At 45.5% G+C, this 60,948-nt stretch overlaps 1 protein-coding gene across 1 annotated transcript; it reads right to left on the bottom strand.

Annotated features, from left to right (window-relative positions):
* Nucleotides 1-3,058: 3,058 nt before the first annotated feature.
* Nucleotides 3,059-60,700, bottom strand: Fam102b (family with sequence similarity 102 member B). The gene is made up of 11 exons (XM_048363477.1): nt 60,567-60,700; nt 34,708-34,828; nt 32,858-32,887; nt 25,349-25,465; nt 22,786-22,832; nt 19,362-19,465; nt 9,770-9,865; nt 9,459-9,648; nt 9,233-9,360; nt 8,060-8,129; nt 3,059-4,460 (listed from the first exon to the last, which is right to left on the bottom strand). The coding sequence occupies exons 1-11, from the start codon at nt 60,698-60,700 to the stop codon at nt 4,418-4,420; spliced, it is 1,080 nt and encodes a 359-aa protein (XP_048219434.1). The 3' UTR covers nt 3,059-4,417.
* Nucleotides 60,701-60,948: the final 248 nt, after the last annotated feature.

The raw sequence follows: 60,948 nt of genomic DNA on the forward strand, positions 1-60,948 counted from the left end.
AAGGTGATTCACTAAAGAAGGTATTTCAAAATAAAAAAGAGAAAACAATAAAAAATTGTATATATTCTAAATACTTTTCTTTGCATGAAATTTGTTCAATGAATATCAGCAAGGTGTTCATGATCTCCTTTACAAACATAAATATTTGAAAAATGCAGAGTACACTGTAAATTAAATTTTATTAGCTTTGTTGTATGGGGACTAGCTACCTAAACCCACATGACCATTTAAAACATATTGTGCATACATTATCTTAGGAAAATCTCATACATAGGGAAATAAGGCCTTTATTTTCAGGATAGTCTTTTTTTTTTTTTGCCAGTCCTGGGGCTTGAACTCAGGGCCTGAGCACTGTCCCTGGCTTCTTTTTGCTCAAGGCTAGCACTCTGCCACTTGAGCCACAGCACCACTTCTGGCCATTTTCTATATACGTGGTGCTGGGGAATCGAACCTCGGGCTTCATGTATATGAGGCAAGCACTCTACCACTAGGCCATATTCCCAGCCCCCCCGGGATAGTCTTAAATAGGATTAATACAGGAATATTTCCTTATATCTCAGTTATTCACATTATTACCTAAGCCAACATAAGGGTAGTAGCCTAAGGACCAAGCTGATTCACATGATGTACGTACCTAATAACAGAATTGACTAAGCATAATTTCTGAACTGCTCAAGTTAAAGACTTGCTAAGAAATGCAATCCCATTAGATGAGTCCAGTCTGTCACTCAGAGATTTGTCATAAATATTGGAAGCCAAGCACTTCAATGAGATAGATAACAATAATGTCAGTATGAGCCTACACAGTAGTTTAGTTTGCCTGGAAACCTGGAAGTCTAAACTTAATTCTAGATTCTTTAACTTATCACAACCCATTGTTGCTTGAATATAAATGTGGTTTGAATGGAAGCTCCAAGGAGCTTTTTCCCTTGTAGTAACAAAGGAGCGAGTGGTCATCTTCTGTGGCTCAGTAGTGTTCCAAAAGAAAAAAAACCAACCACATATAGACGCTTGGGTTATTATTCAAATAGTTTCGTGTTGGAGTGGGATGGTGGAGTGCAAGATTCTTTAACTGTTTTGTTTTATTTTTGGCTTTTCTCTTTTGGTCCTGGGGATGGAACCCAGGACATAGTGCTTGCCTAGCAAGTGAGCTACCTCCACTGGGCTACGTGCCAGCCCTGAGCACAAGATTGTCAGACCCACCCTAGTAGGTTTTTTGTGTTTTTGTTTTTGGGTCTGTCATGGGGCATGAGCTCTGGGCCTGGGCGCTGTCCCTGAGCTCTTCAGCTCAAGGCTAGGCTAGCACTCTACTTGAGCCACAGCGCCACTTCTAAGTTTTCTCTTATCTGGAGATAAGAGTCTGATGACTTTCCTGCCGGGGTTGACTTTGAACTGCGATCCTCAGACCTCAGCCTCCTGAGTAGGATTCCAGGCCGGAGCCACCAGTGCCCGGCTCCACCCTAGCTGTTTATTTACAAAAACCTGGAAAACACCACAAAGGGAAGCCAGATGGCTAAGGCGTGAACTGCTGGACCGGGGCCTCTGTGTCCTTTCTACCAAGTGCATCTTGCCAGGTCTCGGGCCAGCTGCAGTCACAGAAGGGCCTCCAGGTTGGCTGTACATTCTTCTCGGTAAGGCTTTCAAGACTTTCTTATTTCACACAAACATTAGCTTTAAACTGCACCAGTCTTTTTTGCTAGGATTGAATTAGAAAGTGTTACATGTCTGCGAACGCTCCAAGACTGGGTCGTTTGAATTCAATATATATATTTTTTTTAAAGTAAATTTGTGCTCAAGAACCTACTTTTTCAAGTCTATTTTTCTAAACCCCAAACAGAATCAAAAGTGGATATGGTCTTTAATAAGCAGATGTTTTTGAAGCAGTATTGTTAAGAGATTGTCAATACATACTCTAAGGACAGACTGAAGAGAAGTAAAGCGGACACCCAGGCAACCCTTAGCAAATGTAAAAATAGGCAGTTCCTGAAATTTGTATCGGAACACTGAGAAGAATCCAGACTGATACCTACTACGCATGACACAGCTACTTATTCTCTTCCTTCCTAACCAGGTTCTCCTTATGAAATGATTTATAATACCACTTTGTAAGTCAGGATAAGTACTGTGGCTGCTAAAATCATAAAGATATAATTTTTATGCTTTTCAAAAATCTCTTCACATTTTTGTTATAAAAAAGACTCTGTACCATTTTAAACAACAAGAACTAATCTCATATAAAGACACAGAACAAGGCAGTAGAGATATGACAAGGACCTGCCCTGATTTAGCGCCTTTTATGTGTCTTATGAGTGTTCTTACGAACCAGGTTAACAGTCTCATTTTATAATTCTGAAAACTGAAAAATCATTTGCACCACTGGAAAGAAAAATATAGCCTAGAAACAATGTTTCTAAAATAGAAAAATAGGTTTAAAAACGCCATAATAAACATCTTTTTAACCATATCTCTAAGACTTTTCCCTAAGTGCCTCACTTGAAGAGAGATAGCTTGTCTGTATCTTTTAAGATAACATTTTCCTTGGTTAGAATAAAAATGATCAGGTTAATTTTCCCCCAAAAATATCTTAAAAAATAAACAATATAAGTAATATCACAGAAAACTTTCTCTTCACATTCAATATATTCTAAAACAGGGTATTATCTTTTAAAACATTTCAGGATCTATTTGTAAAAATAGCATTGGATTAATATGGGATATCCAATTCTTTTTCTTTTTATTTTTGGCCAGTTCTGAGCCTTGAACTCAGGGCTTATGTGCTGTTCTTGAGCTTTTTTGCTCAAGGATGCTCCATTGCTTGAGCCACAGCTCCCCTTCTGGGGTGTGTGTGTGTGTGTGTGTGTGTGTGTATGTGCGCGCACACATGCGTGTATAACTGGAAATAAGAGTCTTCAGGGCCTTTCCTGCCCAGGCTGGTTTGAGCAGCGGGTCTCAGGTCTCAGCTTTCCTAGCTAGGATGACAGGTATGAACCACTGACACCTGAAGGATACCCAATTCCTGAACTATTAAAATGAAGTCTTACCACAAACTATTCCAATCTTTCCAAACCTCGAAACTTGGATATTACAATAATCTATTTTCCTTCTTGTTTTGTGAACATAAAAGTACATAGGCCAAAGTCACTTTCTTCTGACCTGGCTTCTCTCCTGAGCGTGACTGTGAACGGAAGGACTGGGGTGTAACTCGCCCCACAGAATCGATGTTTTTCTTCAGTGGCGGAGTGATTCCTAGAGAACTGCGATGGTTCTCTATGGGACACTCACAGACCAGCAACTCCGAGGGCTCATCTGCTGTCCTGCTAACCTGGATCCAGACCAACCATATCACCGTCCACAGTCCACAGTCCTGCCTCAAAACAACTCCTGACACAGAAAAGAAGAAAGCACAGCAAGTGACGGCAGGGAGCTAGAGAGGAAACCCAGCATACGGGTATGCACCAGCCATGCCGGCGGGCTGCTCTCCTGTCGTCTAGCCACTGCGGGGCCTGGAGAAGATGCAGTTTCAGACCAGTCTGAACTTGTATAGACAAGGATGCTACTTCTCACCAGATCATTACTTTCCTCTCATTCTAAATTTAGATTGTTGAACAAGCAGGTCTTAATACTCAGCAAGTTAAACAGCTCCGAGTGAGGCTGCTTGATGATAGCCTAGCATATTGCATATTGAGCTTAATTCAGGCCTCTCAGGTAGTGCTGGTCTGGGTTCCACAGCGCATCTAATGGGGACAAGTAACACAGACACTGCATAGAAACAGCACTGGGTACACTGACTACCTCAGCCCCAACACACTTGTCATGGCTGATAGCGTGGAGAATTCTTATTAAGCATCTTACGTGTTTACATTCTAGATCATTTTCCCAATGTGAGAACAGTCACATTGGAAATCAATTGCCACATCAAAAAGGAGTCAACAAACTCAATACAACACTGTAGGTATTATAACATGAAAGATTTGCATCACAGGAATTATGTCTATCTTGATAGAAGTTATAGGTCTTAAATTCCATTCACATACTGTTACATGTAAAATTAAGAATAAGCGAAATAGGAACTACAGCCCCAATCTATTGAGTACCTGGAGTACTTAGATCTCAGTTAAGTATCCAATACTGGCTTCCTCATGGGGGCAAGGCAGAGCCTCGAAAGCAAAGCACGGGGTTTCATCACCCCAGGAGCAGTGTCTAAGGCACAGGGGACGCTGCCTTGGATCAACATTCCCGTGCTCCCCTCGCTGGTGGGAAGGATGGTGACAGGCTCACAGGAGACAGGATCAGCACTGGCTTTCCTCTTGATAGATGAACTTCATTTTCTAAATAGGCTCATTTTCTTGTAAGTGCTTTGCTCCCAGATCGCTCACCCCTGAGTCCACAGAGAAGTGTTGGCTGACTGGCTTGACTTCTAGCGTTTGATCACAACCTGTTCATAAGCTCCAGATCCAACCCTGCAACAGCAATGGGAAGAAAGCCTTCAAAACGCTCATCTATATAGCACGTGCGATTGTTCTAAGTCATCTTGGTGCTTCAGGTTGTTTTCTCCTGAATTCGATTTTTTCAAACAAGGCAAGATTTGCACAGATAGAAAGGACTTGGAATATCAAGTATTTATAATTAACACATCGGATTAGTTTGTTCTTGATCTACCACTTCATTAGCCCCCTAATAATCCAGTAATATTTTCCAATCTTGACCTATCAGCTCCAACAAGGATTATTCTCATCAAACGTGTGTAAATTTGAAAAGTGGTCTCATCTAGAAGCATGTAAATGACTCTGTTTGTGCATCAGACGTTGCACTGAGTGAATAACAGCCTTTAGTTGTATAGTAGTGTAGTGTCTAAATATAGCTTCCTAGAAAGCTCACACTTTAGGGGCTCCCTATGGCTTAGCAATCCTCTTGCTTCAGTGTCCAAAGTTAGGCAGGAATATAGGCATATACCATAGCCCAAGTACCCACTATTATGTCCAATGCCTTTTTAGTAGTCAGTGCTATACTTTGTAATGTCGAGTTAAAGGGAAATGATTTTGGAGAAGAGTTTTATTGTTATTATTATTAGTGCCTATATTGGCCTTTTGAACTCAGGGTTTCAAGCTCTTGATCAACTTTTTCCTTTGAAGCTGGTGGTTCTATCACTTGAGATATGCCTCTACTTCTGGCTTTTTTTTGCCAGTCCTGGGCATGGACTCAGGGCCTGAGCACTGTCCCTGGCTTCATTTTGCTCAAGGCTAGCACTCTGCCACTTGAGCCACAGCACCACTTCTGGCCGTTTTCTATATATGTGGTGCTGGGGAATTGAACCCAGCGCTTCATATATACAAGGCAAGCACTCTTGCCACTAGGCCATATTCCCAGCCCCTACTTCTGGCTTTTTGTTGGTTAACTAGAGATAGAGTCTTCTGGATTTGTCAGGGCTGCCAGGGCTGGCTTCGAATCATGATCCTCAGATCTCAGCCTCCTGAGTAGCTAGGATTATAGGCTTAAGCCACTGAAGCCCAGTTAGAATTTATTTCCTCACTAGCTTTGCATGGAAGACTGTTGGCTGTCCCCCCAAATTTACTTCAGATAGTTAAGATGGCTACCTGGCTAGAAATTACAGATCCTAAATTTCCCTTTGGGCAGTTATGGCCACATAACGAAGCTTTCTCCTATGGATCGTGAATTGAAGATGTATCAACTTGTGCTGCACTTGCTTAAAAGGAAATCGTTTTCCCTGAACTAGTTAGTAGGTATCTCACTTTGACAATCAAGTTAGGAGGAGGAGGTTGGGAAAAAATGGGTCAGTAAGTCACCTTTCAATTGATCTCTATTAATGCAATGTGGGAATACTGAAAGACTTAAAACTTGCAAGCTCTGTGTGTCAAGTAACCCCGAGGCAGCTATTTAAGTGATGGCTTCAGCAACAGATGGTTTTTGTTACTTTTATGGACTTCACACCTCTGTTCTATAATGGAATGAACATGCATCTTCCCTCCATCGGTTTCTGGCTTTCTAAAGCCCACCTCTCTTTTTTTTTTTTTTTTCTCAAATTTTTATTATCAAACTGATGTACAGAGAGGTTACAGTATCATACGTTGGGAATTGGATACATTTCTTGTACTGTTTGTTGCCTTGTCCCTCATGCCCCCCTCCCTCCCCCCTTTCCCTCCCCCCCCCAGGTGTTCAGTTCACTTACACCAAACAGTTTTGCAAGTATTGCTTTTGTAGTTATTTCTCTTTTTTTACCCTGTGTCTCTCAAATTTGGTATTCCCTTTGAATTTCCTACTTCCAATACCAGTAAACATGGTTTCCAATATACTCAGATAAGATTACAGAGATAGTGTAGGTACAACCATAGGAAGGTGATACAAGAACATCATCAATAATAGAAACTACACATACACATAGGACGTTGAAAGTAGTTACAACTGTGATAAATCACTTTTTTCCATAACGTGGAGTTCATTTCACTTAGCATCATCTTATGTGTTCCTAAGGGTATAGCTATTGGGCCTTGTGATGCTCTGCTATGGCTTGCCTAAACCTGTACTAATTATTCCCAATAAGGGAGGCCATAGAGTCCATGTTTCTTTGGGTCTGGCTCACTTCACTTAGTATAACTTTTTCCAAGTCCTTCCATTTCCTTACAAATGGAACAATGTCATTCTTTCTGATAGAGGCATAAAATTCCATTGTGTAAATGTACCACATTTTCCTGATCCATTCATCTATGGAGGGGCATCTGGGTTGGTTCCAGCTTCTTGCTAAGACAAATTGTGCTGCGATGAACATTGTTGTGCTGGTGGCATTACTGTGATTTTGTTTGTGGGTAAAGCCCACCTCTCTTTATACAGTATCTCTCAGATGGCAGCTGGCTTTGTACTTCTGATGAGGACAATTCTGTCCTTTCACTGAAGCACCTTAGTTATACAGAGGAGAGCTACCTTCGATTCACAACAATGGAAAGAACCTTAGAGAGAGCAGCACTTGTACAGACTTCCAAATACGTTCTGCTTTGGTCATGACAAAATAACAGAAGCCATTCTCCCCTCCTGCTTTAAATAATGAGAACCTTGACACACGCTGGACAAGCCTGAAGAAGCAGAAGTCAAAGAGGAAAGTCCCATTTACAGTTCCAGGTTGTCATCTGAAGCCATCTTCCCAGCCAGCAGTGCTGACAGACTGAGGGGAGGGGTCAGAGGGGAGAGGTCAGAGGACATAGAATCTGAGGGCACTGGAGGGAAGAGCAGGGGAAAGTAACAGCTAGAGAACTTCTATATTTCGTTGAAGTTATAAGGGAAGTCTTAAAAGCAGCTAGCCATAAAAGACCAATCACATATAGAGAAATAAAAACAGTAACAGAAGCAGATGTTTTTTCCCTCTCAGTCCTGGGGCTTGAATGCAGGGCTTCAAGCTCACGTGATGGGTGCTCTACCACTTGAGCCATGCCTCCAGCACTGCTTTTCCTTGGCTAATGAGATGGAGTCTCATAGAAATTTCTGGCCCTGATCTTCTTGACCTCTATCTCCTGAGGAGCTAGGATTACAGGTGTGAGGTATGAGGCAGTCAGTCTGGTACTGGGGCTTGAACTCAGGGCCTTGGGCTCTAATTGGTTTGGCTTTTTCTGCTCAAGGTTGGCACTTGATTACCACACCTCCACTTCTAGCTTTTTTTTCCCCCCCCCGCTGGTTAACTGGAGATAAAGAGTGTCACACACTTTTCTGGTGGAGGAATCCTGAGATCTCAGCCTCCTGAGTAGCTAGTATTAGAGGCCTGAGCCACCAGCACCTGGCTGGAAATAATCATTTGTATGTCACAGCTTGTGCAGGGCTCTACTAGTCTTTTCCCAATAATAAATTCTAAAAGCGCATCTTAGGAAGTTAACAAGCTAACTTACAAAACAGAGAATCAGGGCTGGGGATATGGCCTAGTGGCAAGAGTGCTTGCCTCATATACATGAACAGTGGTTCTCCTAGAACTACTTAGGTGTGCTTTCTGCCTCAGTATAATAAAAAATTATTCATGAATTTAAGTTGATCCACCCTAAGGTGCTCTTTGTACACATACCTATTGGGAAGATGATGGCTGCCAAAAGTTGTACTTCCACCAGGCCCCACAAATAACCTCAGTCCTTCTTCTGCAATACACATTTAAAGTGCTTGTTAGATGAACAATTATTACAACATTGACAAATAACATGCCTATTGCAGTAATTCATATGTTACATTTTGGTTTTAAAAGTGATAAAAAAAATTGAAAATTTCAAGTGTTTTAAAACAGTCAGAGGGTTATCCTAAGCCATTTCTCATTAGCTTTGCTAACAATCTTTTTCTTTTCACTGAGTCATGACAACAGCCCTTTCTACACATTTTCACAAGGTATAATTTTTTCTCTTTACAGTTGGTTATTCCTTGAAATGGGGTCCATTGTTAAGTGTCCTCTAACCACCCCATAATTGCACCTTCAAGATGGTGGCCTATAAATATTCAGCTGCAGGAAAAGTGCTGAGGAGGGCTGAGGGATTCTGTTAGTTCGACCCTCTAAATGCGACAGTGACCAGAAGTGTCCCTAGGGATGTGTTGTAAAGTATATGGGCATGCGAGGTACCAATGCATCATTTAAAAAGAGAATGAAAGCTTCAACATTTTTTCTGTCTCTCCTGGTGCTGGGATTAATACACCCGGGTCTCACACAGGCCGAGCCCCTGCCTCAAGCACGCCCTGAGACTCATCTTTCTCTCTCTCTCTTTTTGGGTGCAGGTACTAGCGTTTGAACTCAGGGTCTAGGTGCTGTCCTTTGGTTTTATCACTCAAAGTTACCACTTTCAGCTTTCCCCTGATTAAATGGAGGGACGAGTCTCACAGTCTTTCCTGCCCACACTGGCTTTGAACTGCGATCCTCAGATCTCAGTCTCCCGAGTAGCCAGGATTACAGGTGTGAGCCCTGGCCCCCAGCTTGATCTCTGTAACTGAAGTTTATTTCCTGTTCCAGCTTCAATATTCACTCTCAGAAAAAAAAGTGAGCTGCAAAGGAGAGATTTTTGTGGGCGTAACATCGATTTCACCGACGTGCGGCCGTAGCCACGGCAACGTCCTGCCCCCCCTCCCCCCCGGGCCGCACAGGCGGTCCACACAGGCGGTCCACACACCTTCTGCACTCGAGTCCAGTCCTGCCCCCCCCCCACGCCCCGGGGCCGCACAGGCGGTCCACACACGCGGTCCACACAGGCGGTCCACACACCTTCTGCACTCGAGTCCAGGCTGAAGTCCTGGCTCTGCAGGATTTTCTCTACAATGTCATCTGCATCCACCCTGGTGTCGTCCACGCGCTTCAGCTGAGATTCTACCGAGTCCTGTTTCACGGGACACCTTGGGAAACAAGCAGTTTTCCCTCCTTCTTTATTAACGGTCATGAAAACAAAGTCTCCCCACCCCCAATTTAAATGTACCCTCTAAGCCAAAGAGACCTGTTCAGCTTTTCAGCGGCTGCGTCTTCTTTATCAGCCATATCAGGATTTGGCTCCGTTGGCTTTTGCTCAGCTTCATCACCCGGCTCGAGAATGCTTTCGATTCCCGTTGAGGTGCTTCCCACCGAGGTGTTCCTCCGGTGACAGAGCTCGGAGAAGCTCGACGAGCGTGAATGACATGAGCTGTACCCTGTCAGAAAGAAATCATCTTGGATGCCATGCTAATAGCAGACACGCTGTGGTCTAATGTCTGCCCACAGCAGACATTACAATAAGGAATTCAGTTGCCCTGTGAGCCTCTAAGTCCCTACCTGATGCTTTGGACTGCTGGCTGGCATAGCTGGGCGTTCTGGAATGTCCACAGGCACCAAGTTCATCAGAAGCAGAGGCACTGTTCGCTGAAAGATCTGCAAGAAGCCATTACACGATGTTGCTATCACTGCTGCTGATGAGCTAACCGCCAATTTGCCTCCTTTAACTTCCGCCACATTCATTACCATGGAGTTACACGGTGATAGGGCGATAATGATTCCGTTAAATTAGTAAAACAAATCAACAGTATCGCAAGAAACAAAAGATACCTAAATATTTTAATTTTTTGAAGCGTTTTAATGCTTTTTGTAGCACTTAACAACACTGTTTTCCAACCATTACAGTTTTGTGTTCAGCCCTTCCTTGGCGACAGCAAGGTTTATTTTTATTTTTTGTGCTGGTCCTGGAGCTTGAACTCAGGGTGTCGTCCCTGAGCTCTTCTGATCAAAGCTCGTGCTCTGCCACTTGAGCTGCAGCTCTACTTCTGGCTTTCTTGTGGTTTATTGGCGATAAGAGTGTCGTGGGCTTTCTTGCCAGAATGGTTTCTAAATGCAAACTTCAGATCTTAGCTTCCTGAGTAGCTATGATTACAGGCCATTAGCCACCAGCACTAAGTTTAGGTTTCTTCTTCTTCTCTTTTTCGTTCGTAGGGACCTGGGCACTGTCCTTGAGCTCTTTTGCTCAAGGTTAGTGCTCCATCACTTTGGGCCACAGTTCCACTTTCAGTTCTCCGGTGGCTAACTGGAGATATGAGTCTTAGACTTTCCTGCCCCCACTGGCTTTGAACTCTACCACTTGAGCCACAGCGCCACTTCCAGCCTTTTCTGTTTATGTGGTGCTAAGGAATCGAACCCAGGGCTTCATGCATGCTAGGCAAGCATCTACCGCTAAGCCACATTCCCAGCCCCGTCCCACCAGCTTATTCTTTTTAAGTTATTAATTGTAAAAAAAGGTTTCAAGTGATATTTCCTTCATGCATATAATATACTTTGATCATATCTACTCCATTTATTACCTTTATCTTTCTCCTCTCCCCCCCCTTTTCTTTTTACAATTTTAAATGAGTTTCCTCTTTCTTTTTTTTTTTCTTCTTTTTTTGGTTTGGTCGGTCATGGCCTGGAACTCAGGGCTTGGACACTTTCCCTGGGCTTTTTCACTCAAGGCTAGCATTCTACCACTTTGAGCCACAGTGCCACTTCCAGTCTCTGGTGGTTAGTTGGAGACTTAACTGGACTTTCTCAGGCTGGCTTCGAGCTGCAATCTTCAGATCTTAGCCTCTCAAGTAGCTAGGATTAAAGGTGTGAGCCACCAGCACTTGTCGTGAGTTTCATTTATTCTTACACCCTCGTATCGCTACACTTGATCCTATTCGCCCCTCTCTCGTCCTCCTCTTTCTCCCTCATTTCCACTGGCTTCCTCTCCCGTTTGCATTCATAGCATTTTAAGGTCTTGATTCCACACGTGAGGGAAAACATGCAACACTGACTTTCTGAGTCTGGCCTATTGATGGCGTGACAAGATGAGCTCCAGTCCCACTGATTTCCTGTCATCAACAAGACCTTGTTCTTCATGGCTAAGAGTCCATTAGCTGTGTGTGTTTATATCTATACCCATGTGCACATCTCAGCTGCATTTCCTTCATCCGTTCGCTGGCTGATGAGCACCGAGTCTGCGCTCTCACGTGGCTACTGTGAGTAATGCCCACACAGGGCTGTGCAAGTATGCATGCCTTAGGTGAACGCTGGCTATGGGCCCGGGCGTGCGCTAGCAGTGCCATATGGTAGTTGATTTTTAATGTCCTGAGGACCTTCCTGTTGATTTCCACCGTGGTTACCCTAATTTACATCCTATCCACCAGTGAGATACGCAAGTGCCCTGCTGGCCCTTCTTTCTCTGTCAGTGTTCAAAGCCTGTGTGCTTGATGAAGTGGATCTCAGTGGGGTGTTCCTGGCGCTGGTATCACCGCTTCACCTCAGGCTTCCTCGCGTGTGCTTGGCTTTTCTTCTTCAAGGCGGGTGCTCTACCACCTGAGCCACATGCCCGTGAGAAGTCTCAGGGATTTGCCTGCCACAGCTAGCTCTGAAACATAATCCTTTAGGACTCAGGCTACTGCGCAGTGTGAGCCACTGCTGCCTAACTCCTTGGTGTCGTTTTGACTCACAGTTCCTTTCTGGCTAAGGATGTCACACTTCATTTCCTCACTTCATTATTATAGTAGCTTTAACCTTACAAATTCTCAAAAAAAAAAAAAAAAAACAAACCAAACCAAAACCACTGGTCAGATTTTAATGTGGTTTCCTCCCCCTACCCCCTTCTTTTGAGACAGAGTCTCACTAGTTAACTGAGGCTGGCTTCAACCTCACAAGCTCCTGTGCCTCAATATCCTGAGTACCGGGATTACAGGTGTATACAACTACTATGCTCAGCCTTCTAGTGCTGGGGTTTTGCTTTTTTTCTTCTTCTTAAAGTTCTTATTTATCACCCCTTCCCTTGTTCTCTCCCAGTTCCCTGCCCCCCCATTTACTACCTGTTTTGTTTAAGTGAAATAACTGTTTATTGAATCAACTGAGATTAAAAAATATCTGGGTGGAAATTAATTAGTTTGTTAGTGATCAAGGCTCTGAGATTTACTCTGGGGCTGGCGGGGGGGTGGGTGGTAGTTATCGAAAAAGAATAACTGTTCCTGTTCACATCTTTCCAATCCACCCTATCCAAAAGCAGTTAGATTCTGATGTATATTATGTTGTCTAGTAGATATGGCTTACAAAAATAGACATTAGACTCTTGGCAAAGGACTATGTGTGGAAGTTGGAGAAGTGTTAGCCTAGCAAGAGCTGAAGTGAAAGTTCCAGGCTTACAGTGCGAATCCATCACTCACTTCCCCTCCTCCCGTGTCCGCACAAGGACAGGCTAAGTGACAAGACAAGTCATTTAGAAAGTGGCAGAGCCAGGCACTGGTGGCGCACACCTGAAATCCTGGCTACTCAGGAGGCTGAGATCTGAGGATCATGGTTTGAAGCCAGCCCAGGCAACAAAATCCATGAGACTATTTCCAATTAACCACCCCTCTCCACAAGGAACAGTAGCAGGTCCTGAATTCAAGCCTAGGACTGGCAGAAAAAAGAAAGAGACAGGAGGAAGGAAGGAAAAGAAAAGAAAGAAGGAACAGGCGGCAGTGGCAGACATGAAAAGGACCCAAGATTCTTGGCTCCAAGTCCCAAATGACAAGACTTAACCTGGAAATGAAGTCACACAGGGGCAGGCGATGTTTAAGAGTCCCCAGATCCCACAAGCCTGTGTAAGAACTGCTCTGCAGGGTACCAGGCTTCTATCTGCCTCTGAATGAATGAATGGAGGAGACAGTGTTGCTTTCATAATTACAAAGTATTAATTTTACAGGGTTAGTGATTGGGATTGATAATAAACGTGCAAAAGACTTTAGGCTTCTCACGTTTAGGAGGTTTGAGGTTTTTTCTTTGCCAGTCCTGGGGCTTGGACTCAGGGCCTGAACACTGTCCCTGGCTTCTTTTTGCTCAAGGCTAGCACTCTACCTCTTGAGCCACAGTGCCACTTCCAGCTTTTTCTGTATATGTGGTGCGGAGGAATTGAACCCAGGGCTTCATGTATACAAGGCGAGCACTCTACCACTAGGCCACATTCCCAGCCCCACGTTTAGGAGCTTTTGTTCTCAAGCTTTTTAATTTTGGGGGGCTGGGAAGGAAGCCAGGCCCTTATACACACCAGGCAAGTACTTCACCCCTGAATCACCACTTCCCCCAAGTCTCTTTGCTGCTTTTTTTTTTTTTTAAGGAAATCTTGCTTCCTCAAAAATCTGTCAAGAGCAGTAAACAAAAGAACACTTGATTACTGTGATGTTCATGTTGCTGTGCTAAGTTATAATTTGGGCAATGTCTGACTTAACATAGCATGGGCGGCAGTCCTGAGGATACAAGTTCTCTGGAAATTGATTATAGTACTCTGTATCCAAGGACGCACAGAACAGCAGTGCCAAAACTGCTTGCTTCTAGCAGTTTCCCATCAGGTGTACATTCCAGATGCTAACTGTGTATTTCCAGGTCTGGGCTTCTTCCCTAGACTACAGAACGGTGAGCTTTTCATTAGGGTGAAACAGTCAGAAACTAGAACTGTTTTTAGCTTAGAAGCAGAGGAAAGCCACTGAGCATTACAGCTGTTACCGCAGCAGTTCTGTAAATGTTACTGAACACGAACCAATGCCCGCTGCCAGCCAAGCCAGCTCCTGCTGCCACTGGGCCCTCTGCAAATGTGTCCTGTTTCTGGACAGACTGCAAGTATCTCCGACATCTCCTTCTCTAGGAGGCCCAAGCCTCAAGGTTAGCTGCAACCAAACCCACTCCAGGAAGTAGAGGTGTGTGGTTCAAGGGGGTAGTGTGCCAACTTTGAGCAGGAAAACCAGGTGAGAATTTGAGGTTGAGTTCAAGCTCCAGTACTGGCATGCACCAAAACTAAAGCTAAAACAAACAAAACATACTCAAAGAGCTAGTTTATGATATGATGTACATAGAGCCAAACCTTTGCTCCTGCATTTGGCTCAGACCTAATCACCCATTCATTTTCAAAATTTATTCACTTACTAAGTATTTATTAGGCTCTTACTAAGTCAGACCCCTGTAGTATAGAGGAAATGAAGGTATATGGGGCATATAATAAATAAGACAAAACATGCTGAAAATTTACAGGTGGAAGCAAACAGGATATAACATGGCAAGTACCAAACTAAAAGGAAGAAAAACCATCTACTAAGAGCTCCAAAAAGCAGTGAAGGAGCAGGCAAGTGGAACAGCTAGCAAGCCCGGAGCTTGGAGGCAGAGGCAGGAGAAAGTGAAGTTGGAGGCTAGCCCGTATTGAGGCTCTGAAAAGGTAAAAAGCAGGGGAGTGTATGTAACACAAAGTGGTTATGGCTAACCCAGGACTGTAGCAATGAGCTAAAGCTAGCTGAGGAGGGAAAGGCAGAGAGCAGAGCACGCTTTGCTTGCAGGGGAGAAAAGGGTTTGGGAAAGTTGTGTAGATGACTGAAGGAACTGAAGTTGGAGAGATGAACAGTGCCTGCTGATGATAATATTTGTATTTCCTTCCTTCCTTCCTTCCTTCCCCCCCCCTTTCTTTCTCTCTTAAAATTTAAAAACAGTATTAGGGTTGAGCTCAAGGTCTTAAACTTGCTAGGCCAGTGTTCTATACTTGAGAACTCTCTCCCAACCCCTGATGGAGTTTAAGGAAATAATTCGACGGCTTCAAGTAAGGTTGTGATATGAAGGTGCACATCTTGACATCTCTGTGGTGAAAGCATGAGCAGGGAGTGAAGGGGTGCGGGCTGAGCATGACAGACGTGGAGCTGGCACCAATGTCAGGGCTCAATGACGAAGCAGAGTTGGTGCACAGTATCTGGGAACAGGTGTGTGAGAAAGAGTTAGGAAGACTTGTGCTGGATATTATGGAATTTGAGCCGCCTGGGGATGCCCAGTCCACAGTCCTGATTTTTTCCCCCCAGTATTGGGGATTTAACTCAGGACCTGGGTGCTGTTCCTTAGCTTTTTTTTTTTTTTTTTTTTTTGGCCAGTCCTGGGCCTTGAACTCAGGGCTTGAGCACTGTCCCTGGCTTCTTTTTGCTCAAGGCTAACACTCTGCCACTTGACCCACAGCGCCCCTTCTGGCCTTTTCTATGTATATGGTGCTAAGGAATCAAACCCAGGGCTTCATGCATGCTAGCTAAGCATCTACCACTAAGCCACATTCCCAGGCCGTTCCTTAGCTTTTTCACTGAAGGCTGGCATTCTACCATCTGAGCCACAGTTCCATTTACAGCTTTTTGCTAGTTAACTGGACAGAAGCGACTCATGGATTTTCCTACCTGAGCTGGCTTTGAACCACAATCCTGAGATCTCAGCCTCTCAATGTAGCCTCTCGACGAGCCATGGGCACCCAGACATTCCTTTCATTTTGACCACCCTCCTGGGTGGGACACATGTGGGACATGTTGGGACACATGTGGTAGTCAAATCTAAGGGCACTGGAAACATTACCAAGGAAACTAAATCCTGAGCTCCTTTAACAAGAAGATGAAAGAAGCCTCTACAAAGCCAGTATAAAAAAGGTCAGGGGCTGGGAATGTGGCTTAGTGGTAGAGTACTTGCCCAGCATGCATGAAGCCCTGGGTTCGATTCCTCGGCACCACATATATAGAAAAAGCCAGAAGTGGTGCTGTGGCTTAAGAGGTAGAGTGCTAGCCTTGAGCAAAAAGAAGCCAGGGACAGTGCTCAGGCCCTAAGTTCAAGGCCCAGGACTTCCAAGAAAGGAAGGAGGGAAGGAAGGGAGGGAGGGAGAGAGGGAGGAAGGGAGGGAGGGAAGGGAAGGGAAGGGAAGGGAAGGGAAGGGAAGGGAAGGGAAGGGAAGAGAAGGGAAGGTCAGGTCAGGTCAGGTCAGAGAGGTAGGAGGCCAAGGAAAAGAAAGCTCCAAGAAAGATTAATTAAATCTAGATGTGGCAGCATACACCTCCAGTCTCAGGTCCTCGGGAGGAAGAGGGTGGAAGAGTAAAGTCTGCCACCACCCCAAGCAGTTAGTGGGAGATCATTCCCAGAAAACAGAACTCAAACCAATAGGACTAGGGGGCACGGCTCAAGCAGCAGAACATTTGCCTAGAAAATGCCAAGTCCTAGGTTCATTTCCCAATACTAAGAAAAATAAGTAGCCAAGTTAGATGAGAGGGGGAAATAATGCTTCCAGGATTTGACAATCATGTAACTGAAGCCATCAAGAAAAGGCAGACCGGGCTGGGGATATAGCCTAGTGGCAAGAGTGCCTGCCTCGGATACACGAGGCCCTAGGTTCGATTCCCCAGCACCACATATACGGAAAACGGCCAGAAGCCGCGCTGTGGCTCAAGTGGCAGAGTGCTAGCCTTGAGCGGGAAGAAGCCAGGGACAGTGCTCAGGCCCTGAGTCCAAGGCCCAGGACTGGCCAAAAAAAAAAAAAAAAAAGAAAAAGAAAAGGCAGACTGTAAATGTAGTTCACAATAAATAGATAGCGTATTTTTTCTGTAAATAAATACTTACTATAAACTACACACACACACTCATGCACGCACATACAATGTATATTCCATATATACTTCCACTGAGGATCTATGTTCACAAATGCACATTGAGCTATCTATCTATCTATACATGTCTGTCTGTCTGCCTGTCTGCCTGTCTGTCTGTCTATCCCGTCAGGACAGTGAGCAGCCTGTTGTTATCTACAGGAGGGCAGTAAGTAGACAGAGAAGGCTGTAGGGCTAACAGAGCTTATTTTCTCAGTATAAGAAAAAACTTGAAGGTATTTAAATGCTGAAGGAAAGAAGCGAATGAGATGGTTAAATAAGGAGGCCCATGGTCCCCATTACCTAGAAGAAAGCATGTCACTGTGTACTGAGCATCCGTCCCATTGTGTCACTGTGGAAAGCAACAGCACATCCTGCTGGAAGGAAGCTTCCAGGTCCTTCTCCACTCAGCTCAGCATCTTGCTCACACTGCTTTTAACAACCAGAGCAGACTCTGATCTGACTGGCTGGCCCTGTGGCACCTTCAGGGGTGCTGGGGCAACCAGGGGGGGGGGAGGGGACAGGGGAGGGGTGCTGGGGCAACCAGGGGAGGGGGAGGGGGCAGGGGAGGGGTGCTGGGGCAACCAGGGGAGGGGGGGAGGGGTGCTGGGGCAACCAGGGGAGGGGGAGGGGACAGGGGAGGGGTGCTGGGGAAACCAGGGGAGGGGGAGGGGGCAGGGGAGGGGGAGGGGGCAGGGGTGGGGTGCTGGAGCAACCAGGGGAGGGGGAGGGGACAGGGGAGGGGTGCTGGGGCAACCAGGGGAGGGGGAGGGGGCAGGGGAGGGGTGCTGGGGCAACCAGGGGAGGGGGAGGGGACAGGGGAGGGGTGCTGGAGCAACCAGGGGAGGGGGAGCGGACAGGGGAGGGGTGCTGGGGCAACCAGGGGAGGGGTGCTGGGGCAACCAGGGGAGGGGGGGAGGGGTGCTGGAGCAACCAGGGGAGGGGGAGGGGACAGGGGAGGGGGAGGGGGCAGGGGTGGGGTGCTGGGGCAACCAGGGGAGGGGAGGGGATGGGTGGGAGAGGGGTGCTGGGGCAACCAGGGGAGGGGGAGGGGGCAGGGGTGGGGTGCTGGGGCAACCAGGGGAGAGGAGGGGGGGGTGGGAGAGGGGTGCTGGGGCAACCAGGGGAGGGGGAGGGGGAACTTGTTTGTAACACAATATTTTAGACACCAGGCTGGATGGAGTGAGTCAAGAATTGGCTGCAGGCCCCAGCAACCTGGTTTAGGAAGCCCAAGCCCTCCAGGTGATTTTTGCCATGATCTGGGCATTGTTCCTCAGCTTTATTTTATTTATTTTTTGGGTGCTGATCCTGGGGCTTACTCAGGGCCTGGGCGCTGTTACTGGGCTTCCCCCCCCCCCTCAAGGAATAAAAAATAAAAATCACTCTCATCACTCTACCACTTGCGCTACGGCTCCACTTGCAGTTTTTTGTGGTTACTGGAGATAGGCATCTCAGAGTTGCCAGGCCGGTGGCTCGCACCTGTCATTCTAGCTGCTCTGGAGGCTGAGAGCTGAGGATTGCGGTTCAAAGGCAGCCCGTGAAGGAAAGTCCGTGAGACTCCTATCTCCAATTAACCACCAGCAGACCAGAAGGCGCCGTGGCTCAGGTGGTAGAGCGCCAGCCTTGAGCTGAAGAGCTCAGGGACAGCACCCAGGCCCAGAGTTCAAGCCCCATGACCAACAAAAAATGTCTCAGAGTTTCCTGCTGCAGGCTGGCTCTGAACTGTGATCCTCAGATCTCTGCCCCCTGAGTATCCCAGATTACAGACATGGGCCACCAATGCCTCGCTCCCTTAGTCTTTTGCTCAAGTCTACCACTTGAGCCACAGCATCATTTCTGGCTCGTTGGTAGTTCACTGGAGATGAGGGTCTCATGGACTTGCCTGCCCGGAACGGCTTTGACCCATGATCCTCCAATTTCAGTCTCGTGAGCAGCTAGGATGTCAGGGGGAATCACTCTGGCTCAGCTGCACTCCAGGGATTCTAACACACAGTGAGGCTAGAGAACTTCTGACGGAGGGGAAGTGATTGCTGAAGGGGAAGTCACGCGCGAGGGGGGACTGGCAGGAATCTTGGGGTGGATGTGGGAGGGTGGGAAACTCCTGGGTATCTGTGAGGAGCAGATGCGCTCAGTGGAAGCTGCAGCTTCAGTGGGTCTGTGGGAGCGCAAACATCACTTCAGACAAAATCAAGCATTGGTGTGCTCACTGCTCCCTTTCAAGTCAGGCATGCATAAAACTTATAAGTCTCAAAGGATAGTAAAAACCATCAAGTGCTGTCATCCTAGCTACTCAGGAGGCTGAGATCTGAGGATGGAAGTTCAAAGCCAGCAACAGAAAACTGGGCTCGGGCTCAAAGTGGTAGAATACTAGCCTTGAGTGAGAAAGCTCAAGGACTGCGCCCAGGCCGAGCCCCACGACCAGCTCCCCGCCTCCCCCCAACAAAGGTCAGTAACTGACATGTTTGACACATTCATACCTGCTATTCCAAGGTGGACTTTGAGAGTCTCTCCGCCTTTTCTGTCTTCTTCCAGAGACTCAGATTCACCAGCAATTGGTATAGACATTGATGTAGAAGGAGGCCTGCAGATTTTAAGAAGCAGAACTTGAATTGTAGCTGAGCATAAAAGTTTGAAATACTGGTAGAGATTGGTGCACAGTCAGAGCCTGGCCTTACTGAGCTGCCTGGTAAGGTTAGCCTTTTGAAGGCTCCAATTAGCCCCCCAAAAGCTGGAAGTGGAGCTGTGGCTCAAGTGATAGAGAGCACTAGTCTTGAGCACAAAAGTCTAAAGATTGGGGAGTGTGCATGCGCCCAACCCCCCCCCCCCCAATTCATGGGGGAAGGAAGGTTTCCTTTCTACACCGTAATAATGAAAATGGAAAGAACACTGCCTCTGCGGAGCCCTGAGAAGGCTCACAGAGGGAATGACGGTGCACCCCTGTAGGCTCTAGAGCTTGGGAGGGTGAGGCAGAAGACTGAATTCAAAGCTAGCCTGAGCTGCAAAGGAGACCAACAGTTATATTTTTTATAATTTTAAAAAGCATAGTTTTTGTAAAAAACAACAACAAAAAAAATTTGTATTCAGTATTTCATGGGAAAAACTAATAAGTAAAAGAAGCACCTGGAGAATGGTGTCCCCATCCTAGTCATTAATCCCGATGGCGTGTCATGCCTATGTTACCAAATCCTTCTCTCTGCTCTTTTTATTTATTTATTTATTTATTTATTTATTTTGGGGCCAGTCCTGGGCCTTGAACTCAGGGCCTGTCCCTGGCTTCTTTTTGCTCAAGGCTAGCTCTCTGCCACTTGAGCCACAGCGCCAGTTCCGGCCGTTTTCTGTATATGTGGTGCTGGGGAATCGAACCCAGGGCCTCACGTATAAGAGGCAAGCACTCTTGCCACTAGGCCATATCCCCAGCCCCTGCTCTTTTTATTTTTAAAGTGTGTTTTCTTTTGAGCCTCACCCTTAGCACTGTAAACTTTATTTTTCAGATAGGCTCATATTTTTGCCCAGGGGACCCCAATCCTTCTAGTTAAACCTTCCATGAAGCTGGGATCGGGGTGTGAACTATCACGTCTGGTTTAATGATTGAGATAGGGTCTTGCTAACTTTTTTTTTGTGCAAGTAAAAAGTTAACTCTGGCTAACTTTTTTTGCTCAAACTATGACCCTCTGGATCTCTGCTTCCAGAGCGGCTGGGATGACAGGTGTAAGCCACGGTGTGTTATTTGTTTTCCCGGGCCTTTTCTCTTGGGGGCAGGGAACAATAGGACCTTATTATATAGTGCAGGTTGATCCTGAACTTGAGGTCCTCCTGCCTCAGGTTTTTGAGTGTTGGGATTACAAGTGTGCGCTACCCCACCTGGCTGGACACTGCTTTCTAGAAAGACCTATTAAGAACACAACACTGACAGGAGTAATATTTACTTTTCTGGAGGCATTTTTCCTCAGATGTTTTGTTAAGCCCTTCATTACCAAGGCTGTCCTACTGCATTTCCCGTTTGGTTGATTCTCCCGGTCTCTGCGGCTTTCACCCTCACTCCTCCCTTCCTTCAAAGTCCCACCTCTGTCCATCCTAGCCCTGTCTTAAAGGGTCACCCGTCTCCTATTTCACTAAGCAACATGGCGGAGTTAGCAAAAAGCGTCCACCTGCTTCCATGCTCCCGTCGGCCTCAGCGGCCGGTTCTCTACCCTCATCCCTGGGGACAAGCCGGGGACACCGTCTTCCCTCTGGACTGGGCCACCGGCACCAGGCTAACCACGCCGTGCCGGCGCTCAGCTGAAGAGACAGCCTGGCCTCCTCGTAGCCACTCGCTTGTGACCCCTTCAGTTCCTTTTGATTGCAATTTCTTCACACCCAATTTTCTCCTAACCTCTCTAGCTTGTCTTGGAAAGACTAAAGAGTATTCTAGCAAATTGCTTGTCCAAGTTACCAATAACCTTTATGATGCCAAGCTCCAGGGCCAGCTCCTGCCTGCATTTTCAGCAGAGTACTATAGCACAGGTGATCATTCCTCTTTTGCTTTCTTGTGTGGTTCTAGAGACTGAGCCCTGTCCTCGGGCGTACTGGACAGCGTTCTACTGCCTAGCTTGGCGACTCCTTTCTCCATCCCTCCTGCAGCTGGCTTTGCTTCCTCCCTGTCTTGTTGCTTGTCCTTCACGCAGTGTCTAGCTTGCTCTGTCCACCACTCCATCCGCAGGGAGGAAGCAAAGCCACTTGAGCCACAGCGCCACTTCTGGCCATTTTCTGTATATGTGGTACTGGGGAATCGAACCGAGGGCTTCATGTATACGAGGCAAGCGCTCTTGCCACTAGGCCATATCCCCAGCCCCCTGACTTTCCTTTTCTATGTGCTCTCTTTAGATCATTTTAGAAAGTCTCACAGCTCTAACTGCACTCTACATGCGGACAGCGTAATGATTTCCAAATTTCTACCCTGCCCTGGATCCCTCCACAGACACCTGTCACCGCTCTTCCACGTGGCCTACTGGATGTGAACAGGGCTCTCAAACTTGGAAGGTCCAACACCCACACTCTCAACTGCTCCTCCTGTGGCTTCTTAGCAAGTGAGAACACCGGTTCTGTTAGAACCCACATTCTAAGTGACGGCAAAGAGTCACCGAACCTACCTACTTCTGCCCTTGTTCCCACCAACCGTCCATTCTCCATCTAGCAGTCCTGATTGTGCTGCTCACTTGCTAGTGTTTCATCTCGCTCCAGTGTGAGTGAGATGGTCTTTGGGGCCATCGGGACATACTGGACCGCTGGCGACGGCCTGACCCTGGAAGCTCCCCTCTCTGCAGGCCTCCTCTCTGCTCCACTCTTGGCTGGGGTCGCCTCTGACAACTCAGTGTAGAAGAGCCTTTCTCGCCACCCTGGCTATTGCCCTCCTATGTTTTCACCAGAGCACTCATGTCCTCCGGGTTGATAGGCCGTGTGGGCTTGTGTCCCCTCGGGTACAAGCTCCAAGAACTTAGGTCTGTTTTGTTCACTGCTGCTTCTGTAGACTCCACAATAAGCTCTCCTGTGCAGCGAGGCACTTAGCAGCTACTTGTTAAGGAATGATCAGTTTAGGTAAACAGAAGCCAGCTGAAAAGTTTCAGTTTGCCAGGCACCTCGGCTATAACCCTAGCTCCTCGGGTGGCTGAGATTTGGAGGATCTTGATGTGTAGCTAACTGAGGCAGAAAAGTCCCAGAGACTCCATATCCAATTAACCAGCAAAATTCTGGACTGGAGGCATGGCTCAAGTGGTAGAGGGTGAGGCAACAGTAACTTCTGTGAGGGTCGGTCAGTCTACCAGGAAACAAACTAGTTGCCTGCAAAATTGGCAAATAAGATAGTTCACTACGAAATATTGCTTAAATTCAGACAAGCACTCCATTTACTGGACATCAACTTACGTTTTAAAACATGGGTCGCCAGACATTAGCTGCATACTGATCAGTACCTAGGTGGACAAACAAGAAATGGCACAATTACAAAGGCTGTCTGGAGAGCAGAAGCCGGGCCTGTCCCCCCTTGCTTCCTCCACAGCACTTAGTCTAATAGCTTCTAGCTAGAAAGCACCAAACGGCTGTCAAACATCACAAGGGAGTGTGTCCAGCATTAAATGACTGCTTCATATAAGCATTAATCTTCAATAAAGTCATTACTATTGAAAACCTCGTAATTACAAAAGTCAGACTGGAAAAAATGAAAGTGAAACCCCCGTGCTTTTCCAGTAACAAGCCCTCCTGCGGTGTGTGAGATGCTGGCTGGCTTCTCCATCCTCGCTGTCTGGGTGGAGCTGCGGTGTTGGGGCGCAGGGGGGCTCCAGTAATGCCTGCCACCCTGGCCTGGAGCTCTTGCAGCCGTGTTCAGCAAGTAGGATGCGGGCGGGAGGGTTCAATTAGCTAGGGTTGGCCATTATTTGGAGATGTCAGGAATATTAGTGAGAATAAGACAATCATACCCCTGTGTTCACACCTCCATAATAACAATAAAGTAGAAACAAGAAAAAGATAATCCCGGGCCATGTGAGCTGGATGGGAGCGGTGTGGAGCTGGCAGACTGTGCGGAGTGGCAAGGTGAGAGGTGGGAAGGCGGAAGACAGCAGAAGCTGGAGACAGAGGACTGGAGGCTTAGGAGTCGAGGGGAAAATTTGAAACTGAAACACTGGAAGTGGTGAAGTTGCCAGTGACCAAGAAACATAGCATGAGCGAGTGGGAGTGAAGAAAATGTGGGAAATGAGAAGTGTTAGGAATGCTTACTATCAGCTGCCAGGAGAGACTTAGATACTGCTAGCAGAAGATTCACATTCTGGCCTCAGCTGCTCCAGCTATAAAAGGTGGGTAACAATCCTTGCCTCCCCCTCTGGTCCTGCAAATTCATAGGGTGTATGGCAAGTGCCTTGAGATGCTTTAGAGCTATATAACCATAAAATTATAAAACAAACGGTAAGTTTATAGAATGATACTTTTCTAGCTTCATTGTCTTCCTTCTCCTTTCCTCCCCCTCCCCTCTTCTTCTCTCTGCTTTCAATTATCTTTAAATAGTTTTGCAAATGGATTTCAATTACCATGTCAGTTTCCATTCACTATTTTTATAGCTGCTGAATTTGTATGAATATAATTTCATGTATTTCCATATTCTCAGAGCTATGGGGTGTGTGTGTGTGTGTGTGTGTGTGTGTGTGTGTGTGTGTGTGTTGCTAGTAATGGGGCTTGATCTTAGGGCCTTCCACCCTCTTTTAGCCATTTGCTCAAGGGGTAGTGATGCTCTATCACTTGAGTCACTCCTCTACTTCAGGCTTTTAGCTGGCTAAGTGGAGGGAACAGTCCCATGTACTTTTCTGCCTGGGCTGGCTTAGAACTTCAGCCATCAGATCTGAATCCTGAGTCACTAGGATTCTAGGTGTGAGCCACCAACACCCAGCCTAACCTATGTATTTACTGGAATAATGTTTGAAAACTGTGGAGTTCTTTAGTGGTACTTGGGTTTGGCCTCGGCATCTCCACGTGCCCTCCCACTTAAGCCAAATTCCTAACGCATTTGCCTTTGTGTACCTTTCAAGTAGACTCTCTTCTGTTTAGGGCTTGCCTGGGAACCTGCTCATCCCACCTATGAACTTCTTTGTAGCTGGAATCACAGGTAAGTATTACCATACCTAGCTTATTCGTTGAAATGAAGGTCATATTAATGCTTTTCTCAGGTGGGCCTTGAACTTCAATCCTTCTGATCTCTGCTTCCCAAGTAGCTCCTAGGTATGAGCCATTACGCCAGGCCTTGGGGACACTATGCCAGGTCTTGGGGACACTGGGGCTTGAACTCAAGGGCCTTTCTGAGCCATACCTCAAGCTCACTAAAAACCAGCCAGTTTCTACCCAGAATTATATCTTTTCTTCTTATTAGGTAATTTAGGTCATGATGTAATGAATGAGGATATGGTAAAAAGCTATTCTAGTGAGCTTTGCAGGAAAACACTGTCTCATTTAATACTCTTATCAGCTCTACTAAGTATATATTCTCTTTGTGAGTGCCTAAACATAAGACTCCTGGTGGTACTTGAAAAAAAAAAAACAACAACACATGCCCAGATGTGGGTCAGACCCATTATTTCACTAGTCAAAAAGGAACCCCAGTGACTTCTAGAAACTCCACATAGCCGTTCTGGAAATGCCCTTGGGGAGCTACCAACATCTGAAGTTGCTCGTGCCCTTATGACGCCCCTGCTGTGGTGGTGTGCGTTTGCTTCTCGGAATGCTCACAAACGCATTTGAAACGGCTTTGATCATGCGGTGGCCGTCATGACTTCCTGCTGCTGCTGTGAAGTGGACAGGTCTTTTCCTAGGTGGTGTGTTTTTCAAAGATGTGGCAGGCTCACACCCTCAGCATCGACTCACATCTTGTACTTGAAGGTGTGCGCCCTTGTGTCTTTACGGGCACAGACTTTCATTGATCAGCACGTACAGCTTGTGTGCTTACTTTAAGAATGGAATTGTCCTGTCTTGTATTTTTGGTATCATAGCCTTCTAGTAAACAGTGACGAGTGGTATTTCCTGATCCAGCAAACTCTGCCAGGTTTAGATCTGCAAAGCCCAGCTAGGAAAAGAAAGAGAATTATATTAATAGAATAGCTCATAGGCTTCTACCATAGCCTCCTTAAAATAAACCTTCAGCCCACGTCTAGTCAAGTTTCCTCAAACAAACAGTCCTTTCTAAGGTTTTGCCATATTTGTTTTATTAGAGACTTTACCTGTGTCCTTAAATTGGCTTACTTTTTAAATAAAAATTACCAATTCTACTTTTGTGCTACGCAATGAGACCTGTGGTGCCAGAGATTCATGTATTAGATGTAAATAGTGAAAGCATTCGTGTTAGAGTTGGGCTAACACATATCACACAACCAAAATCATTGTCGGCAGCCGCAGTGCTCGCTCACACCGCGGCAAGGCTGGCAGCTGCGGCGCTCATCTGCACACACCCTCTCCTCACTACTCCAGGCCCAGCTCTGCGCCTAGTTACCACGGGGCTGCAGGCTTGCGTGTTCTCAATTGCCATTAAGGACGAGTATGGTCGGAGGGAATCGACAACCTGCTTTGGTACCAGCTCTTTTTCTTTTCCCACTTCCAAGCCTTCGCCTTGATGATCCCCATAAGCCAGCTCTCTTTATGGAGCCTTCCTTTACTCCTCTTCTCAGAGCTCCGCCCACACTAACCCTCTCTGCTCCTACCCCGGAATGCAGTGTAGACAGGCCTGCTCCTCTTCTGTGTTACCCCTAGGTCTGGCTCCCATTTTCTGCAGTTACCAAATCCTCTATAGCCTTCCCTTGGATGTTACTCAGTTCTATTTTCAGGAGGTACAGGTCACCCTTGCTGCATCATGACTTTGTTTTGTGTGCTAGTACTGGGGTTTGAACTCATGGCTGGGTGCTGTCCCTGAGCTTTTTTTGCTCATAGCTAGTGCTCTACAACTTGAGCCACAGCTCCACTTCTGACATTGTAGTTAACTGGAGATAAGAGTCTCACTGACTTTTCCTGCCTTCAAATTATGATCCTCAGATCTCAGCCTCCTGAGTAGCTAGGGATTATAGGCATGAGCCACTGGTGCCCAGCTATCTTTATTTTTTTTTGAACAGTCAACTTCTAAATGACTAAGTGTTCATTGAGTTTTTTACTAATGGAAAAAGAAAGCTGGGCATGGTGGCACATGCTTGTAATCCCAGCACTTGGTTAGTTGAGGCAGGAGGATCCCATGTTCAAGGCAAGACTGGGTTACACAGTGAGTTGTAAGGCAGCCTGGCTTACAAAGCAAAACAAATTGAGCTTGCAATTAATTATCCATGAGCATATCATCAAAATACTATGCATTTCAGACACTGCTGAGATTCCTTCAAGGTTTTAAGACAGAGTAGCACATATGAATGACATTCAGTATGAATGTATTTTCTTCCCCCCCCCCCCTTTTTTTTTGTGCTGGCACGGGGGCTTGAACTCAGGGCTTCGGTGCTGTCCCTCAGCCTTTCCACTCAAGACTAGCACTCCCCCCCCCGCCCCCGGACTCCCCAGTCCTGGGCCTTGGACTCAGGGCCTGAGTACTGTCCCTGGCTTCTCTTTGCTCAAGGCTAGCACTCTGCCACTTGAGCCACAGCACCATTTCCAGCTTTTTCTGTTTATGTTGTGCTGAGGAATCAAACCCAGGGCTTCATGCATGCTAGGCAAGCACTCTACTGCTAAGCCACATTCCCAGCCCCAAGACTTGCACTTTAACACTCGAACCACAGCTCCACTTTTGCCTTTTTCGTGGTTAACAGAAGATAAGTCTCTCAGATTTGTCTGTCTGGTCTGGCTTTGAACCTCAATTCTCAGATCTCTGCTCCCTAAGTAGCTAGGATTACACGTCCAAGATGAAGATTTTAAGCTGCAGATGGGAACATTATTTTAGTAGCTTTAAGCTTTAAATGAAAAAGGATGAGTGAAGTCCTAAACGCAGTAAGTCTGGTACACAGCAAGGTAACATCTACCTAACTTTCACATGGTTGCTTTGGTCTTACTGCCTTTTATGGGCACAACAGCATGCAGGTGAGTGTGAGAAGAATCACAAGACTTATCTGATCATACAGTACCAACACGCTCTATCTCATATATTTCCCTTTCTTTCTGAATCTCCAACACCTCTTTCCTGTCCTCAATCTCTGCTAATGACCTTGCCTTCTATGCACTCAGAAAATAAAAGCAAAAGCAATCACAGAAACACTTAGCTTCCGCAATACCGCAGGCCACATCCACTTGCTTGCCTGCATTGGCACACTCAGTTGTCCGATCTTGGCTGTCTTCCTGAGGACAACCTTCTCACCTCCTGCCTGCTCAAGTTCATTACTTCAGCAGCTCTTCCTGATCTTGGTCATTCTAAAATCTTTCCTCCGCAATGTACTATTCCCATTGGCGCACAAATACACTGGGTTTTCTCCTACTTGGTTCTTGATGGATAAAACAAAACCCCATGTCACATTTCTGTTACCACTGGATTGTTTCTCTGCCTTCCCATCCCATCCTCCACCCACCAAAAAAGTCCCTGAGAGTTATCTATGCTGCCTTGGACTCCTCTATCCCTGGCCCTGTAGCCAACTTGCTTTCCCTCCCTTCTCCTCACCATTCATCCTGCTAGCCACAAAGCCTTGTAGCCTTGTTCTTTGGAAATGTCAAGATCACCTCCAGGCCTCTAAACTCTTGTTCTTTGCCTGAAATATTCTCTTAAGACAGTACTGTATATTATTCACTCCATACATGTACATGTTACTTTTCTAAGGGAGCCTTCATTGAACAAAAGTTAGACTTGCCATGCATGGCTGACATACTAGCATTATATTGCCCCTACATTAAAAAAAAGCCTATCCATCTCTGTTATGAATCACATGCTTTACTTCTTCAAACGTTATATACTGAAACAATAACACCAAATAGGATGGTATTTGGCGCTGGGGCTTTTGGGAGATAATTTGGACACAATGATAATTTAATAGCCCATACCCCCTGGTGCTGGGGTGCAACCTGAAGGCCTTACACATGTTAAGCATGTGTTACTACCACTGCTATCACTGAGCTACATCCATAAGCCTAGACTAACCATCTTTTTTATGGTACTGGGGTTTGAACTCAGGTACTTGTGCTTGCTGGTCAGAGTGCTACCATTTGATTCATGCCTCCAGCCTGATTAATGCTTTGTAATGAGCATTGTTACTCTCACTGCTCTCTGCCATATGAAGATATATTGAGAAGCTGGTCATCTGCAAACTGGAAGTAATCTCATCAGACACTGAGAAATTTATGTCTTCTGTGTACGCCATCCAGTTACAGAAGCCCACACAACTCAGTCTACGTTAAGAAAGCATAAAGGCTGGCTGGGGATATAGCCTAGTGGCAAGAATGCCTGCCTCGGATACACGAGGCCCTAGGATACACGATTCCCCAGCACCACATATACAGAAAACGGCCAGAAGCGGCGCTGTGGCTCAAGTGGCAGAGTGCTAGCCTTGAGCGGGAAGAAGCCAGGGACAGTGCTCAGGCCCTGAGTCCAAGGCCCAGGACTGGCCAAAAAAAAAAAAAAAAAAAAAAAGAAAGCATAAAGGGAGGTAAATTGCAATGCGATATCTATGCTGAAATTACCACAGTGAGGTCAAATTTTATTGTGCATCTTTTTTTTTTTTTGCCAGTCCTGGGGACTGAACTCAGGGCCTGGGCACTGTCCTTGAGCTTCTTTTGCTTAAGTTTGGCACTCTACCACTTGAGCCACAGCACCACTTTTGGCTTTTTCTGTTTATGTGGTACTGAGGAATTGAACCCAGGGCTTCATGCAAGCTAGGCAAGCGCTCTATCACTAAGCCGCATTCCCAGCCTTATTGTGTCTCTTTTATGTGCAAGGCTTGTTCTAAGCACAGGGAACAGTGAAAAACAGGACAAACACTCTTCCTTCACAGTGAGGTTTCCTTATGGCTTTTTTTAACTGTTTCATGAAAATGACATATATGTCACACACATATCTTATCAGTAGTAAGATATTAATTAACTCAAAAATAATTTTTATATTACTTTATCAGCACTAGGAACATACTAATATTTTTCCTTCTTTCCTCCTTCCCTACAACTGCTCCTTTGTTGCTTTGTTTCTTGTGCTGGGAACTCAACCCAGGGCCTCACATATGATGCTAGGCCAGCGCTCTACCCTTGAGCAGAGCAGGTCATATATATACTTAATCTCATGGCTTAATACAGAAAACAAACTCATGGGATAAAGTCTGACAAGTATAAGATAAAGGAAGATACAAGTACAAGAGAGGAAAAGATAAGTTCTCAGTAGCAAGGCATGACTGAGTTTGTCTATAAGGAGTCATGAATGGACAAGATAAGAGGAGAGAGAAGTATACTCCTGGCAGGGTGAGGAAATGTCCAGTCACAAGGCAAAAAATTAAAAATAGCAGGAGGTAGTTACTCCAGGAAGCCAGTGATGGCAGAATGCTGCAAAGCAGAGAGAAGGAGGAAGCGAGGCAGACAGAACACAGGTGTCAAGCAGAAGACATGAAGGAACAGAAATAATCTGAAATAAAAAAGGGGTCCTATTTATTAGCTTATAAAATTTTCAAATGCCTTTATAAGCAATAACTACTGTGGAGGGGCTGGAAGAGGAATATGATCAGGTTTCCAGTTTACAAAGATCGCTCTGCAATGGTGTGGAGGGAGGCACCCACAGAGACAAATTAAGAGAAGGTCAATATGAGCTGCTAATAAGAAATAATGAAGGGGCTGAGAATGTGGCCTAGTGGTAGAGTTTTGCCTCGTATACATGAGGCCCTGGGTTCCATTCCTCAGCACCACATATATAGAAAAAGCTGGAAGTGGCGCTGTGGCTCAAGTGGTAGAGTGCTAGCCTTGAGCAAAAAGAAGCCAGGGACAGTGCTCAGGCTTGGAGTCCAAGCCCCAGGACTGGCAAAAAAAAAAAAAAAAAGAAGAAGAAGAAAGAACGAAGCCATAAATGAAGGTGGCAGCCTTGGAAGAGAAGGCATGGATTTGAGAGCTTTTCAAAGAGAAAAATCAAGAGCATTCATTGGTTGTGGCAGACCACACATGTCACCTGTCTGTCCAACACTCCGTGATCTGCTATGTTTTGCTAGCAGTTTGTTTTTATTGGGTTATTTACTCTCCTTATTCATCCATGTGCATCCTAGCCCATTGTTAAATTATGGTAAGTCTAAGATAACCCTAGCAATCCAGTCCTTTGTCCACAAATGGCTTAAGGGTGCACATATGCTCCAGTTTTGGCTAATAAAGGATACGTAGAGTCCTTTAAGAAGTCATCTTGGAAAAGCTTTCTGGTTCAGCAAAATGTAATGCAAAGAGAGGCATCTGGATTTGTATCATATGCACATGTGCTAAAACTTGAGATGCCAGGAACGGGAGGTGTGGCTCAGTACCAGACCACCACAAGCACGCGCCGTGAAGACAAAAGCTTGAGTGAGAATACAAACCCCTGAGTTCACGCCTCAGTGCTGGTGCATGTAGCACGTGTGCGCACACACACGTACACGGAACCCAGCCATCAAATATAGAATACAAGATAAATATAACCAATCCTGGAGGAGCTCAGTTTCACGTTTTTTTTTTTGTTGTTGTTGTATTGTGTTGTTTTGTTTTGTGAGGTTAAAAAAGTATTTCTAGTTGAGAAGGGTTTTCTGTTACTTATAGCAAAGAATATCCTGGCTCAAGATACAAACTAGATTTAGGGAAATAGGTAGGTTTTCTGTTAAAAGAGTTTCCATGTCTTTGGTTCAGATGGCTAGCTAGCTGGAGATATTCACAGGTATTAGAAATAAAAGATGACTGTGCAGGTTTCTGGTAGTGTTACCAAGCATTCATTCATTCTCCTACAAAAAGCACATCTGCTTAACTCCATACAGCTAGCAACAAGAGCAGTGGTGATCTACACTTGGCCTTCTTTCTCTGTGGGTTACATTTTCATGAATTCAGCCAATCATGGATGGAAAAAATATTTTAAAAAATGTCATCAAGGGCCTACGGGTGTAGCTTAGTGATAGAGTGTTTACCTAGCATGTGCCCTCAGTTTGATCCCCAGAACCACATATACACAAAACTGTGATTATACCAAACACATACAAACTTTTCTTCCTGTAATTATTCTCTATACTATCGTAACTATTTACATCATTTTTACTTTGCATTAAAGTAATTCAGAGATGATTTAAAATATATGGGAGGATATGTAAAATACTATGCCATTTTACACAAGGGATTGGGCGAGCCATAGAAAGAATCCTTTGCAGGCAGCCCAGGACAAAAGTGTGGAGCGTGAGGCCAGCACAGAGGCCCAAAGGGGTAAGGTGGTACTGGTTATCCTCCCCAGGTGAGGCTGTCTGAATTATGAGGCAGCTATAGCATCAAGAAAACCAGATATGGCTGGGGATATGGCCTAGTGGCAAGAGTGCTTGCCTCATATACATGAGGCCCTGGGTTCGATTCCCCAGCACCACATATACAGAAAATGGCCAGAAGTGGCTCTGTGGCTCAAGTGGCAGAGTGCTAGCCTTGAGCAAGAAGAAGCCAGGGACAGTGCTCAGGCCCTGAGTCCAAGGCCCAGGACTGGCCAAAAAAAAGAAAACCAGATAGCTGGGAGCTGGTGGCTTAGGCCTGTAATCCTAGCTACTCAGAACGCTGAAATCTGAGGACTGCAGTTCAAAGACAGCTTGGGCAGGAAGGTCTGTAAGACTCATATGTACTTAACCACCCCAAATCCAGAAATGGAGCTGTAGTTCAAGCAGTAGAGACTAGCCTTGAGCACAAAAGCTCAGGAACAGTGCCCAATCCCTGAATTCACAAAAAAGAAAGATGGACGAACAGATGGACGAACGAAAGAAAAAGAAGGAAGACCAGATAATTTTCTAGTAGGCAAGCTAAAAAACAGGCTAACATCTCTGAATAGACATTTAGAAAGAATATGCTTCCCATGCACTGGTGGCTCATATCTATAATCCTAGCTATTCAGGAGGCTGAGAGCTGAGGATCCTAGTTCAAAGCCAAATTGAGAGACTCTTTTCTCCAATTAAATAGCAAAAAAGCAGAAGTATAAGTGTGGCTTAAGAGGTAGAGTGCCAGCCTTGAGCAGAAATAGCTAAGGAAAGGGCTTGGGGCTCTTAGTTCAAGCCTCACTACTGGCATAAAAAAGAAAGAAAGAGAGAAAGAGACAGAGAGAATAAAACAGAGAGAGAGAGAAAAAAGAAGGAAAGAAAGAGAGGTAGAGAGAGAACAAGGGAGGAGAAGCAAGAGGGAAAATATACTCATAAATTATTGCTGAACCCAACTACTCAATCTTTAAGTTGCTTTTTAAAGGTCAAGCTTGAATACTAATTATAAGAGTAAACCATTTAATGCTTAAGCCAAAAATGAATGATATCACAAAATCCATAGGCGTTGAAGATTTACTTACCTTTGCATAAGCTTTTCCACCTTTTAATTCCTGCCAAAGATAGAAAACAGTTTAAGGATATCATGTAAGCAAGGATTTAAAATTAAATGTCTGTTAAATAATTCTGAAGGAGACATTTATGCCTGCAAATACCATAGGAGGCTTGGAGCTGGTGGCTCACACCTGGACTCCTAGCGACTCAGGAGGCCGAGCTATGAGGGAAGACAATCCCAGTAGAAAAGTTTGTGAGACTTTCATCTCCAATTAACCACCAAAAACCAGAAGTGGTGCTGTGGTCATAGTGGTAGAGAGCTCATCTTGAGCAAAAAGAGTACCCGGGCCCCGAGTTCAAGCCTCATGACTACCTCCCAACTCTATCTTTATTTTCATTTATTATATTTAAGTATGCACAAAGGGGTTTCAATTCAACATGTCAGTTTGGTACAAAGCATCTTGATCAATGTCAACCTTTTCATTCTTCTACTTTCTCTCTCTTATTAATCTTAAAACTAGATAGCCCAGGCTTATCTTGAATTTGTGATTCTCCTACCTCAGTAGCAGGGATTATAGGCCTGTACTACCATGCCTGGATTCAAATCTAAACTTTTTGTTTTGTTTTTTGCCAGTCCTGGGCCTTGAACTCAGGGCCTGAGCACAGTCCCTGGCTTCTTTTTGTTTAAGGCTAGCACCCTGCCACTTGAGCCACAGCACTATTTTTTTCTATATATGTGGTGCTGAGGAATCTAACCCAGGGCTTCATGTATACAAAGAGAGTACTTTACCACTAGGCCACATTCCCAGCCCCTCGAATCTAAACTCTTTAGCATGGCTTGTACGTTTTGCCTGATCTAGAGTGACCAACCTCATTATCAAAACCTTTCCCAACCTCTAGCCAGATTACACTTGTCATTTAGACACGAGGCATTTGTTGTTTGCACTGGACAGGCTTCATAGCACTTCTTGAATTTGTGGTTCATCATCTTTTATCAGTTTTGGAAGATATTTATCCTAAATCTCTGTTCTCTTCTCTGAGGGCTCCAATGACATAAATGGCATATCTGAATACTGCTTTTGAGATGTCTTAGATTGTTTTATTGATAATCTATCCTATTTATCTCTGTGATTGAGTGTGAATATTTCCTTAGTTTCAAAAATTAATGCTTTCTTCAGTTGTGGTAAACCCACTATTAAGTCCAACTGCTGAGTTTTTAAAAGTCTATTAGCATTAACTTTCAGTTTTTGTAGTTTTTACCTCTAAAATACAATCTCCTTTTCCCTCTACAGTTTTTGTCCTCTGAAGAAATTTCCTAATTTGCTCACAATTTATTATAAAAGTATGTCTTTGATTATTCCAAAGCTTTTATTTTACAGAGGTTTATTTTTACCATCTATATTTTGGTAGATTAGTGGGAACTGCCTCAACCTAATGTGATCTGTAATTACAAGTGTACTTAGCCTTTTTTCTTTATGTAAATTTAGGGAAGTAACTTTACTTCTCTGAGCCATAATATCCTTGAAAATAGTGAAAATAAACCTGATTTCAGGATTTTTATTAGACATAATATAAACAAAGGCCCTCAAGCAGGTCCTATCAAGCCCAGGAATTTAATAAATGGCAGAAAATAGATATAAACAATTCCCAAATTGATACAAATTAATACACTTATGCACAGTGGGAGGGAGATGAAGCTTCTTGAATCTTTTAAGCCTTCAGCGTATTTGTTACAGGAATTAAAATGATTGCTCTACGTGTGAGCTGAAATTACATCTAACGGTTCTCACGATGGAGCCGAGTTGAACAGTGTAGGCCGGTGAATGTGGAGCTAATTATGATTTTAAGGAAAAGGAGACATGATGAGCTATGTTTGTACCTTCCGTACAGATACTCTGTAGATACAGGGATCCAGGATGCCCGTGGCCGCACTTGCACTCATTTTGCACATAAATGAGAACTTCTTTCTCCAGTGGACACAGTTTGCTTGCACTACCTCCCTGAATGAGGAAAAAAAGACCATTAATGATTATCAATGACGTGTTTGGAGCATACACTCACCCTTCACTCAGGCTATATCCAAAAATGATATATTAAAAGCATTTGGAAATAGTAGAACAGGAAGAAAATCATTCCCTAACAATGACCTGTATATCTCTGAAGGTAAAAAAGGGAACATGTCACAATGGAATTTTATGCCTCTATCAGAAAGAATGACATTGTTCCATTTGTAAGGAAATGGAAGGACTTGGAAAATGTTATACTAAGTGAAGTGAGCCAGACCCAAAGAAACATGGACTCTATGGCCTCCCTTATTGGGAATAATTAGTACAGGTTTAGGCAAGCCATAGCAGAGCATCACAAGGCCCAATAGCTATACCCTTATGAACACATAAGATGATGCTAAGTGAAATGAACTCCATGTTATGGAAACAATTATTATATCACAGTTGTAACTACTTTTAACGTCCTATGTGTATGTGTAGTTTCTATTATTGATGATGTTCTTGTATCACCTTCCTGTGGTTGTACCTACACTATCTCTGTAATCTTATCTGAGTATATTGGAAACCGTGTTTACTGGTATTGGAAGTAGGAAATTCAAAGGGAATACCAAATTTGAGAGACACAGGGTAAAAAAAGAGAAACAACTACAAAAGCAATACTTGCAAAACTGTTTGGTGTAAGTGAACTGAACACCTGGGGGGGGGAGGAAAGGGGGGAAGGGAGGGGGGCATGAGGGACAAGGTAACAAACAGTACAAGAAATGTATCCAATGCCTAACGTATGAAACTGTAACCTCTCTGTACATCAGTTTGATAATAAAAATTTGAAAAAAAAAAGGGAACATGTATTTATCTATTTGATCAGCATAAATGGAGACTGCATTATTCATTGATCTGATATGCAAAGCACATTTATTTATGTGTGGACAGGCATGTGCTAGGTGTTTAAAACATAAAGATGGGAAGCCTCATCTGGGTGCCAGTGACTCATACCTGTAATCCTAACTACTCAGGAGGATGAGATCTGAGAATCATGGTTTGAAGCTAGTTCAGGCAGAAAATTCTGTGATATTCTTATCTCCAGTTAACCAGGCAAAAGCCAGAAGTGGAGGTGTGGCTTAAGTGGTAGAGTGTCAGCCTAGGCAAAATGTTAGTGAGACCCATTTCAATCAATAGCTGGGTATAGTGGAAAATGTTTTTCATCTCAGCTATGTGGGAAGCATAAATAGGAGGTTCATAGTCAAGGCTGGCCCTGGCAAAAGCACAAGATCTATTGGAAAAGTAAGTAAAAAGGACTGAGTTGTGGCTCAAGTAGAACAGTACCCATGTGGCATGTGCAAGGCCCTGAGCTGGAACTTTGTGATACACACACACACACACACACACGTACACGTTAAAACACCTCAGGAATATACTAAGCTTCAAGGCACACAATTGTTCCTGTCACTGGGACCACTGATATATGATTGGGTATCAGGAAACATTAAGACACTGATTATTTAAAGTCGTTGAAAAATAAAATTAAGCCAGATAACAGTGGCTCATATCTGTAATCTTAGCTACTCAGGAGGCTGAGCTCTGAGAACAGAAGTTCAAAGTCAGCCCAGGCAGACAGATGGGAGAGACTCTAACCTTCAACAAACCAGGGAAAGCCCAGAAGTAGAGCTATGGCTCAGGAGTGCCAGCCAGGCACTCATCAGGAGCACCTGACCTGGGGTGAAAGCACCAGAGCCAGCATCAAGAAAAAGTAAAATAAAATAATACGCAAAGTTCTCGATAATGATGACAGGTTGACACGCATTGGCCTCTGGTCACTTCTTTAAACCCACTGAATGAAAAAACAAAAAAGGGAAAGCATTATCTCACAAGGACGGAGACAGCCAGCGAAAAGACAAAAATAAGTAGTCAGAGACAGACAGGTGACATCTAATTTAGCCTATTGAAGAAACCTGAACCTCATGCTGTTAATGTCCAAAGCCAAGAGTGGCATCTTAAATTGGCCCTGAAATAGAAAGAAGGAGGAACAAAAGGTAGAAGGATTGATTAAAAACTGTTTTGGAGGGCTGGGAATATGGCCTAGTGGTAAAGTGCTCGCCTCGTATACATGAAGCCCTGGGTTCCATTACTCAGCACCACATATATAGAAAAATAAAAAAAAGCCTGAAGTGGCGCTGTGGCACAAGAGGTAGAGTGCTAGTCTTGAGCAAAAAAAAAAAAAAAAAAAAAAAGAAGCCGGGGACAGTGCTCAGGCCCTGAGTCCACACCCCAGGACTGGCAACAAAAACAAAAACTGTGCTGGAAAATGTCAGACCCTGACTCCTGCGGAAAGCTGACATCTTCCACTGGCAGGTAAACCAGGCAAAGCCCTGGCCTGTCTGCGCCTGACAGGGATTCAGAACAACATGCTGGTGGGAGCAATGAGAGAGGACAGTGTTGAGCGTCCTCACCCCCCAGCTTCCATGATGCTGCAACTAGACATATATTCAACCAGCTTCTTAAGAAAAAAGCTTCAATGAGATAAGACATCGATGGGTTACGGTTCAGCCCCCTCCTGCTACAATAAACACCTGTGCTGACAAACGTCCTCCACATGCACAAAGCTCCTGAGTGACCTTTAGTGTCTCCATGAAGGAGGAGCAAGCACACAGGAAAGAAATTGTTGTTTTAGGCAGAGAGCAACACGAATAGGGAAAAAGCAAATAGAACAACATTCAGGAGCTGATGCTAGAAGACACATTTTCAGAGCGATAAAAAAAGAAATTGCACCTGCCATACAGGAATAGGATGTTATATATAAAAAGAACAGATAGGGAACTAAAAAGTGCTCAGAGAAATTGAAACTACAGGCTTGGTATTGTTGGTCTTTCTGACCCATCCACCCTTCTCCATGTCCCTGAGGCTGGCCTGATGGGCAGCATCTGCCAGGCCCCACCCCTACCTCCGAGTGTGTAAAGGAACACAGGCAGCAGGATGGAGGGCAGGAAGAGAAGATGGCACACCTGTTCTCCTGGGTCCTTTCCTGTCTGAACAAGTGGGGAATGGGTAGGTGTTAGGGACTTCAGTTTGATGCACCTTACACTTGTAATGAGCACACTCTAAGTGATGTGCCTTTATGACTTTGCTAAAATAAAGATTATACTAATTTAAAAATTGCCATATACTGAATAGTCTGAAAATGGGGACACAGGTACATAGCAAAAGCTGGACACACCTGTAATCACAGCACATGGGAGGCTGAAGTAGAAGAACTACAGTTCAAGGACAACATGGGCTATAGTGACATCCTGCCTCAAAAAAAAGTAAAAAGAGGTATGTGACAATGCAAGGTATATTTTCTAGTTGCTTAAAAAAATCCATTAAGAACCTTCTTTGCGGGCTGGGGATATAGCCTAGTGGTAAGAGTGCCTGCCTCGGATACACGAGGCCCTAGGTTCGATTCCCCAGCACCACATATACAGAAAATGGCCAGAAGCGGCGCTGTGGCTCAAGTGGCAGAGTGCTAGCCTTGAGCGGGAAGAAGCCAGGGACAGTGCTCAGGCCCTGAGTCCAAGACCCAGGACTGGCCAAAAAAAAAAAAAAAGAACCTTCTTTGCTATCTCGCACATGATTCACATGATACATGTGTTGGTATTTAATCTATCATTACAACCAATGCCTAAGTAAATCCATTTATAGGGGAAAAGGTTTATTTTAGCCCAGTCTGTGACTGGCTAGCCTGCTGTCTGGGCCTGTGGGGACAGCACATCATGACAGATGCATAGAGTGGAGCAGACCGTGGAGTTCACGGCCAGGGAGCAAGAGCGGAAGAGGAAAGGGCTAGGCCTGCGCCGTGCATTTGAGGGCAGTGTCCCAATGACCTGGACACTTTCCACCAGCCCCACCTCGTAAAGGTCCCCGCTACCATGCCCAGGACCACGTCTTGACCTTTACTATAGCATCATCTTAAAATGTTATTAAGCCAAGCTGTCTAGGAATTATGTAATAAATAGAAAATATCCATTAGTATCTCAAACCCTAAAACCTTGCTTTATTATTTGTTTTTAAATGTATTCTTTGGTTAACACTAGGGTATGGACTCAAGGCTTTATGCTTACTTGGCTTGCCTGCTACTGCCTGGCACTCTCCCGGTGGAGCCGTGTCTTCAGCCCAGCTTTCCAGTGGTTAACTGGAGATGGAGTCTCCGCTTTTCAGCCCAAACTGGCTTGGAACCACGATCCCCCAGATCTCAGCCTCCTGAGTAGCTAGAGTTACAAGTGCGAGCCACTGGCATGTGACTTGTGTCATGCATTGTCACTTTTCATTTGTTTGTGAAATATTAGTAAATACAGAAATGCACCATTTCTATCTAGTTTTAAATACCCTCACAAATGTAGCAGTTGTTATATGTTAATAGTATGTGCTAACATTTATGCAAATGGAAGGCAGCTTTGGTCTGAGTATCAATAAAACTTAATGGCAGCAAGTGAACTCTGCATGTGGGTGTATCTCTTTAAAAGTAAATAAGCAGGAAAGAAGTATTTGAAGGAGTATCTAGTTTAGGTACAGAACGGAAGAAGCCACTACTTAAGTCTGGTAGGCCTGGGAAAAAACAAGAGATAAAGAAACCTCAGCATACATTACAAATATAGGCAGAAAACTGAAAATGCAGGGTAGAGCAGAGATAAAGGAGTTTTAATAAGGAACATGACATGAAATGTTCTTAAGGGGAAATCACACTGTTTGCTACTACTCTGGTCTTCAGATCGAAGTTGATGGTGACATTCAAGACGATCCTCACTGAGAGCTTAGCATATACACTAAACACTGTTTAAATGTGTTTTATGTATTAGAGCACTTAATACTCCAAGAAACTCTGACAGAATTATTTATTTTAAAAGGGAACTAAGACACAGAGAAAACAAGTGACTTGGTGGAGGCCACTTAGCTAAAAAGTGTTAGAAGGAGAATTCTCCTTTCCTCACACCTCAGTAACCTTTTCAATACCGCACGGTCAGGCTTCTCCCTGGCCTCTTCCACTGAAAGCTGTCACCCACAAGTGACCACGCGCAAATCTGATGGGCTCCTTTGAAAGTATACTTCACCCTTTTCACACAGTGTGTATGTGTGCGTGCGTGTGCGCACACGCACGCACACATGCACTGGTACTGAGAGTTGAACTCAGAGCCTGGGCACTGTCCTGAGCTGTTTTGCTCAAGCGCTCTACAACTATGAGCTACACCTCTACTTCTGGGTTTTGGTGGTTAATTGGAGATAAAAGTCTCACAAACTTTTCTGCTGGGACTGGCTTCAAACCATAATCCTCAGATCTCAACCTCCTGAGCAGCTAGGATTACAGGTATGAGCCACTGGCTCCCAGCCCTTGTATACATTTTAACAAGTCCCACTTCTATTTGTGTGACTATTTCTTCTCAGTTTCATTTTTCTCTGTCTCCTTAAAATGTTGATGTCCAACCAAGCTTCTATTCTTGGATTATAATTTACTCTGGTGGTTTTAACTATTATGCACATGTTGAGAATTTATAAATCCAAGTTTTTTTCTTTAATCTTTGGCAGTGATACTTGGTATTCTTGGCCTCTAACTAGTGTGTTAAGCCTCTGAGCTCTGCCTACCATGGTTCTCACCAGTTACCATGCTAAGCTCAACTAGTTACATGGTTTGCCCAGGAGCAGCTGCTTGCCAGTCAATACTCAGCTTCTCTTTCTCTTTAATAGACCCTGATGCTATTCTAACTGGCTATGTATCCACTTCGGACCATATTTTACAAGTCTCCCTGATAGACAGGGAGAACTATGGGATGAAGTGTAAGCTAATGAGATATAAATGGAGGTTGTTGGATCTGACTCTGGAAAGGCACAGTAAAAGAAGGCAGTGGAGATGCGTTTCTCGCTCTTTCTTCCCCTGCCTAGAACACTGTAAAGCATACAGGTGCCAGTGGGTCACACCTATCATTGAAGGCTGAGATCCAGAGGCTCAATGCTAGTTCAGGCAGAAAAATCCATGGGACTGAAGCAAAAATTTGGGCGAGAGACATGGCTGAGTTCAAATCCCAGTTCATCCCAAAACAAAGGCATGTAACAAGCTATCTTGAAGCATTAGGCTACCTTCAAAAACTACATTTGACTATTAGTTACTGCATGAGTTTGAACTCAGGGCTTTGTGCTTTCTTGGGAGGCGCTCTACTACTTGAACCATACCTTTAGTTCACAAAGAAACCTTATTGAAGAAGAAATACAGAAATAATAAAGGCAGAAAACAGAGTATAGCATACTATTATTGTGAACACATAAAATATTGTGGACATAGTCTGCAAGCCACAATACAGATTTGATAAATATTTGTTGATCAAATGAATAACAAGTCTTTCATGAGTCCTAAGTATCTAGCAATGTATATTATATTACCTAATTCTGCAGAAGACATCACTTTACCTGTATCTAGCATCATTACCCTCATTTAGCCTCTCACGTCTCTTCTGTCAGCTAAGGACCTTCCTTACTGGCTCCAGCTCAAATCTACTTTCCTCAGCTCTACCACAGAGCTTCTTCCAAAACACAACTGTGTTCATGGCATTCTCCTGTCGAAGATCCTTCATTGCTGCCCCATATTTTATAGGATGAAGCTCAACTTTCTTACCATGGCATCTCCATGATTAAGCCCTGGCAATCTTTTAGTCTTACTTCTCCATCTCATCTATCCTCATATCCTCACTCATCTGCCGTTTCCATTCACTCCATCCTGGTTCTCATGTATTCACCATGTCTGCTTTCTCTTACATGCTGTCCAGTCCTCCTTTCAACTTTCTGCCCTCACCAGTTTAACTTGAACTTATTTCATTTAGTCATTAGCCCTTTTAGAAATCTTTCCCCAAGTCAGCCTTCTGGTGGAAACCTGGCGTCCCCTGTTACCTGGTCTGTCTTGGCTCCCTTAACACCGTTGTGTACTCCCTTCCTTATCCAGAGCAAGGCCATGGGGAGGGGTGGGAAAGGCTGTGAGTTGGCTTCTTCCACTATTCCACTCAGCCCTCAACCCCACCATGAAGTCTCCAATTTCCTTTTCCTTGCCATGTTTCTCATAGATTCTCCTATGTTACATCTATTTCAAACAAACATTGTAAGTTAATTTTAAAACTATGTAAGGTTAAAAAAAATTGTTCCTCTCCCCCACCCTCTGCAGTGCTGACTGAGCACCGAACCCAGGACCTTGTGCACGCTATGCGATCTCTAGAGCACGCAGCTACATACCTCTCCGCAGCTCCTTTTTTAGTAGGAACCCAAGTAGAAACAAGTATTAAATGATGCTTTTTTAAGTTTTGTAATATTAAAACCACAGACCTAGATTATTAATCTCTAAAAGAAAAGGTTTTATTTGCATGTCTACGGCAATTATGCCTAATTTTTTAGAATCTTTAGTGTGTACACACTTGCATGCACAAACACACACACAAATGTACAGACAGCTGGCCAAGCCAAACACACTGAAAAACTGACAGTCCATGACAGTTTGTTAAACTGGTGGGTTACCATGGAAACACAGACAGATTACTAGGCAACTGAGACAAAAGTGACATTCATAAGTACTTTCCGTTAGGTGAGTCATTTGTTTCCTATGAGTTTTATATGGTTGCTTAACCACTTTCAAGAAACAAAGCAACAGAATATGATGTGTGTTGACCCTGTGAAGAGCCAAGTATTTCTAAGATAAAAATGACAAAGCTGCTGGATGTAATTTAAAAGAAGCAGAGGACCCAGACGATAATGTTGCTATGGCCATTGTTCATGTTTTGAAATAGTGGAGGGAAAGTTTAGAAAGTTGTTAAAAAAAAATAAAAGTAATATTAGTACAAAATATACAATGGGTCTAATTTTTATGACTGCTTATTGTGCTAGCAAATTACATTATTGTTCTCAGAATAACTAGGTACCTCTTTAAAACTATGCCATGTCTTAGTAATTAAAAATATTTTAAACTTTGTTTAAAAAGTAGTTAAAAAAACCCACAAAACAGAAACCAGCCCTACTATGAGGAATGTAAGCTGTTTGTCAGATAGCATTAGATGAGGTTAAGAGCCAGAGGCGTCCCCGCTCCACCCACGTAGCACAGCTAACATCGCTCTTATCCTGCACATTTCCAGTTCCTCCTATGAGAAACAGATGTGAGCAGACCTCAGAGCACACAGGAATTTGAGGAGAGCTAGTGATTATTATAGCATTCAGGACACTCTCTGGGTTACAGTGTATCTCAATAAATGTTAGAAGTTAAAATCAAAGATGTCTGTCATCCAGCAGAATGAAATACTGGTCAAACTTACAAGAAGAAAATTTTCTGCTTTAACAGTAACAAAGATTTCTAATTTAAATGACATGCAGGTTGTTCAGAAAAAAGGAAACCTTGGGCCAGCAACGTGGCTTCATGGTAGAGTGCTTGCCTACCATGCATAAAGCCCTGCGTTCAATTCCTCAGTACCACATAAAACAGAAAAAGCCAGAGGTGGTACTGTGACTCAATGGTAGAATGCTAGCTTCGAGCAAAAGCAGCTCAGGGACAGTGCCCAGTCCCTGAGTTCAAGCCCTGGGACTAGCAAACATGTATAAATGCATGAATGGATGGGTGGATGAATAAATAAATAAGTAAAGGAAACCTTTGGGAACTAAAACTGAAAAAAACCCCAAAATATTTCAAAACTCTGAAGATAAAATTAGATCTATAAAAGTGTGTGTGTGTGTGTGTGTGTGTGTGTGTGTGTGTGTGTGTGTGTGTGTACGTGTTTAATTGGAGGTAAGAGTTCCTCAGGTTTGTCTGGCTGGTTTCAAACCTAAATCCTCACATCTTAGTTTCCTGAGTAGCTATACAGGAATGAACCACCAGCCCCCATCTTTCAATTGCAACACTAAGAATAAAGGAATCAGTCAGCTCCAGAGGTTAAGTAGATGCATTGAAAAAAAACTGAACACAAGAAGACTATCTATCCATCCATCTCAATTTCAGTAAGGTAAAAATCCTGCAAGCATATAGGAAATTAAAGTCATGGACTATAACATTCCGAAAAAGGCAAAACCACATAGATGGGGTTTGAGGGATAAACATAATACCAACAGAGGAATCTACATCAGGGTTATTGTTACAGGGATATCTGTATTCCTTAAAATTAAAAGGCCACTAAGATGTGCCTGGAAGATATAGATAAGGAGAAGACTGTAGCATGCCTACATTCTTGAGATCAAGAGGCAGACATGGTGGCTCATTTCTATCATTCCAGCTACTTGAGAGATACTGGGTCTGTTGGTGCAGGTCTGTCAGCTCAGCTAAGCAGGAAATATTAGCAGCTGATTTGAGTACTGGAGATGGAGCTGAAGAGTAACTAGAAAGAACTTGAGAGCATGGCTAAAGTGGCAGAGTGTCTGCCTAGCAAAACACCGAGTTTAAACAGCAGTACCAGAAGTACAATGACACTTGGGCCGGGAATATGGCCTAGTGGCAAGTGTTTGCCTCGCATACACGAGGCCCTAGGTTCGATTCCCCAGCACCACATATATAGAAAAAGCCAGAAGTGGTGCTCTGGTTTAAGAGGTAGGGTGCTAGCCTTGAGCAAAGAGAAGCCAGGGACAGTGCTCAGGCCCTGAGTCCAAGCCCCAGGACTGGGAAAAAAAAAAAAAAAGACAGCAACACAGTTGGGAGTATGATATAGACCGCACAACAGCACAGTGCGCTCGAATTACAAACTTGAGTGCAAAAGACTCTATGCTGGCTGTCTTGTCCTTGTCACCATGATGTTGCAATGATGCACTCCTGCAGACGAGGTCAATCGGAGGCACCGTGGCACTGTCTAGACAGACCGCTGCATTTTGAAGGGGGCCAGGGAGCAGTTGGAATGGATCTTTGAGGTACTGCAAGGAGGCACGGGAGCATATGTATACTAAAGGACGTTACTGAGCACACTTGCTGGAATACCCTGCTCTGCAACTTCCTGCGGACTCCATCACAGCCCAGGAAGCTTCCTTCATGTTTGTGTATCACCCTGCAGCTCTGTGGGAGCTACGGCTGGTGCGGGAAGTGTGAATGGGTGGCATGTGGGAGAAGACCTGATCCCAGCGGGAAACAGCTGCTTCCTACGTATGTTTGCCTTTTCCCGCGTACATGGGGTTCTGAGTGCTTGACATTACAGTGATTCTGTCCAGAGACACGATGAGTACCTGTTCTTTAAGGGTGCTCAATCTTTACTACCTACTGATCCCCAGTGATCTACCTCTTAGAAACTACCCCCCCCCCACCTCCCTGGCCGACAATGAATGTATTTCTGGAGGAGTACGGGCTGGATGGAACCGGCATCTGACACGATTCTTCACATAGAAGGGAAAGCCCTGGGGACGCAAAGTAGGTGAGTTAGAGAAACTGCAATAAATGTTTAAAACAGCATCTTAGTTATTTTGAACGCTGAACTGATGGTGTGTGCGTATGTGTGTGTATGTGTGGCAATACAACACCAGCAAAGAGTTAGATGGTAGCTGAGTTTTGCCCAAGTTACCTTAGCAAATATACTTCTCAAATCCCTTTCGCCTAATGTCCAGTGTACTGACTTAGTTTCTCAAATGAGGAAATAGTGCTGATGTCACGATTATTACCAAGTTCCTGGTTACTTATAGAAGAGTTGACAGTTTTCAGCTATATGTAGTTAGAAATGCATGTTGTCTAGAGTACTAGCTTGATGATTATTTCCCTTCATTAATAAAAAAGGTGTAAGTAAAGGTAATACAGTTGCTTATGAGAGAGCCTTTATTTATTTATTTATTTTTTGCCAGTCCTGGGCCTTGGACTCAGGGCCTGAGCACTGTCCCTGGTGTCTTTTTGCTCAAGGTTAGCACTCTGCCACTTGACCCACAGTGCCTCTTCTGGCTTTTTCTATATTTGTGATGCTGAGGAATCGAACCCAGGGCTTCATGTATACGAGATAAGCACTTTACCACTAGGCCATGTTCCCAGCCCAGAGAGAGCCTTTATTAATCTAGCCTAAAATGAAGTTTTAGAAACAATTACTTTCTTTTGTAAGGACCTTTTCTAACTACTTTCCTGGGGCTGTTATTCTAAAATTGTTTCTGTCTGGTACATATAGAAAATAGTGCTGGGTGCTGGTGGCTCATGCCTATAATCCTAGCTACACAGAGAGCTGAGATCTGAAGAATGTGATTCAAAGCTAGCCTGGATAGAAAAGTCTGTGAGATTTTTATTTCCAATTTACCAGGAGAAAAATTTAAAAAGCCAGAAGTGGAGGTATAGCTCAAGTGGTTGAGCAAAAGAATCAAGCAAAATAGCAGAGCCTTGAGTTCAAGTTCAGACTTTACCACCTACCACAAAAACAAATAGTAAAGTCCACAGGACAGTCCAAGTATGTCAAGCACGATGTTCATGTGTACTTGCTGGAAGTCATTCCTTAACACACACACACACACACACACACACACACACACACACACACACACACACATAGTGACACTGTTTTACTGTTGTAGTTTTGAAGACAGGGTCTTGCTATGCAGCCCACTAATCTGGGATTCATAATCCTACTGTTTTAGCCTCATGACATCGATGATTAAAAAGTGTGTGCCATTACTCTGGGCTCACAGAGGTGATGTTTTGAAAGCACAAATTTTTATAGGACTCTAAGACAGCAAAAAAAAAGAAAAAGGGGCTGGGGATATGGCCTAGTGGCAAGAGTGCTTGCCTCGTATACATGAGGCCCTGGGTTCAATTCCCCAGTACCACATATACAGAAAATGGCCAGAAGTGGCGCTGTGGCTCGAGTGGCAGAGTGCTAGCCTTGAGCAAAAAAAAAAAAAAAAAAAAAGAAGCCAGGGACAGTGCTCAGGCCCTGAGTCCAAGCCCCAGGACTGGCCAAAAAAAAAAAAAAAAAAAAAAAAGAAAAAGAAAAAGATTAACAAGAGATGATAAAATGTTAGTAATTTTATATCTCAGCACTAAAGAATTCCTAGACACTGCTATTCAGATATGGTTGCAGTCTGTGAACAGGAAATGTATAAAATGGTAACTAGGAAGAAAATGTCAGTAAATAACGTTAATCTGATGTTCAGCTGTGACGAACAGAGCAAACACGTGAAGTCCAAGTCAACACAAACTCCCTTCCTCATTTCACACAAGATAAGTCATGGGTGTGGGTCACATTCTGAGCCACAATACTTAGAAACAGCATTTGATTAGGAAAGGTCTGCTAATTTCTTCTGAAACCAGTAACTGGGGTTTAGGACAGGAAAAAAAAACCACATAACTACGTTGTACTTTTTCTGTTACTGAGATAGACTTTCAGTTATCAGTTTACTTTTAAAATATTTTAAATATATGTATCACTAGTCTTTGTTTCAGGATTCCTCTGCCTCAATCTATAACCCTATTCTAGCCCCTCTCTAAAAACAAATACATAAGGGCTGGAGAGGTGGCTCTGTGGTAGAAAGCTTGCCTAGCAAGCAGGAGGTCCTGAGTTCAAATTCTATTTGTTTTGTTTTGTTTTTGTTTTGTTGTTGTGGGCTCAAACTCAGGGCCTGAGCACTGTCTCTGGCTTCTTTTTGCTCAAGGCTAGCACTCTACCACTTGCGCCACAGCGCCACTCCCAGCTTTTTTCTATATATGTGGTGCTGAGGAATCGAACCCAGGACATCATGTATACGAGGCGAGCACTTTACTACGAGGCCATATTTCCAGCCCCCTGAGTTCAAATTCTAGTACTGTCAAAAGAGACAATTTAGAGTTCATGCCATTTCAGCCATACCCACACCCTTGGCTGGACAAGCTGAGCACTGCTGTGCAGAAGTACTCTCAAACTTAGTATTCCACTCTTTGAACACAACTCCAGCCCTCCTCCAGCTCACTATCATTTTTTTCCATGCATGACTTTGCACATCATTGAGGGCTCACTCTCCAACTTTCTGTTTCCCTGACTCATTTTCAGAAGGCCTGCTGCCTTATGCAATCTAGACCCCCCCCCCCGAAAAATTTCTTATATTCTTTTCTTACCAATGCTCCCAAGACCTCACCTCTCTGGCCTTTCCATCTACTGTACCTGTAAGCTTCTAAACCAGAATGGATCTTATCGTCCATTTTCTCCTAACCTTACCAGCACCGCTGAAGACACTTGATAGATAAGCTGTCACTGAAATCTTCTGTTTTAACACTTCACTTGGGCCAGGCAGCTGGCTCATACCTGTAATCCTAGCTACTCAAGAGGTGAGTTCAGAGGACTGCCGTCCGCAACCTCTGCCTCTAGGGTTGGGATTACAGGCATGTACCATCACACTCAGCTAGTACTAGTTTTAGTTGCTGAAGCTCAAGTGACCAGGCACTTGAGAATTCTCTTCAATTCTAGCCAAAGGCCAACCTATAGATCTTTGCAAGTCTTTGTCTCCCCCCACCCCCAGTTGTGGGGCTTGAACTCTGGGCCTGGTGCTATCCCTCTTCAGCTGAAGCCCAGCACTCTACCACTTGAGCCACAGCACCACTTCTGGTTTTCTGGTGGTTAATGGGAGATAAGAGTCTCACGGACTTTCCTGCCCCTACTGGCTTTGAACTGTGAACCTTGGATCTCAGCCTTTGAGTAACTGTGATTACAGGAGTGTGCCACCAGCACTTGGCTCTTTACAAGTGTTTTGTGACAAAATGGGCACGTCTAAACACCTTGAAATGTCCACTTCTTCTCCTTCTCTTTATGTGGCAGCAGTCAACAAAACCACCATCCCCACCATGTTTTAGCACACCTGCCTATGCCCATGGGTTCCTCTATCATTCTGCTCTTGACTCCAGCTATACTTTTTTGGCTCTAGCTTACATTTTGCTAAGGAATTCTCTTCCATAATACTTCCTCCCTCCGCCCCCCCCCCATACCCTGCACATCTCCAAAAGGAAAAAAGTCAAATACTTTTTTCTCTCCATCTTTTCTTGTATGTACTTATATAAATGTAATTTTTACACACACAGTGATTTTTCAGAAAGGTAGTTAAAAGAACAAATATGGTGGAAAATGATCGGTACAAATAAGAATAAAAGCTGAAGAGAAAATCACAGTTGGATAGGGAGGCCAGTGTTCATCTGCCCACAAACAGCCACAGGGTATCCAGGAAGCAATGGAGAGAAAGGAGTGGGCGGGTGGAGGTGGCCAGGTGGCGGCCACTACGGCTGACCTCAGCCCTGAAGAGTGGATGGACTATGTGTCAACTAAAGGAAGGGAGAAGATTACAGGGAAGAACAGCACTCCAAGGAAGTGAACACACATATATGCTGGGCTCGCTCTACTTCCCCTCCGCTTGGGGGGTGAAGGGGCTTGTCCACCCCTTCCTGTGTGGTCCTTTATCGCTCTCATGTGGGAGCGACGGCCACAGGTAGCCTCGGTAGCGTGTGGTAGCAGGGTGCCCAAACTCGCCAAGAAAGACACGGATGCGTGGGTCCCTGGAGAAGCCTCATGGGCATTCTGATTTATTCAAATGAGGGGCCAAGAGATATACCCCAAAGGCGGGCACAGGAGAGGGGCCCCTGATTGGTCACAAGGGCTGTCCCTCAAGTGATGTCAGGGGACTTCCTTTGTGGGCGGAGGCCCAGCCCCCCAAGGGTTGGCTTCTGGGGTCCCCAGCCATCAGACACATGCTTGACCCCCAGGGGTGGGGGCTTCTCTTCCCATTAAAGGTGGAAGGGGAGGGGACAGGCTAGAGCCAGCTGTGGCCTCTTAAAGGCACAGCTGTCCCCAACACATATACATCTGGCTAATAGAAGCTAAGTAGTGGGGCTGGGAATGTGGCCTAGTGGTAGAGTGCTCGCCTAGCAGACATGAAGCCCTGGGTTCGATTCCTTAGCACCACATAAGGTAGAAGTGGTGCTGTGGCTCAAGTGGTAGAGCGCTAGCCTTGAGCAAAAAGAAGCCAGGGACAATGCTCAGGCTCTGAGTTCAAGTTCCAGGACTGGCAAAAAAAAAAAAAAAGACAAAAAAAAAGCAGCAGCAGCTAAGTAGTGCTGGCTAAAAGAAAGGGTGGGGTCTCAATCTTAGAAAGGGCCTCAGGAGTCACCCAGGGAACTGGGTGACACAGAGTGAGACTGCTGACAAACAGGAGTGAGTCAGCCCATTCAAATAACTCACCACCACTCCCCTCGTGGTACACGGGTCAGGGAGGGAGCGGAGGACTCATACCTTTCCCTTTCTCCTACCCTCTGCCTCATGGCTGAGGCAGGGCCCTGTGAGCTAACTTAGTACCTGGAGGTGAGTTATGATGCCCAGAGAGCAAGTTAAAAAAATTCCAGGAGCCAAGCACCAGTGATGGACGCTTACCTTCCTAGCTACAGCAGAGGCTGAGATCCTGAGGGTCACAAAGCTGGGTGGGCGGCATGGCTCAATTGGGAGGACGCCAGCCTAACAAGCAAGATGAGCAAGCCTGAGAACCTAAGTTCAAACCCTGGTACTCTCCCCCTGAAACCATACTCTTGAGTATTGTGTGTATCTTGCACACAATCATCTTGGGGCAAATGGAAATCAGTGGGGTACGGTAACCTGTTTAGTGATGCCATACCATTGGAGTCCATTCCCATCACTGGCATTCAGAAGAAGTTGTCTATATAGATGTGCCTATGAGCTGGGAATGTGGCTTAGCGGTAGAGCGCTTGCCTTGCATGCATGAAGCCCTGGGTTCCATTCCTCAGCACCATATAAACAGAAAAAGCCGGAAGTGACACTGTGGCTCAAGAGGTACAGTGCTAGCCTTGAGCAAAAAGAAGCCAGGGACAGTGCTCAGGCCCTGAGTTCATTCCCCAGGACTGGCAAAAATAAATAAATAAATGTGTCTATTTATCTTTTCTAAAGCACAAAACCAAGCAGCATAAAACATAAAAAGTGCGAGGCAGCAATGTAGTGTGTCCCTAAAACCAGCCTGCCTCCTGGCTTTGCACTCCCGAGCCGAACAACTTCCAAAAGATGTCTCCTAGATGCTGGAAATTATTTTTCAAAAACATTTTTTTTTTACCTCTTCAGGTGTAAAGTGAGAGTAATAACAGCAGTAAAGATAGTGGCAAGTCACACAGATCAAGATGCATTGTACTCATAAATTGATATGTTCAACTGAAGCTCCTTTATATTACTAAAGATATCAGAAAATAATGAAACACCATGTTAATAACAATTATGGAAATGGTGTTGTAACCGTGACACAGCAGGAGCACCTTCCTTGTGGTATTATTTTGTAGGTTAAGGGAAAGGCTTAGAAAGCACATTGGGAGAGTAGATAAATGTCAGCTGCTACTTTGATGGAGCTCATAGTATGACTTGATCTGGGAAGGGTGGCTTGCATCTGTAATCCCAGCTACTAAGGAGGAAGAGATGGGAAGGCTCAGTTCCAGCCCAGCCCAGGTTAAAAAAAAATTCATGAGCCCCCATTACCACAGTAAAAGCTTGGTGGGGTGATATATACCAGCCATCCCAGCTACGTGGGGAAGTGTAAAGAGGAGGATTGAGATTCAGGCCAGATCAAGCAAACACCAAGACCCTATTGAAAAAAAAAAAAGAGAAAAAAAGAGCTGGAGTTGTGACTCAAAAAGTAGAGTAACTTGCCTAGCATATGCAAAGCCCTGAGTTCAAACCTCAGTAGCATCAAACAGAAAAAAAAGTGAACTCACGAACCTCATACCCAGCCAGGGCAAAAAGAATTCACTTTACAATGTTTATTTCTTATTTACATTAATGTATAGTTGACAAAAAACCACTGTATATATTCAGTGCAACTCATGCTTTGATATAACGTATAGACGGGTAAATAGTTAGATCCAGCTAAGTCAATTCCCATACTTTCTTGTTGTTAAAACATTTCCAGACTACTGCCCTAGCAGTTTGTGCAATAGAGTAACTTCAGTCATGATGACAAACAAGAGAGCGCTGAAACATATTCATCTGGTCTAACAGAAACGATTTCCCTTGACTGAAAAGCTCCCCACACCTCCAACCTTCCACCCCTTGCAACCACTACACATTCTCTACTTCTACTTTGCCTTTTTCATAGTCCACACAGAAATGACATTACTCAGTATTTGTCTTTCTGCATCTGGCTTTTTCGTTTAGCATGAAGTCTCCCAGGTTGATCTACCTTGTCACAAACAACAGGGTTCTCTTTTCTTTAAAGACTGAATAGTACTCCATTGAACATGCCACATTAAAAAAATACACTCATCTGCTTAGGATAATGTGTGCTGTTTCAATGTCTTATTTGCCATGAATAATGTTGCAATGAACACAAGAGGCAGCTATCTCTTCAAACTGATTAGATTTCCTTGGGATATATACCTAGAAGGGGGATTGCTGGGTCCAGGGTATACAAAATTTATACCACATGGTCAGATAATGTTTTTTAACATGGTTACTTTCTTCTTTTCTCTTCTTTCTTTTTCTTTCTCTTTCTCCCCCCGACCCTCCCCCCACCCCTTCACACTTTCTTTCTGTGCTGGTTCTGGGACTTGAACTCATAGCCTGAGTGCTGTCCCGGAGTGTTCAAGTATTAGCTCTTTATCACTTGAGCCACAACTATATATATCTATATATCTATATCTATCTATCTATCTCTATATATATGACATTTTTGGTAGTTAATTGCAGATAAGAGTCTCATAGCCTTTGCTGCTCAGGCTGGCTTTGAATTGCGCATGATCTTCAGATCTCAGCCTCTTGAGTAGCTAGGATTACAGGCCTGAGACACTCAGACCTGGAAATACAGGTTACTTTAAATATTTGCTAATGTTTTACCTTAAATCAATTTGATTCAATGAAGGAAAAGTCAGTAATAATATCATAGGCCTTAAAAATTTGGATTGAGGCTGGGCGCTGGTGGCTCACACCTGTAATCCTAGCTACTCAGGAGACTGAGATCTGAGGATCATGGTTCAAAACCATCCCAGGAAGGAAAATCCATGAGACTCTTGTCTCCAATTAACCACCAGAAAACTGGAAGTGGCGCTGTGGCTCAAGTGGTAGAGAACTAGCCTTGAAGAGCTCAGGGACAGCACCCAGGCCCAGAGTTCAAGCCCTATGACTAATAAAAAAAAAAAAAGGCATTGATTTTATGAAAAGAGAACAATAGAAACTTTTAGGAAGGGGGCAGGGTGGTAAGGGAAAGTGATGGGGGGGTGAGATTGATAGGAATACAATGTATCCTTGTGTGGAAATGTCGCACCCCCTTGTAGAGCTAATCTAGGCTAGTAAAAACATACACAATATATACACATATGGCTCATATATGTATATATATATACTAAAATATCAATAATCATTAGCTCTGAATGTTTTATTTATGGGTAATTTTTGTTCTTTTATTTTTGCTTTGCTAAATTTTTCCACATAAACTTCTATTATTTTTGCAATAAGGAAAAAATAACTACAAAGGACTACACAATGTGCAGTGAATTAAAATACTAAAAACATCAAAATGTTCTCTGGCAAGAAAAAAAAGTCCTTTGTCTTGTATACAAAGTCAAAGATCCAATACACAGATGTGCTCATCAGCTTCCTGGACACGCTCTGAATTCACGTGTGTTTTGCCACAAGTTCATGTGAAGCTTAGAAATTATTTAGCTATCAGTACACACAAGGATGAGCAAAATAAGCCTGTGCTGGTAGCTCCTGCCTGCAATCCTACTATTCCGAGGCTGAGATCTAAGGGTCCCAGTTCAAAGCCAGCATGGGCAGAAAGTCTGTGAGACCCTTATCTCTAATAAGCTTCTAAAACACAAGCCAGAAGTGGAATTTTGGCTCAATGGTAGAGTGCTAAGCCTCAAGCAAAAAGAAGCTGGGGGGTGGGGTTGGGGGGGCGGCTGGGAATATGGCCTAGTGGCAAGAGAGCTTGCCTGGGATACTTGAAGCCCTGGGTTCAATTCCTCAGCACCACATATATAGAAAAGGCTGGAGGTGGCACTGTGGCTCAAGTGGTAGAGTGCTAGCCTTGAGCAAAAAGAAGCCAGGGACAGTGCTCAGGCCCTGAGTCCAAGCCCCAGGACTGGCAAAAAAAAAGCCCAGGGGCAGCATGCAGGCCCGAAGTTCAAGTCCCAGGACTAGCACAAAAAAACACAAAATAACAAAGATGATCAAAATAAGACAAACTAGAATATCAAAAAAATATACAAAAGAATTTTGCCTCCAACCAAGTGCAGGGCCCTGAGTTCAAACCCCAGTACTGCCAAAAAAGAAAAGAAAAAGAGCCACTGTAGGACAGACTTCTTCCTTCTATTGTTTATTCAAACAGACCAGAATTAAACATGTCCTGACAGTCTTAATCAGCCTCAAAAATGATTGAAATGCTTTATAAAGGAAGGCCTTTGGAATGATCAAATAAACACAATATTCTGTTGTTCTAAAAGGGCTTCAGAAATATTTTAGTAGGCGGTGATCTGATTTTAGTTGAGTAGACTATTATAATTGTACAATGCATTTTCTAAATGTCTTATAAACTATAAACATTTACATAAGATCTCACCATTTACCCTGATCATTTTTTGTAACCTTTATTACAAATAAATACCTTTTAGTCTCTTCTTCTTTCTTTCTCTAACCCCTTCACTGAACAAACCTCCCTAGGAGAAACTAGGTCCTTCCAAAACCATTTCTCCCTAATAATTTGTGAAAGGATGAGCCAGTATAAGGAAATTCTAAGTGAGGAATCAGCAGGTTTGCAAGGCTCCAACAGACCAGAATGTAAGAAATCCACATACCAAATGAACGTGTGTCCAGCTGCTTGGCAGCCTCAGTCAGCTCAAAGATAATGTCAAGCACACTCCCTCGGCTAGGTGAAATGCTCTCCTCAAAAAAGGAAAAAAAAGAAGGGGCTGGGAATATGGCCTAGTGGCAAAAGTGCTTGTCTCCTATACATGAAGCCCTGGGTTCGATTCTTCAGCACCACATAGACAAACAAACAAAAAAAGCCATAAGTGGTGCTGTGGCTCAAGTGGCAGAGTGCTAGCCTTGAGCAAAAAGAAGCCAGGGACAGTGCTCAGGCCCTGAATTCAAGCCCCAGGACTGGCAAAGCAAAACCAAACAAAACAGACAAACAAACAAAAAACAAATGGGGGAAAAAATGGGCTGGGAATATGGCTGAGTGGAAGAGTACTTGCCTCTTTCGGTTCCTCAGCACCACACATAGAAAAACAACAACAAAAAGGCCAGAAGTAGCACTGTGGCTCAAGTGGTAGAGTGCTAGACTTGAGCAAAAAGAAGCCAGGGACAGTGCTCAAGCCCTGAGTCCAAGGCCCAGGACTGGCAAAAAAAAAAAGGGGGGTGGGGTGGGCGGAAAAAGCACCATCTGTTCATTTTCCAGGAGATACCTGGACTTAGGTTTTCTTTAGCCCACCCTAGGTAATTCTCACAGCCTCCAAATTTGTCTGGCCCGCGGCTAGGCTAATCTGTTAACATTTGAATCCAAATAGCAGCAGACTGCCAGCCAATGTAAATACCACTTTTCTCATATCACAAATCTGTTCAAAAAAAATTTTTTTTTGAGTTGGGTGGTGATGGTAGCTCACACCTGTAATCCAAGCTATTCAGGAGTCAGAGATGTGAGGATTATGGTTTAAAGGCAGCCTGGGCAGGAAAAGTCCATGAGACTTTGATCTCCAATTTACTACCAAAAAAACCTGCAAGTGGGGCTGTGGCTCAAGCGGTAGGGCAGCAGCCTTCAGCAAAAAAGCTAAAGGACGACACCTAGACCCTGAGTTCAAGCCCTAAGCCCAACATGCATGTGCCCATGTGGGCAGGCACACACACACACACACACACACACACACACACACACACACCCCTGGATTGAATTTTATCATAGGAGCAGTGGAATGTACATTCCTTAAAATATCGCTCAAAGCCTTTTCCCCTCCCAATCTTCCCTTCTGCTTCTGTTCAATGTGAACTCTGCCCTGAGATGGATCTAGAACCAGTACTATTATGCTCTTGCTCCAGCTGGTCTGACCAAACCCATCCTCCCAGCATGTTCAGCAAAAGCGCTGAGAGGAATGCTAGTACCAGTAAGGGTGTCACAAGTCAAGTTTCTCTTTAGGATTTCAGCAACACTCACATACTGATTAGGCGGCGAGTCTGCGGTCTCCCACTGCCAAGCAACCAGACATCTATGATCCAGTTTCTCAAAGGAGGGGCAATCCCCCGTGAGCCCTTCTATCCACTGGGGGTCTCCCAGCTTCTGAAGACAGAAATCAGTAAATGCTTAATTCTCAGCCAAAGAGATGTGTATGTAACTTTTTGTGTAGCTTTAAGACTGTTCTCTACCAAAATAAATATTCCTATTCCACTCCTTAGAAGACCTAAGAAATCTCTGCATATGACTACATCGTGGCAAAGATTTACTACAGTGAAAGGATATGAAGAAGAATCAATACATTGCTTCATTTCTGTAGCACCGAATCGTGGCTTGTGCTATCAGAGAAAGTTGTTAGAGACTCAGGGCCCAAGGTTGTTGTTAGGGGAGAGCACTTAGCCACGCTCTGGGTAGCACAGAGATTCCAGACTCCCAGAAGATGTTCACCATGGACCTCACCGCAAGCCATTGCCATCACAGTAAGTGTAGATGAATGTAGATCATGGATAGACCTATTTGCCGTTCAGGGCTCCAGATGCAAGCCAAAGGCAACCTACAAGCAGGCCTTTTGGGATGTGGGCATGGCTCAAGTGGTAGAGTGCCTGCCAAGCAAGGCGAGACCCAGAATTCAACCCCCAGTACAAGAGAAAAAGCTCGAAGCGGTGCTATGGCTCAAAAATTATATGTATTTTTTCTTTTTTCTCTTTTTTGCCAGTCCTGGGGCTTAAACTCAGGGCCTGAGCACTGTCCCTGGCTTCTTTTGGCTTAAGGCTAGCACTCTACCTCTTGAGCCACAGTGGCACTTCCAGCCTTTTCTGTATGTGTGGTACTGAGGAATTGAACCCAGAGCTTCATGCATACTAGGTGAGCACTCTACCACTAAGTCACATTCCCAGACCCAAAGGATCTGATTTTTAAAAATTAAAAAGTAGTATTTGTAATTAGATGTAGGGCCTACACCTGCACTCTCTAGTTAAAAATTAAGGGATTTTGAGACAATTCACTTCCTTTTGGAATTTTTTTTCCTTTTTCTGATAAAATGAAGTCTTTTTCTGAAATCAACATTTTGTGGTTTTCAAGGTAAATGAATTAAGCAGAACATCTAAAGCAAACAGACCTTCTTTCCAGTAAGTTCCTGGTCTACTCTTTAAATGTAAATAGGCTGCCAATGCCCGGTTTTAGATATATCATCCCACTAAATCCTTCCAACAGAGACCATGACTTAAGGATTTGGGCTTTGAGAGCCTAAGCAACCCCATCCAGATTCACCATGGTGGAAGGAGGATTCAGGCATAGACTCATCTCATGCTAAGTATTTGTTCTTAGCTGTACACCAGCTCTCTCTACCTATCTTCAGAAGCACACACTCCTTTTTACATATCACTTTCAACCATATAGATACTTTGGTTCTAGAGAGTACTATTATTAACCTATTCCCCATGATCAAAGCCAGATTTCTGTTGGGAGAGAAAGGAGTGAATTTAACACAGGAAACTCAACTTTTTCATTCTCAAGTCTTACAGAGCACAAATCAAATTATACACAATGTGCCTTAAAAATAGTAGGAAGCTGCCTATTCAGACACTCTGTGAAACAGAACACATTTTTCCCCCTTTTACCAGACATTGCCCTCTTTGAAGTTATACCTGTATCAGAACCTTGGCATTACACATATCTGCTTGGGGGGTGGGGGGGATGAGAAAACTTCCGTTTACTTCTTCACAAGAGGAGGCCCCTGCCTCATAGATGTGCTATGAGGACTACATAAGGTAGAATATTTAAAAGGTCCAGTGGACACATTTGCTGAATGATAAATGGTCCACTGATACTGGTAACTGACTGGGGGTGGGAGGGCCTAGACCAACCACTGTCCTTACCGCCAGGTGTCAGCACGGGGCCCAAAGCCCATTAGTGACTGCTCCAGGTGGGGTGAGAACCCAGCAGTGGCAGCAACAAGCCTAAGCCTCAGGGTCAAGCTGTTAGCCTTCGGGAGGGCAGGCCTGCCTGGCACTCTGAGATCAGTCTCCAGTACCACCAAGACAACAAACAAACCACTTCACTTCTATGACATTCAGGATTGGCTTAAGCCTTTCAAAATCTCAATGGTTGGTACAATATTTTCCCGTACCATTTTGTGTTCTGTTAAAAATGATGACGGTATAATTGCTTCGCTAAATAGCTACAAATATGTCATCAGTTTAATTGTGAAGGTTATTCTCAGTGGGCTATTTTTTTAAATATTTAGAATCAATAGTGCTTCATATTTCCTTTGGTTTAGCCTCATATTTCCTTTGGCTCCTGTTAGCTTCATTATTGGCACAGTCCACAATTTTTCTAAATTCCGTAATCCATTGACATTAATTCTGGCATATCGTTAATGGAATGACATATTAAAACCAGTTTACAATAAAACTAAAACCTATGACCAGCATACTTAGCAAAATAAACAACCCTTAACTCAACTATCCAAGTCAGGCATGGGTGGCATGCACCTGTAATCCTACCTACTCAGGAGGCTGGGATCTGAGGATGCAGGTTTGAAGCCAGCCCAAGAAGACAAATCTGAGAGACTCTCTTATCAACAGTTAGCCAGCAAAATGCCAGAAATGGACGTGTGGCTCAAGTGGAAGAGCACCAGCCTTGAAAACTACAAAGGGCACCAAGCCTGAAGTTCAATCCCCCCAGGCCCAACACCACACACACACACACACACACACACACTCAAAAAATTCTTCAAGGTTTCTATTTTTTTTTTTTTTTGGCCACTTCTGGGCCTTGGACTCATGGCCTGAGCGCTGTCCCTGGCTTCCTTTTGCTCAAGGCTAGCACTCTGCCACTTGAACCACAGCGCCACTTCTGGCCATTTTCTGTATATGTGGTGCTGGGGAATTGAACCCAGGGCCTCATGTATATGAGGCAAGCACTCTTGCCACTAGGCTATATCCCCAGCCCCTCAAGGTTTCTATTTTATGAAAATCATAACCACACTAAGGACAAATCTGTCCATCCGTAAGCAGCACCGACGTAAGCTCGGGGCCGGCCCCACCTGCCGTTCCTGACCTGTTGGGCACTCTCTGGGGGGGGGGGGGCTCCTCTGAGAAGGGGGACAGGGCCTAGGTTCTCTCTCGGGGTCTCAGTCCTCCCCACCGCGCCTCATGTGGGGCCGCTTGGAGACTTGGGTAATGAACCGAGCACCCTAACTGGAGCCACAGCCGTGTGATGAGACATGGGGGCCCCATCAACCACAGGCCGGGCCCCGGGTCTGAGGGGGCGTCCCTGGAACCGTGGCCGTCGGGGTCACCGTGGTCCTTGCACCCCAGTCCACGCTCCACTGTGCACATTCACAGACGGGGGACGGGCGTGAGGGACCCCGCAGGCGCGCTCCCCTGCGGCCACCGCTCCCGATCCGGAGGAGGGAGGAGGGAGGGGGGTGGGGGTCCCCACGCCGCCCCACGCCGCCCGGGGAGCCCATCGGGAAGCACCGTGCGGGGGTCGACGCGCCCACTTCAGTTTCGTCCCTACCCGGCGGGGGTGCCCTGCGGGGGCACAGGGTCAGGAACGAAGAGGGGGCGCTGTCCACGCACCCGGCCGGCCACAGCCCGCGGGGCCCCGAGGAGGGGGCGCTGTCCACCCGGCCGCACCCCGCGGGTAGGAGGGGGCGCTGTCCACCCGGCCGCACCGCGCGGGGAGGAGGGGGCGCTGTCCACGCACCCGGCCACAGCCCGCGGGGCCCCGAGGAGGGGGCGCTGTCCACCCGGCCACAGCCCGCGGGGCCCCGAGGAGGGGGCGCTGTCCACCCGGCCACAGCCCGCGGGGCCCCGAGGAGGGGGCGCTGTCCACCCGGCCGCACCCCGCGGGGAGGAGGGGGCGCTGTCCACGCACCCGGCCGCACCCCGCGGGGAGGAGGGGGCGCTGTCCACGCACCCGGCCGCACCCCGCGGGGAGGAGGGGGCGCTGTCCACGCACCGGGCCTGCACAGCCCGCGGGGCCCCGAGGAGGGGGCGCTGTCCACGCACCCGGCCGCACCCCGCGGGGAGGAGGGGGCGCTGTCCACGCACCGGGCCTGCACAGCCCGCGGGGAGGAGGGGGCGCTGTCCACGCACCGGGCCTGCACAGCCCGCGGGGCCCCGAGGAGGGGGCGCTGTCCACGCACCGGGCCTGCACAGCCCGCGGGGCCCCGAGGAGGGGGCGCTGTCCACGCACCCGGCCGCACCGCGCGGGGCCCCGAGGAGGGGGCGCTGTCCACGCACCGGGCCGGCACAGCCCGCGGGGAGGAGGGGGCGCTGTCCACGCACCGGGCCTGCACAGCCCGCGGGGCCCCGAGGAGGGGGCGCTGTCCACGCACCGGGCCTGCACAGCCCGCGGGGCCCCGAGGAGGGGGCGCTGTCCACGCACCCGGCCGCACCGCGCGGGGCCCCGAGGAGGGGGCGCTGTCCACGCACCGGGCCGGCACAGCCCGCGGGGAGGAGGGGGCGCTGTCCACGCACCGGGCCGGCACAGCCCGCGGGGAGGAGGGGGCGCTGTCCACGCACCCGGCCGCACCCCGCGGGGAGGAGGGGGCGCTGTCCACGCACCGGGCCTGCACAGCCCGCGGGGCGGCGCGCGCTCGGAGGCGGCGGCGGGCGGGACTCACCGGGGGGACTCGGCGGCGAAGCTGCCGCCGTCCAGCAGGCGCATCTTGCAGAAGAGCACGCCGTTGACGAAGGGCACGGAGGAGAGCTCCGCCAGCTCCAGCTCCACCCGGAACTTGAACTTCTTCTTCTTCATCCTCCTCAGGGAGGGCGGCCGCCGCCGCCGCCTCAGCTCGCCGAGCCGCCGGGCGCCATGGCCGGGGCCGCCGCGGGGGGAGCCGAGCCCGAGCCCGAGCCGCCCGGGCCGCGGGGGGAGCCGAGCCCGAGCCGCGGCAGCGGGGCCGGAGCGCGGCGGCGGTTGCGGCAGTGGGGGGGAGCCCCGGCGGCCCGCGGGGGGGCGGTGGCGCGGCCGCGGCTCTGGGAGCGGACGTCCCGCGCGGTGCC

Source organism: Perognathus longimembris, chromosome 15, assembly GCF_023159225.1.
Source record: "Perognathus longimembris pacificus isolate PPM17 chromosome 15, ASM2315922v1, whole genome shotgun sequence".
Taxonomy (NCBI): domain Eukaryota; kingdom Metazoa; phylum Chordata; class Mammalia; order Rodentia; family Heteromyidae; genus Perognathus; species Perognathus longimembris.

What these genes read in the sequence shown, in the direction of transcription:
- Fam102b (XM_048363477.1), bottom strand. Translation starts at nt 60,700, where the DNA reads ATGAAGAAGAAGAAGTTCAAGTTCCGGGTGGAGCTGGAGCTGGCGGAG. An exon ending in TTCGCCGCCGAGTCCCCCCG is followed by an intron (nt 34,829 to 60,566) that starts GTGAGTCCCGCC and finishes TTCCTCATTCAG; the next exon opens with GGAGGTAGTGCAAGCAAACT. An exon ending in GTGGAAAAGCTTATGCAAAG is followed by an intron (nt 25,466 to 32,857) that starts GTAAGTAAATCT and finishes TTCTTTTCCTAG; the next exon opens with CTGGGCTTTGCAGATCTAAA.